Genomic DNA, 72,089 nt, shown 5'->3' on the forward strand with positions numbered 1-72,089 from the left:
AGATAATTTTATTAACAGTAGCAGATATGACATAGAAACCACGGTAACAGTAATTGTTGAAATAACATGTTGTTTAGAGATTAGTAGAATAACAAATAAAAAAATATGATAACGTAAAACTTCCCACTTTCGAAAAAAAAGCATATTATCTACCTCAGCACGGGGTCACACACGAACCAACCACAGAGCTTTATTCAACGCTGTGCGTTCGATTTGCTGCTTCACTATAAGCAAGATCGTTTGTGAATTCGGATTTCGGGCGTTACAGACTCACAGCCACTTTTTTCCGAAACTCGGTAAGTAGATGTATTTTGTGACCGCATTAAGATTTTCACACACAAAAATAGAAAATAAAACTAATGTCCCCATAATTAGAACTGAAACTCAAAAGATTTTTTTTCATCAAACCCATACGTTTGGGGTATCGATATTGAGGTTTCTAATATCATTTTTTTCTAAACTGAATAGCTTGCGCGAGAGACGCTTCATGTACCTACGTTACTTCAGCTGGAAAGCTGAGTAACGTAGGTACATGAACTGACTGCTCCTAGCTAGAGTGATAATATGAGTAGAACGTATAATTATTTAGTTCCAAACGTGGCTGGTGTGTAAATGGGGTAAATGTGCGCCGCATTAGTTTGTGCGTGCTATCGTTTTGGTACAAAACGAAAAAAAAACTATTCCTGCTGAAAGTTGTTCCAGCAGGAAAATTCTAAACGAATGATCGCAAAGAGAAAAACTGCTCGAGCAGATAGCATAAAGATCTAATAATACCTACTATGTGAGCTGAGTGTTAAAATGTGTGTCCCCCCGTCCCCACACCGTCCCCCCCCCCGTCCCCCCTCTAACTTCTAAAACTCACCAGCTCGGAAGAGCCGATGGTTATGTGGGGCTCTCCTGGCCTGAAGGGCAAGGCTTACTTACCCACTAAAAACCAGTCGGGTCCCTCTGGTCGCACTTAGTGGGGCAGAAAATGCAGCATACGAGTCGGAGAATAATCCCCCGCGCAACGGCCGCAGCCTCGCTCTAATAACAGACCCCTTCAGTGGGACCCTCTCCAAAGCGCGCGGGGACTCCGCGTCCGCGCGCACTTCGGGCCTTTACTTAGTGTTAGGAAGCGACGCTCTCGCGTCCACCTCTATGAGTGATATGTACCACAGATGAGACAGGATATGTACCTACCTACATCATAAGACTGCATCATAGTTTAAGCCCAACCCACAGATGAGACAGGCCCAACCTCAGCTCTACAGACCCTTGGGACCCATCTATTGAACTGTCCCACCAAACTCATTGACAGGGGGGGCGCCACCATCGTTCAACTATACAGGATGGAATTTTGTAATGCCACCAGGAGTAAAAGTACTCTTAATACTGTAGACCCCTTTTCCTTTCCTTTTACTCAAAGAAAGATTTCCAAAAATTGAGGCTATCAGCGCAAAAGTGGTGTAACCCACAGGTGCCCACAGTTTTTTTTAGTACGGTTTTGGTGTAAAATACCTACATGCAATAGTGATGTAAGTAAGCCACCTTTTTCTGCCTGTCAACAGATGGCTCTGTAAACATTGTTTTTGCACGGAGCATATTAAAACAAAACCGAGTGGTGTAAGCCGGATACACCGTACTAAAAAAAACTGTGGGTTACGTTACACTACCACAGAATAAGTAATAGTACAGGTACACTACACCACTTTTGCGCTGATAGCCTCAATTTGCTTGCCACACACGGAAATCGAACCAACTAAAACTTGTTAAAAATTACACACTGTAGCCTGTAGGTACCTACCTATTTTTATTGCATCGATCGTTAGAGTTAAGTTTAAGGCGATTAGAGTCCTCAATCCGCGTCAAATGGGCATTTTGTAAAGCCTACTCCTCTTTTACTGCTGGACAGAAATAGTTGAATAAAATATATGTTATACAACAGTTCAAGGACTACATTTGTGACGTTTGAATTTTCGCTACGTCTCTTTGTTTTGGATTAAAAAAATAAATACGGGACATCGATTTTTTACTTAAATTCCCTACTCCTCCAAAACGGCTATGTTAATTTAAAAGATTTTTGAACGAATAGATTAGGAATTCTTTAATCTTTAAATGACACGTTGCGTTTTTCAATCGAACATTACTTTCATTCATAAATTTTACTTTTGATAAATTCCGAACGTTTTGCTGTTGAGGGGGCCTTCGCGGGGTGCGGGCGGCAGTCGGCCGCTGGCTGGCCTTCAGACGGGGAGGTTGTGTCACTCGCAGCAAACTGACATTAGCGATCAAAATGAATTTTTTCTTTGGCTGAGTTGCACCACCTGACGTGACCTAACTTTGACCGTAGCTTTGGCGATAACCGGTGTTTTTTTGTATGGAGTTTGACAGATTTTTGACTTTTGTCAAATTTAAAATAAGATGGTGCAACCTAGTCTTTGTTTGACAATAGTTTTTATGTCAGAGTTGTTCATAGAGCACGTTCAGTCAGACGATACGATTGAATTAAGGCATGCTCGGACGCTACGCTATTATCTACCTAAATAGAATCTATTAGTGTAAAAAAATCGACTCCAAAAAAAACGGCACTAGATAAGTAAAAGTTGAAAATATATTCCGTTATTTATTTACTAGGCCTTTGCAATCAGTATCCAAATTAGGAGCGAGTCAGAATCAGTAACTTAATCGATTTACGTGAAGAAAACAATTTATATTTTTCATACTTAGGCTCGGCGCAAATGGGCCATTTAGAATTAGATTTTCAATAAGTTTCTTCGCGAAAATACCACAGTTAAAAAAAATCAGATAAAGTGGTACCTATTGATAAATTGTTTTATAGAGCTTATCAAAAATGTGGATACTGATTACAAATGCCCGTATATCATGATTGATATTTTCGGAGTCGGTGACAGCCTACCTTTTCAACCGACTTCAAAAAAGGAGGAGGTTCTCAATTCGACCCGTATGTTTTTTTTTCTATGTTTGTTACGCGATAACTCCGCCGATTATGAACCGATTTGAACAAATCTTTTTTCGGCGTATAGGTAATACCTCAAGGGTGGTCCCATTTAAATTTAATAATAGAAAAAACAACCCCCAAGGGTGGAAAATTGGGGATGAACTTTTTTATACGCAATATCTCCGCCGATTACACCGGTCACCAAAATAAAAATATTTTTTTGCGCATGGATTTTACTTATTATATTCTGATTATATAAGCAAATTTATATAAAAAAGTGCGATTACATTTCGAAAATATTTGCTTTTTAAGAAGTTATAGCGATTTGAATTTTCCATCTTCATAGTAGAATGTCTCTAAAGATGCACGTCCCATTCTCATTGGGATATATTCATAAATAATTATGGGGGCTTATTCGCAAGAACAAGGGGCACGCTTTCATCAAAATATAGTGAGATTTGAGAGACGACGTTACCAAGGCCAGCATGTCGATTCTATAAAATTCTAACAAAAACTCCCTTCACCCAACGATGTTCAGAGTCCCTTCACATAAGTTACAAAATGACCTTGATTCGGAATTCTGTAAACATTTCTCAGCGCGAGTGATGAGAAGTGAACAGTGAGGCGGCCTAGGGATTGACACACGCAACAAAAATGTTAGTCGAGTTTTTCGATTCAAGTTTTTTATTTAAAATATTGGGATTTTGGCACAAAACTTGAAGTCATTATTTATTTCTTTAACTTAAATGTCTTAATCTGAACAAATTAAGGCAGATTTTACGTTAAAAACTAGAAATCTCTAATTCATAGCATATACATAATCTGTGCTCTTACAAACGAAACAAAATGTCAAATTTACTTGTTAATTGTTTACGTTTGATGTAAATTGATGTTATTGATGTTTGAGATTGAGAAATTATCATAAAGTAAGTATACATTTGTGTTTGTGAAAGTTTTATACGATATTTTTAAGTTACTTAAGTAATAATCTAATTAATTTAAAATGTTTGTGTCAAATGAGGCACGATCCTCTCACCCATCGTCAGTCCAAGTTGAAACTGTTCGAATTTATGTTAAAAAAAATGAAACCCTGGCTTAGCAAAGGGTTTCTTGAGATACACACCATTGAAGCCATTAAACAGAATAAAAATACCACATAACGAGGTTGGCAGCTTCAGTAGGAGGAACAAGCCGTGCGCTAAACACTATAAACATTACAAACAATGAACAAAGGCCAAGGTTAGTATCCGCTTATCAACATGGTTGACCCACTTAACATTCTTCAAAAGCAAACCACAAGATGTGCAACGAATGTTGGTTTTTTAAGTGTGCTCGTTGGATTCATTAATAGCCCCACCGAAATCGAAATTAAAAGAGTATTGCATGATTTTGTTCTAATTTTTTTTATATTGTAAAGACCAGTCAGATATATAAATTGACAAAAACCACCGAAGTTTGGGACTTTTTTTATTTTTAATGAAATAATCATGAACTACTTGTGCAGTTTATGACAAATTGCTTCAGTAGGTACTTTACTAAAGTGCATTTTATTTAAGCCCAAGTAATAGAGCTGTGGTTGAAACCAACCCACTAAGTTTGTTTCGGATATAGAAAACTTTATCTTGTATGGATGTTATGCCATGCACATACTTATGTCACAAATTCCATTAAAACTTAATACATTATTTTTCATACTGTCTTTTTCAGCATAACATTCCACAACTCCTCCACGTACCTACTGTTACTCCACCGCCGTCTCAACAGCGATCGGAATACGCGATATTTACTGAGAGATTCCTGTGGGTGGTAGGACAGCAGGACTTGCAGACATTGTGTGGAACGCAAAGCGGAAAGAGAAGAGACACTGACTGAAGCCCTGACTGAACTGGGAAAAGGATTGGAAGCTTTAGCAGAAGCTAATAAATGGATTAAAGATAAAATATTACTACAGCTTTATTTGTTTAATTTCTTTACTACATATTTCTATTACTGTGCCCCTCAGAAAGTAATGATAATTAGAGGTAGTCCTAATAATTATTTTAAATACGAAATACATTTATACATAGGTATATTTTTTTATTCAAAATAATTAAGATAAAACAAAAATTTTAATGAAAGTTTGTACATATCCACACTTATTATTCTTTTAGGTACATACATGGAGATGTAAAACGTTTGATTTATAGTTTGCAGAATATGAGTGCTTCTGGGGAATTATCTTCGGTACCACTCACTGGTGTCATTAGGCAGGCGCGTGGAGCATATCCTAAACCACCTAAAAAAAGAACACAAGCATCAATCACACATTACAAAAATTAAAATTGCCTCACATCCTAAGTAGTAGTGACTAACCAAGCAAAACCACTTCATCACCAGCCTTTGTACATCTCTTAAGTGTTTTTTTACTATAGGTAGGTAGATACAGTGATTTAAAATAAATCAGACTTGCATAGCACCACCATTCCACCATATTAAGTTGGATCCGCATTTGACTTATTTAGATCTATAACTGTTATCTGAAAAAAGAAATAATATTAGAAGACACATTCTTCGAGTGGTGAGGTTACAATGACATAAGGGTGAAGAAAGACCTGCTCTATCACACAAGGACATAAGTTATTTATTGTATTAAATATAAGCTTAAGGACTAAATTTCCTTGCTAATGTAACAATATTTATTATGTAATTGTATGTGAATGTACCTATTGTGAACACGTTAGCTTTATATCAAACCCTAGTGGTTTTCAAAGCTATCTAAATGCAACTATCCCAATGTAATTTTCTAAAAAAACTATTACAAAATTGATACCTACCCAATTTACCTACCAATTGCACTTTCTTGCATGGTAACCTTTGCGACAGTAAAAACGTTATCGTTCTCTGCTGGTAAATTTATTAATTACTTTACAGATTACTGCCTTTAGCCAAAAATGACAAGGTGCATAATATCTCTGAAACAAATCATTAAATTTATATTACCTATGGTATTCCAATGAGGACGAAGTATGTAATGAAATACAGACTCTAGCTACTGATACTGTATGAAGCACAGATATATGAAGATCCATGTATTCATTGTTTGAAATCTATTTTAAACTGTGTAATAATATCAATGTAATAAAAAAAATAACTACATAAGCTTACCTTTACTCGAGTTGAAATCCATATTTTGCCTTTAATAAAAAGATTCGTGTCATCCCTAATATGCATAATTTAGTTCAAATAAATATCACAAAACTTATTTTTAACACATTTGAACACTAATAAATGTAATTTTAATGCAATTTTCTAAAACTCCGTCTATTCTCGCTCACAAAATACTAACTTTTTATTTGACATTTTGGAGCGCATTCGAGTGCGAAGTGTGTTTCGGAATGAGGCTGGAATTTCCTTACAGAATGCCACTCAAAACGTCATCCCATACAAAATCTCACGATCAATTAGTTCAACCCGCTGCCGCGCCGACAAGCGTAGCGCTAGAGTAAATTCGTGCCGACGATCGAGTTTATAGAATGCAAATCTAAAAACTCATCGCGGATTTAGTTGCGATGTCTAGGTGAAGGTTTTATAGAATCGCACTGCAGTATACTGAAAGCATGATAGGGTTAGATTTTTATGCGAAAAATCTTCTATGGAACGTGACAGGAAATTAGAACTTTTCATTTTTAATAAATATTTGGACTCTGTTTTAAATTTTCTCTTGTGAGAATGAATCTTAAATGGATGTTTGGTATGTTTTAATAATTAGAAAGAATGAAAGAAAGAAAGAAAAAAATATATTTGGCAACAAATTGAATCATCTCTATGTTCATGTTTCATACATTAATTGATATAAAAGCAAATTCAGAACAATTTTTTGTTGTTATTCTTAATTCTAGGTCATAAAGCAATAAAAATAAGCTATGCATAACCCGTGCGCAAAAATGCTGTAGACAGTTGTTATGAACCAATTTGAACGATTATTTTTTTGTTGAATAGGTATTATCAAAAGGGTGGTTTCATGCGAATTTGAAGAAAATATTTCACCCCCAAGGGTAGAACTTTTTTTTAATTTTTTTTTTGTGTTCCGTGTTCACGCATTTGAAGTCGGTTTTTTTTTTTTTTTAAAGTTATGGTGATTCGTTTTGGAGTTGGTTTTAATTTTTGGTGAAAATTAATTTATTTCATGCCTTTAGTAGACTATAGGTACTCAATAGACCTTGTTGTTGCCACTGAAGGTGCATAGGTACACAGTACATTGATACCATATTTTTCATGTTAAGTGCAAATAAACTTCCCTAAATTACCTAACCATGAAACGTACCTATAGGCTATAATAATTAAAAAATTTCGTCGATAAAAACTGAAATCCTCTTATAAGATGATGAATTTTGGGAGCATGTCATGAAACTAAAATTATTAGCATACAAAAACTTGTTTTAAAAAAAAAGTTTTTTCTTTTAATTTATTTTTTTATTTATGATGCGGAACTTGCTGCGGCGTACACTGGCATTCCAGCTCTATCATCAGATCGACTCCATGTCATCACAATATTGCATTGTCATCCGAATTACATGTATAGCCTGACCAGGAACATAAAAACCCTGGCATAGAGGCGCGTCAATTGCATTTGATAGTGCAACACTGAGTACAGTCGAACCTGTGTTAAATTAATAGGCTAACTTTATGTATCAGGATTCAGGATTACGGGCTAATTTGATATTTTCATAAATGAAAGAAAAAATATTATTATAGGTAACCTGATTTAAATAAATTAAATGAAACCATCAATCGAGCTAGTAGAATTTATTTTATTATTCATCAATAATCAAATTCAGAACTTGAATATTCAACTGCAATGTCTGCTCATGAACGCTTCAAACTCGGTACTTCTTTCCCAATCCCATAAAATTCAACACTTAGAAAGTGACAAAAAAATTTAAAATAGGTAGTTGAAACATACCACAGCTAATTTTCATAGTGGACTGTACTATACGATAAACATGTCAGTCAATTTGACAACCTTTGTCGGAAACATTATTCAATGAAAATATTGTCCGAACCCTTAGTATTTCTCTTCGACAAATACTTTAACACATTGTGAACCACTTTTCTTTCACGACTATAAAAATATTTTAGCAATTTAATTTATAAAACCAATTGCGCACATTTAAAATAAAGTTTGTTTACACTTTACAGCAATAGACTGACATGCAAGGTGACATGTCAATGAAGTTTTCAGTTACTGTTGCCATTAAAAGAAATTAGTACCATTAGTTTTCCGCAACATGGCGAGGGTTTTTATGTTCCTGGTCAGGCTATATATCCAAAATTCTAACTCAATCAGTTGTTGAAGGATTTCTAATAAAAAGACGAGATTAAACACATTTTCAGTTTATTCTTCACAAGTGACACAAAGAGAATGACAATAGACAAAAGAAGAAACATTTGCTTTTTTAAACCATAGACAATACTACTATGTGTTCCAATACCTACAGTTGTCGTCAGGAAGTTGGTCTAACAAATTCAGCTTGCAAGATTCCACCCGAAGTTACCTACATATTACATGTTCAAATTTCGAGAACTGCTGAACCGACAAAAACATTAGAAAATTTACGAAAAAATAAAAAATAAAATATCCCGTACAAAATGTTCATGGATTGTGTTATTTTTACTAAATACCTTTACGCCTGAGTTAAATGACACCGACATCAAGGTTCATCAATTCAAGTTTAAAATAATAGGCAGTAATGTCATGAAAAAAGAGCTTCTATTCTGTATCTACCTATGCCCGTGTAATTTTGATCGGTGTCAAATCGGAGTTTTCGTGCGGGGTGCGCGGGTGTTTCGCGCGGCGTGAAGGTCAAACGCCCAAGGTCATTGAGGACTCTAATCGCCTTAAGGATGCAATCTCTCTAATAAACTTGATAAATCAAATGAAAGGAGGAAAACCATAAAATCTTGAATTACTTTAATTATTTACAGAAAATTGTAAGGTATAGTGGTGATTTTTCGAAAATCTTTAAATGCAGTTCTCTTTCTTTTCAAAAATAAAGGAATGTTGTCTGAGTAAAAATTTCTATCTACAGTAAGAGTACTTTCCCTCCAGGTGGCATTACAAAATTCCATCCTGTCCTGTATCGTTTCCAACATGGCAAAAACGGTATTGACGGTGGCGCCCCCTGTCAATGTCACGGTCAATGAGGGTTTTCGCGAATGAAAAATCCGCCAGATGGCAATACGTAGACGCGAGGTCCAAATGCTGCATGATTGGTTATTTTTGACATGACATTGATAGATATGTCAAAATCCAAAAATCACGCAGCAGTCAGACCCCACATCCACGTCCCGCCATCTAGCGGATCTTTCATTCGCGAAAACCCTCATTCAGTATTTATTATTGGGTCTCTAAACGGGTTACCGTATATAGAGTGTGTATGTGTATACAGGGTGTTAGGTAAATGGGTATATGAGCCGACACTAGCCCATGTTAACATGGACATATAAATGGTATGGTGAAGTCAGAAATTTGATATCATCATTATAATTTTTTTAATTTTCATACAAAATAAATTTTATAAAATCAGAGCCCCGATTACGGTATTTTTTAACGTCAACAATCCAGACACGCTTCTCGATTCTGCGATACGATTGGTCGTTCAACAGCGTACGTCAGCTGTTTTGACCAATCGTATCGCAGAATCAGAAACGCGTCTGGATTGTAGACGTTATAAAAGTTACCGTAATCGGGGCTCTGATTGCTTTATCCCGAGACCAAGTTCTGAACAGCGCCGGTGCACATCGCAGAGAGATGACCGTTTTTTCATGTCAACCTCTCTATGAAATCGTCATTTGACTGGTATCGAAGTCCAGCAAGAGCTCAAAAATGTTCGTAGGATAGCTGTTAGCAAGTGGTCAGTTCGTCTAAGATATAAGCGATAGAATTTGACTCAAAAAAGGCCTGCCACAGGCTCGAAACTGACGGCGGGTCACCGACAAACAAACCTCAAATTAATATGGGCACGTATTACGTTTTTTTATTTTTTTTTCTTAAATTATTCAAGCATCTGAAATTCATCATTTCATGTTGAACTGATGATGGGAGGTAAAACTCCTTAACGTTTACGAGTTGGAGAATAATTCTTTAAATATTACAGGTACGAATAGACCGACATTTGTATTCTTTCAGGTTATTAAGGTTGGCTGATGATGGAAGCCCATCAGATACGGGGGTGTCTGGTGGCGTCTAAAGAGGCCGCGACGGCGCAGCACGTGTCCTGCGTGCCGCTCGCAGGAGGTTGAAGGCGTAATAACGCCTTGGTTGGGCTGGGCTTGGTTTAAGCGAGTGAAATGCCGAGCAGGGAACGCGGACGAATGCTTGAGGCAAAACGCCGATAGTGATGGCCCGCGTTCCCGACTCATATGGCTACCGAGGGCAACGTCAGGTTTTTAGTGGGTAGGCCCTGCCCTTCTGGCAGGGAGAACCCCACATAACCCACTAACCGCCCCCGCGGCTGGTGGGTATACAAATCAATGTATTTTCTGACGAAAAAAAAAAAAAAAAAATGATGGAAGACTGACATTTTAGGTTGCCAATTTACTAACCTGTAATTTGTAGGGAAGATGTTTTTTACACCTAACATGGGAAAAATATTGCGTGGCGCAGCACGGTGTAGGTGGGGAAATTCATATGCCTGAGTGTTCTTAGTTCTTACTCTAAAGGTTCGACCAAAGCAATGCGCCATCGCCATCGCTCTTTTGACAGGGCGCGGTACAGAGCACCACTCGCGGCGTTGACGTCCGCGCATAGCCCGACACAACACCATGTATTTATATTAAGATGCGTATATTTGAATTTCGTATCATAAGATGTTATCTTATTAAATTATTTGCAATATCGCTCAGTATCTTAAGATGCTTAAGATAAATATACAGTGTGAGTCACGTTAAAGTGTACATATGAAAACAGATAAAACTGGACTTATTTTTATCGACAAAAAAGAGGTCAAAAATTTTTTGAGATTTTTTTTAAATTTTTTATAGATTTTTTTTTCTTCCAATTACTTATTGTAAAGAAAACGTAATAACTTTTAAACTAAGCGGTATATCCTGGTAAAATAAAAACAGTAATAATCCCAACTAATATTATAAATGCGAAAGTAACTCTGTCTGTCTGTCTGTCTGTCTGTCTGTCTGTCTGTCTGTTACGCTTTCCCGCTTAAACCTCGCAACCGATTTCCCAACTAATATTATAAATGCGAAAGTAACTCTGTCTGTCTGTCTGTCTGTCTGTCTGTCTGTCTGTCTGTCTGTCTGTCTGTCTGTCTGTCTGTCTGTTACGCTTTCCCGCTTAAACCTCGCAACCGATTTTGATGAAATTTGGCATAGAGATAGTTTGAGTCCCGGGAAAGAACATAGGATAGTTTTTATCCCGGTTTTTGAAACAGGGACGCGCGCGATAAAGTTTTTCTGTGACAGACAAAATTCCACGCGGGCGAAGCCGCGGGCGGAAAGCTAGTGCTAAATAACAGGCGATATTGAAAAAATACATAAAATACCCAGAAAATGCCAACAATTAATAAAAAATGAGACTTTTTGACAAAAATCTGCTTAAAAATTCGTATTTTTTTGGTTATTTGATAAATTTCTCAAAAAAATGCCCCTATAACAGGTGGTTTTTATTACTTCGTATTATTCTCTATCGTATTATCTTTGTAAACCCAAAAATCGCATGTCTCTATCCCTATCACAACATTTGCTATGATCGTTTGAACAAAGGCCTGCCACAACATTATTCTCCGCTACAGGTAGAGACAATTTTAATTTTAACTAAAATGCTTATTTTACTTCGAAATCTTTTGTTTTTATTTGAAATCTAACTTGTCTTTATCAAAGTTACAAATCTAGAGCCATTTTCAGTTTCGTTGTTAACGAAGCGTTGAATGGCGCGCCCGGAGAGGCTTACTTCAAATAATCATTGCAAACGTTGTGATAGGGATAGAGACATGCGATTTTTGGTTTTACGAAGTTAATACGACAGAGAATAATACAAAGTAATAAAAACCACCGGTTATAGGGGCATTTTTTGGAGAAATTTATCAAATAACCAAAAAAACACGAATTTTTAAGGAGATTTTTTTCAAAAAGTATCATTTTTTATTATTTGTTGGCCTTTTTTGTGTATTTTATGTATTTTTTTAGTATCGCCTGTTATTTAGCATTATTACTGTTTTTATTTTATCAGGATATAACGCTTAGTTTAAAAGTTATTACGTTTTCTTTACAATAACTAATTGGAAGAAAAAAAATTCGATAAAAAATTAAAAAAAAATCTCAAAAATTTTTTGACCTCTTTTTTGTCGATAAAAATAGGTCTAGTTTCATCTATTTTCATATGTACACTTTAACGTGACTCACACTGTATATTAAGTTCGTCGTGTGTGATGGTTCATAGGATTTCTATGGTGAGCGATATTCTAAAATATGCTCTAAGATAATATATTATATTTTATATTATCTTGGCCGTGTGTGACGCGCTTCATTTTTATACAAGTGTATCAAATACATGTAGAAACACACAAACTTGCAGCTATCGAAAAACAATACAAACAAAGGGCATCATCCACGTTTCATATATTTTTGGTCCAAAATCAAAAGTGCCGGCCAACAAAAAAAAGTGCTGCATTCTGACAGAATACGTCTGCCTTATAGTTCCAAAATACTGGACTGTCCTGTCGATGACATTGACAGTGGGGCGCCACTGTCAATACCGGATCGCTGGTTCAGATTTTTGCCATGTTGGAAACCATATAGTTGAACGATGGTAGCGCCCCCCTGTCATTGAGTTTGGTGGGACAGTTCAGCGTGGGTCATCTATAGCATTTGTTACTATGGCACCAAAGCCGTAGCTCCACTGTGCGTCTAGTATTTGAGATCTAAAAGTCATCGACTATTCATACATTTTTTGTTCAAAATCAAAAATGTCGGCCAATAAAAAAAAGTGCTGTATTCTGACAGAATACGTCCGCCTTAGCATTTGTTACTATGACACTAAAGCTGTAGCACCACTGTGCGTCGTAGCATTTGAGATCAAAGTCAGTCGTTTCATATATTTTTAGAACTCAAATACTACGATGCACAGTGGTGCTACAGCTTTGGTGCCATAGTAATAAATGCTAAGGCGGACGTATTCTATCAGAATACAGCACTTTTATTTTTTGGCCGGCATTTTTGATCTTGGACCAAAATGGATGATGTCCTTTAAAGTAATAAAAACCCTCTGTTGACTTGTCGGTTGCCTTAACTGAATGCCAGCGCCGGCGCCGTTTTGACTGCCGGCAGCGTATCACGTGGTATCACCGCCGGTTTCCAATGGCGATATTTTTGGGAACCGGCGCCGGCAGCGGAGGCACTCCCTTTCTTATTTCATCCTTTTTATTTGGTGGCAATGCAGATTTCTACAAGCCGTAAAACTTTAAAAAAAGATGTAATGACAGTGACAGATGATAAATCTGTGAAGCTGAGCTGACAGACAACTGTCAGTGTCAATACCTGTCATAGCTGTGCGGCAGTAGGTACGTACTTTGGCCGAAAGAATTGAAACCCTCCTCGTGTATGTAATTAATACATTTTTATAATTTCTATTTCACTTGGTCCAAAAAAACGATATTACTCATATCAAGATTTAAAAAAGTGTAACAAAAATTATAGTATGTAGTATGAAACAAATTACCAGACTTTGCTTTCATAATTTTTAATCCAAACACTAAAAATGCAAAACGTGAATGAAATATTAACTCCAGGAAGTAATAAAGATCCTACCGATTTTGTGGATGCATTCAGTTCGATTAATGAAAGACCAGTTGATGACATATCCTTGGAGTTCTTCTACAGGCCGCATACTATTACTCTCCTGGCAGTGTCCATTGCATCAGTTATCTATTCAGCGTTTGTCAGGTGAGTGACACTTAATATTTTGTCCTAGCTAGACCCTTCTTAGAACTTTAACAACTTTTTAATAATAAAGTATTAAAATGACAAAATTCCAGTTGGTTACTCAGTAACTTATCTATAGGAATTCTCATAAATTTTTCTAAGGCTTTATATGCAAAGTTTTTATAATAATTCAATATTAAACAATGTACTAGTGCTTTCACATTAGGGCATTAGAAGCACAACAGCAGTTTTTACAATGTGTATAGGCATGCATCCGCTGTCACATAGTATGAGATTTTCGGCAGCGCGTCTGTTGCGTGTTTGTCGCGCTGCTAAATCGCCTAAATGTGAAAGCGCTCTAAAGAATGTAATCTGTTTTGTTTTCCAAATAAATAAATATTTTATTACTGTACAAAATCAGCTTAGATACATGTCGCAGTCGGATTGTATAATCTACCGTTTTACATTACAGCTAGGCATTTTCCATTACAGCTCTGTTTTGTAATACGGCGGTTCAACGTTTAGCTTGATTATCATTGCTATACGTTCTTCAATACGGCAGCCCACATTTAGCCGTATCATACTACTATTTAAATTTTAGGGTGACCATACTTACAAAATAAAACAATGTTTAATGAAAACAAATTTTAATAAGACAGATTTTAAGAATTATTATCCTTGTTACAGTATACTAAATAATAGATATATTTGGCTTCAGTAATTTTTTTACTTATACAGGGTGTGGCGTAAATAGTGGTCCAAAGCAGGGTTCGAAAGGATAATTATCAATGATAATTATCACAATAATTATCTTAATAATAGGTGGATTATCTTGATAATAATAGGTGGATATAATTATCGGTTGATAACAGGGTTCGAAAATATCCGATATTTATTATAAATATCAAAATATCGGATATTTATGATATATATCCGATATACAGGGTGTTAGGTAAATGGGTATATGAGCCGACACTAGCCCATGTTAACATAGGCATATAAATGGTATGGTGAAGTCAGAAATTTGATATCATGATTTTAATTTTTTTAATTTTCATACAAAATAAATTTTACAAAATCCGATTTGTATGAAAATTAAAATAGTCAAAATGAAGATATCAATTTTCTGACTTCACCATACCATTTATATGACCATGTTAACATGGGCTAGTGTCGGCTCATATACCCATTTACCTAACATCCTGTATATCAACTTTGATATATATCAATTTTGTATGAAAGCCATAGTATTATTTTATTGTATTATTCATGAATACTATTGCATATGTGTTACATAAACATGTTTTTAAAACTTTAAATCAGACAAATAAAACAAAAACATAAAATATTCTTTTAAATACGGCAAAATCAACTAAAAAAATAAAAATCTTATGTCAAAAAGTACAAATACAGTAACAAAGGACAATGACCAAAAATGTGTGGAGTGTGGTCCAAATGTCCACCACTAACGAGACCTATGTAGTAAAATAGTCTACTAAATACTGATTCATTATAACCAAATCGCAATCAAAAATTCTCGCTAAAAGAAAAAAAAATAAGCTCAGTAGAAAGACAACAATATTGGAATTATGGTCGGGTGGTCGCTCCTCCGCCCCTATTGGTTGTAGGGTGATGTTATATAACCTAAAACCATCCTTGATAAATGGGCTATCCATAACAAAAATAATTTTTCAAATCGGACCAGTAGTTCCTGAGATAAGCGCGTAAACTACTACAATTTTTCATACGGTCATAAGTTTTTACTGACAGCTTATTTTTTTTTCGTGCCATACTGAAAGTTAATCTCTATTTAATGGACTATAAGCCAATATAGGTCTCATTAGTGGTGGACATTTGGACCACTTTTGGTCATTGTCCTTTTAAAAGTTGATATATATCATCAAAACCGGCTTGATATATATCGGATATATGTATATCCGATTTATATATCCTCGAACCCTGGTTGATAATAACAAAAAAATGCGCTCATGAAAGTGAACTGTATTCGAAGTTTTCGAACGTGTATTTCCGCACTCGCGTCTAGTGGTGGACGTTTTTTAACATACCTACATACGGATTGGTCAAAACAGTTGACGTCAGCTGTTTTGACCAATCGTATTGCAGAATCGAAGAAGCGCGTCTGTATTGGAGACGTTCAAAATTACCGTAATCGGGGCCCTGCAACAATCACTCGTTAACTAGCTTCAAAATATTTATCTATTTTCCACAACGCTTTATGCAACTAGCTATGGATAACTTGACAACAATCAGTAACCAAAAACATAAAGCAACATTCTCAATGTAACATCAGAATTTCGTTTTCTTATGAAACAATATGACAAATGTATTGTTATGTTGATAATTATCCGATAATTATCTCATAATTATCACGAAGTAGTTATCTTGATAATTTCGAACCCTGGTCCAAAGCATAGGAGTCGATACACTGTACACTGAGGTACCACATACCAGTATTAAAAAAAAAGAATTGTCACGGATGTTAAAAAAAATATTATTTTCAAAATTGGTTCCTTGCGTTACAAGTCTATACTTCTAACTAATATTATAAATGTGAAAGTAACTCTGTCTGTCTCGCTTTCACGCCTAAACCACTGAACCGATTTTGATTAAATTTGGCAGGGAGATAGTTTGAGTCCCGGGAAAGGACATAGGATAGTTTTTATCCCGGTTTTTGAAAAAGGGACGCGCGCGATAAAGTTTTTCTGTGAAAGACAAAATTCCACGCTGGCGGAAAGCTAGTATGAGGTCATTCCGTTTATGCCCGATGTCCCCCACTATTTAATTTTGTCCACCACTGGTGGACATCGAGAAAAAAAGTTGCAATGTCCACCAGTGGGGGACAGCGCTACTTAAATCTTCCCGTTGGACCCGGAACTTTTTTGGTTTCGATGTCCACTACTGAGGGACAGAGCAACTCATTTCTTCTCAGTGTCCACCAGTAGGGCCCAACGGGAAGATTTCAGCGCTGTCCCCCACTAGTGGACATTGCAACTTTTTTTCTCGATGTCCACCAGTGGTGGACAATTAGTGGGGGACATCGGGAATAAACGGGTCATTCCATCGTTTCGGGTGTTACGTTCGTACTTCTAGTCCAGTCATTTAAGCTTAAATTAGGTAAGAATCTCGGAATTCGAGATACCCAGCTGTAAGTCTGTAAATACTTGTATATTGACACCCTAAAAGTTGTCTCAAAACCTACATATGGTAGGGTGTAAGCAACTATTAAATTTTAAGGTCAAAGGTCACAAAAATCGTTTTTTTTTTGCGCTTTTTTTGGAAATATCTCATTTCTTATGGGTTTTTTGCTATTTGTATTTATTATCAATATTGTAGAATACTAAATTCTCTACAAATTTTGTTCAAAAAAATTTTTTATACGGTGCACAGTATGTTATGAGACTGTATTGACATTCGATTTACAGTCAGACTGTAATTGTCCACCACTGGTGGACATCGAGAAAAAAAGTTGCAATGTCCACTAGTGGGGGACAGCGCTGAAATCTTCCCGTTGGGCCCTACTGGTGGACACTGAGAAGAAATGAGTTGCTCTGTCCCTCAGTAGTGGACATCGAAACCAAAAAAGTTCCGGGTCCAACGGGAAGATTTAAGTAGCGCTGTCCCCCACTGGTGGACATTGCAACTTTTTTTCTCGATGTCCACCAGTGGTGGACAAAATTAAATAGTGGGGGACATCGGGCATAAACGGAATGACCTCATACTAGCTTTCCGCCAGCGTGGAATTTTGTCTTTCACAGAAAAACTTTATCGCGCGCGTCCCTTTTTCAAAAACCGGGATAAAAACTATCCTATGTCCTTTCCCGGGACTCAAACTATCTCCCTGCCAAATTTAATCAAAATCGGTTCAGTGGTTTAGGCGTGAAAGCGAGACAGACAGAGTTACTTTCACATTTATAATATTAGTTAGAAGTATAGACTTGTAACGCAAGGAACCAATTTTGAAAATAATATTTTTTTTAACATCCGTGACAATTCTTTTTTTTTAATACTGGTATGTGGTACCTCAGTGTGTAAACAAATCTAGGAAGTCGAATTTAGCCTACCTTTAATAATTTTCTCATCGATTTGAAACCTATGTACAGTTTGTCTATAAAGTCGTGACATAAAATGAGGGCGCTTTTTTTCTTCATGTAGCAACCCTATACAATTTGACCAAATGAGTTTGATACTAGGGCAATTTAGTTAAGGGTAGATTTTTCTATCCTTAGATATCTTTTGACTGATCAATAAACTTGTCATTTTGACATATTTTCCATACTGAAACTGTCAATGTGCCAATCTTATTCCTTAGTTAAAAGTTATCCGACGATTGAAAAATCAGCCCTTAACCAATTTAGACGACGATATTTTGTTTTTGTTTTTATACAGTAGGTACCTAATACCTATGCTTATGAGAGGTTTTACCAAGCATTTTTGTTGAATCAGCATAATAAAAAATGCATTATACATAGTTAATAAGGACATTTATTAATCACTTTCATCATCGGATTCCAAATTTTCGATGTTATGAAAAGTTTCGTTGCCACTTTCATAAGCAGCGCTGTCATCATTCACATCATCATCTTCGCTGCTGTTATTATCGCCTAAGCAAATAACCAATTGTCTTGGTACAGGTCCATAAATATAATGGAAGGCTCATGAAGATTTGGTATTAGTTTTTCTTTAATCCACTTCGTGAAGTTATGCGCATTCATTTCTGAATGGTAGTCTTCCAAATTATTTCTGCCAGTGAATATGAGGAGGCAGTTTGGCACAAACCCCTTTTCGCTTCCAGCATGGACTATGATGTAACGCTTTCCTTTGAAAATGTATTTTGTGATGCCTTTGATGTTTAGAGATTGCGAACATTTTGTGACCTGGTGGAAAAATAAATAGATTCTTGTTAGTGAAAATTTTATAAAATTATACATCTACAGGGTGTTAGGTAAATGGGTATATGAGCCGACACTAGCCCATGTTAACATGGTCATATAAATGGTATGGTGAAGTCAGAAATTTGATATCATCATTTTAATTTTTTTAATTTTCATACAAAATAAATTTTATAAAATTCGATTTGTATGAAAATTAAAATAATTAAAATGAAGATATCAATTTTCTGACTTCACCATACCATTTATATGACCATGTTAACATGGGCTAGTGTCGGCTCATATACCCATTTACCTAACACCCTGTATACTCATATTATTAAGAAGAAAGATTTCATTTTTGGTTTGTTTGGATGGGGGTTTAAGGGTGTATAAGAGGGAGGGGGAGGGTGCAATTAAAATTATTTCATTATTACAATCTAAAAAAAACTGCTTAACATAGTCTATAATATTATATAGGTTACCTTGTATGAAGAATGAATATAGCTCACATCAAACAAAAAACATGCAAAAGATGAAAAATGTTATTAACTTACCTCTTTTTGTACCATGTAAAAAATTATATTTTTTGGCGCAGAGCACAAATATTAAAATTATCCATTTCTTTCTTTGGTTGGCCTTGCCTGTGTTTCCCAGGAGTTCTAAATTTTCCATTATTCTGAAAACCTTCATTGACTATGCGCTTAACTGTACTCTCTGATTTTCCTGAAAAAAAAAATTCAAAGTTTTAAGGGATGGAAAGAATAACTACAATACCTAACTAATATTATTTATTGTTAAAGATTTACCAACAAGATATCATTTCACATGCATTTAATAATAAGAGCTAAATCATAATCATAAAAAAATATTTCAACAAATTATTATTTTTGTAGACGGACAACTTGATGTGAAAGTGATGTCATACAGTTATCAATGGCCAAAGCGAACGGGTAATATAGATATGAAGCAATTAATTCAAATTCAAAATTCGTAGAAAACTTGACTGAATTAATATATCAAAAGAAATGGTCGTACTACAATATTACGTACTTACAATGAAAATTTAACCTAAAAATGTCCTATGTAAACAATGCCTGTTTTGGTCACCAAATCGCAAAATGCAGTAAATTTGTTACTTTAGGTAGATTATAAACAAGCAGTAACACGATTACGTACCCGTCAAAGATGCTGTTCGCCCATAAAAAACATCAAAATCCCACAAAATTTGACCAGCTTGGTACTCCGCGGAACATTGCTGGAAAACTTTAAAAATCACTTTCCGCGTGGCACTCCAATTTACTTTACTCATTGTTTATACTTTTCTTCGTAGCTGAGTAATAATTTACAGGAGATTAGTCAAACAATAAAAACCACAAAATGAAAATCGTTCCACAACTTGTTCTCGATGACAGCTGATGTACATATGTTTGGTGATCTTTGGTGTTGCCAGACACATGAATAATGTTAGTTCCTCAAACATTCATGTCACATGAATGTTAATATTTTAATTTTCATACAAATCGAATTTTATAAAATTTATTTTGTATGAAAATTAAAAAAATTAAAATGATGATATCAAATTTCTGACTTCACCATACCATTTATATGACCATGTTAACATGGGCTAGTGTCGGCTCATATACCCATTTACCTAACACCCTGTAGATGTATAATTTTATAAAATTTTCACTAACAAGAATCTATTTATTTTTCCACCAGGTCACAAAATGTTCGCAATCTCTAAACATCAAAGGCATCACAAAATACATTTTCAAAGGAAAGCGTTACATCATAGTCCATGCTGGAAGCGAAAAGGGGTTTGTGCCAAACTGCCTCCTCATATTCACTGGCAGAAATAATTTGGAAGACTACCATTCAGAAATGAATGCGCATAACTTCACGAAGTGGATTAAAGAAAAACTAATACCAAATCTTCATGAGCCTTCCATTATATTTATGGACCTGTACCAAGACAATTGGTTATTTGCTTAGGCGATAATAACAGCAGCGAAGATGATGATGTGAATGATGACAGCGCTGCTTATGAAAGTGGCAACGAAACTTTTCATAACATCGAAAATTTGGAATCCGATGATGAAAGTGATTAATAAATGTCCTTATTAACTATGTATAATGCATTTTTTATTATGCTGATTCAACAAAAATGCTTGGTAAAACCTCTCATAAGCATAGGTATTAGGTACCTACTGTATAAAAACAAAAACAAAATATCGTCGTCTAAATTGGTTAAGGGCTGATTTTTCAATCGTCGGATAACTTTTAACTAAGGAATAAGATTGGCACATTGACAGTTTCAGTATGGAAAATATGTCAAAATGACAAGTTTATTGATCAGTCAAAAGATATCTAAGGATAGAAAAATCTACCCTTAACTAAATTGCCCTAGTATCAAACTCATTTGGTCAAATTGTATAGGGTTGCTACATGAAGAAAAAAAGCGCCCTCATTTTATGTCACGACTTTATAGACAAACTGTACATAAGTTTCAAATCGATGAGAAAATTATTAAAGGTAGGCTAAATTCGACTTCCTAGATTTGTTTACATACTTTTTTAGTTAGTTACTTACATACAACTTAAGTTAATATAAGAGTGTTAAAAAAGAAAAAAGACTCGACTTGAGAACCTCCTCCTTTTTTTTAAGTCGGTTAAAAACAATGTGAATGTGACTTTTTAGAACCTTCAACACTATGCACATAACAGGCGGGATTCGAAACTTTTTAGACATGAATTATTCCTTCCAAAATTGTCGACCCTAGACGCGTAAAAATTTTATTAAGACGTTTTATGTTTTTTCTCAAATATATCACTGAGTTTAAAGCTGATTTTATAAATACAATTAGATTAAATATCAGACTATATCTTGCAATTAAAAATGTTTGCATATATTAAGGTATAATTGAGAAAAAAAATAAAAACAAAAATCACTAAAATCATTTTTCCTAATTAACTGAATGCGTTTACGAAGCACTTAATACGCTTATTACGTGTAGTTTTAAGAGCTCTATGAAGTATTATAACAATTCTGAATTAAATGTTATTAGTTAACGAGTGAGAATATTTTTGCATAATTTTGAAGTAAAAAAATAGGTAACTTTGAATTTTTATACCGCGAAAACTACGTGGAATTTTCAAACGGGAGTTTTACTATCATGTTTGTATAACTGAGCTCTATACGTTTCATCAAATCAATGAGAATGTCCGTTTATACAGTCCCATAACACACTGTGCGGTGAACCGTTTTCGAGATAGAGGGCGGCCGCTAGTACTTATCCTCCTGAGACCCCCGGTGTCACTCGTGACACTTGAGTATATATTTTTTTTACAGCGCCATTTATTGATATTTATAAAAATTAACAAAAGTGTGTGAAACGTTGGAATATATCACATATCCAAAAAATTGCTATGCCTCGCACGAAAGGGTTTTTGATTTTGTAAACATTCATTGAAATTTTGAATTCGCGCGACCTCCGACATGACACATTCCAAGAAAAGAAAATATTATTTAAAACATTTTTTTTTATAATGTTTTGTGTTTTCTGCGTGCTACGGTAATATATATATCTCTCAGATTGTGCGATAAAACTATTAAAATGTCTCTATTGTAATAAGTGTTTTCGTCAATTAATTCGAGTGTCACTGGTGACACTTTGGGCACTCGTGACTTGAAATATGGTCCTTTTTAGGATTGTCTGATGGTAACGTCAAGTCAATGTTATGCAACTTTGATGAGACAGATGATGAAAAAATTGATGCTCCGTCCTCAGAGCAGACCCTGGATATCATCTAAGACCAGAGTACTTGTCAATACCAATCAAATGAGTCAAAACTCGACAGAGTTACATCGTTTAGTCACAGAGTTTCTATGGCTACCTTCCGTCTCCATCATCAGATCAGCTCCATGACCTCATTATATTGAAGTTTCATCTGAGTTACATGTCTATGCAAAATTTCAGCTCAATCGGTTGGCAGGAAGTAGCTCTAATTCAGCTTCCAAAATTTTACTCAAACATACATGCACACAACTTTGCAAGTTAAATTAAAGTTTTTAATAACAAGTTCAATAAAAGCTGTTAAAAATTAAATCTTATATGATTCTAAACAATTGCAGATCAATTTGAAACTAAAAACACAAATTTTGCCATACCTGAAGTAATTAAAATATTAATTAATTCAAGCCCGTTTTAATGTCTTTAAAACCCGTAGTGTCACTGGTGACACCCCCCATTTTGGCGTATGTAGGGGGGCTAGATTTTTTTTCGCATTTTTTGTTAGTTGTACATATGAAACTTAGCCTGCCTTCCAAAATTCAAGACAATCCGACAATTTTTAGGGGTCTGGGTCTCAGGAGGTTATAATAAATCTGTAGAGAGGTCAATGAAGAATGTTCACTAATTTTGTTTTTTAGCTTTCTGTATTCTCTGTTAAAAATAAAAAATACACGTGAAAGAATTATTTCGATACGTCAATTAGTTTCCAAGATATTGAATTTTAAAAGTGCGGGCGGCGGCCGGCCCGCCATTTTATGCGCGTGACGTCATATTACAGTGACTGGCTCATATTTGTATGGGTGGAATCTTGCAAGCTGAATTAAGACCTACATCCAGGCAACCAATTAAGCTGAAATTTCGCAAACACATGTGATTTGGATGACCATGCAATATTATGATGACATGGAGCTGATCTGATGATGGAGCTGGAAGGTGGCCATAGGAACTCTATAATAAAACGACTTAAATGCATCGAGTTTGGGCTCGTTCGTTTTGTATTGATGAGTCTTTTAATTCTATATAGTAATCAGGGTCTAATGATGAAGCTGGAAGGTAATTCGCAATAAAACGACACAATCGCATCAAGTTTGGGTTTGGTTCAATTTTAATTTCTGTGATGGGTCTGGATGTTAATATGTATGATAAGTTTGTATTTACAAAAGAAAATGTATTTAAGTATGTTTATATCCGTTTTCTAGTGAGCGGACACTGTGAATGTACGTCACGCGGGGTCACGTGACCATCGGCGGGACTCAATATTTAAGCGAACTTTGAATGCCTATAAAATCATAACTACTGGGTATTTTTGAATGAAATAAAAACTAATGTATTTGTAAATGTAAAAGCTTAACTTTAACATAGGTTTCAAGTGATTTTGCATACCTAGTAACATTCTCAATTCTATACATGAAATATATTTTCAAAATAACTATCAGGGGGTGATTAGTGATCGATACTGATGCCAAAAATGCAATCAGTAAAATTTTTGTCTGTCTGTCTGTCCGTCTGTATGTTCCTTATAGAAACAAAAACTACTCGACGGATTTTAACGAAACTTGGTACAATTATTCTTCATACACCTGGGCAGGTTATAATATACTTAGGAATTCCCACGGGAACAGGATTTAGCGGGAAAATTCTTTTGTATGAAAAATATAAACGCTTAACGGAAGTTAGACGCTTGAAATTTGGCATGTAGGTACCTTAGTAAACTTAAAGCTTATTTACAACAAGGAATTCCCGAAATTCCCACGGGAATTAGCGGGAAAATCCTTTTTATGAAAAATCTAAACCGCTTACGTTGACCTGAAGTGATGCAGTGACCGCGCGCTCTCCGCCCTCTATCTCGAAAACGGTTCACCGTATAAAAAAATTTTTTAAGCAAAATTTGTAGAGAATTTAGTATTCTACAATATTGATAATAAATACAAATAGCAAAAAAACCCATAGGAAATGAGATATTTCTAAAAAAAGCGCAAAAAACCGATTTTTGTGACCGTTGACCTTGAAATTTAATAGTTGCTTACACCCTACCATATGTAGGTTTTGAGACAACTTTTAGGGTGTCAATATACACGTATTTACAGACTTACAGCTGGGTATCTCGAATTCCGAGGTGAACTTACTATAATGACTGGACTATTCGTACACACATATACAACAATTTCATGTATTTTGAAATAGTATTTTAATAATTTTAGTTTTCCTCAGAATATAGCTTTTTCTATTGTTTTTGGCTTGAAATAGCATTACTTTAATTTCTAATTACGATATTTATTGGAAATGTCAAACATCGACACTTTTTAGCAATACCTTAATTTAGTGTTAAGTCGACTTTTCAAAAAAGTCTTAAATTGAGAAATATGACTCCTTTTCCGAAGCCAGCGCTAGTGGGAGGTCAAAGGAACCTCACAGTAATACTTTTTCACTTCTCCAAGCAATACACACACATTATCGACATTTAAATAAAAATGTAATGCCTGAAACGTTTCGGGTGTTACAGTTTATAATCAAGAAAGAAACATACAAAATTAGTATCATGCTCAGATATTAGTAAATCATTACTACCATGATCTTACTTTTACCAAATATTGTTACCCTAATCCATGTGTAAGGTACAATAATAAAACAAATACCTGTTTTTCTGTTTCGGGTGTTACATCGCCGAAGTAACAAGAAAACACACTTAAAACTTGATGATTATCAATTTTTTTGGGACTATGACGCTATCTACCAATACTATGATAAATACCCTCGAATCATATTATAGTGGCAAAACGTTTCACAGATTGATAGTTTTTTTTAATCGTATTACCAATAATTAGAGAAAAAATGATCATTCAGACAGTTGACTTAAGTATAAGACTTTGAAGTCTAATAACTTAAAAATTACTTGTTTCTTTCAGATTTTTTTTGTTGCACATTATAATTTGGAATGTTTACTTTCAAAATTCATCAGATTTAATGCGAAAAGAACATATTTAGTTTTTCACCCTCGGTAACATTTGTCATGGAAGTTATAATTTTAAAAAATTGACGGTATTTTTTATGCAGTTTCTTTTGAGTTATTGCTGCTGATTACATGTACTTAGTATTACAATCATTTTTTTTTTTCAAACTGAATTGTAATAATGAATAATAAACACAATTAAATAAATACAATTTAACAAATATACAAACACACAAACTTTACCTCTTTATAATATTAGTATAGATAAAAAAGAATTTCTATTCCCAATAAAAAGTAGTTAAATGTTTCTATTTCTTTTAATTTCAGAGATGAATCCAGTATCCAAGAGAATATATGGTCTGGCATATGCTGTGTAGTATTTTTCTTCTTAATTATATCAGTATTGACATTTCCAAATGGACCATTTACTAGACCTCATCCCGCTGTTTGGAGAATTGTGTTCGGACTGTCAGTTCTTTATTTGCTCGCACTGTTATTCCTATTATTTCAAAGTCACTCAACAGTGTACGAGATAATGTACTGGGTTGATCCTAATCTACGCAATTTCCACATAGACATGGACAAGGTAAAAACAAAGTTATGCTATACATATTTTATTCATAGTAAGATTGAAATTGCGAAGATGCTCTCTTACATTTCCATATTGCACCAATAGTTTTTTCCTAATTTTTACTGTCTTGCATTTTTTGTTCATGCGTGAATTACGTGGAACCTCGGTAATAGGTAGTATGCTTGGATTATAGAAATACTAAGGTAGGTACCCACATTTCGGGAGATAATGCAAGTTCGATGGAGAATCAAAAATCAAATCAAAATCTTTTAAAGTCAATAATATAAAAAGTATTAAGTGCAAATAATCACATAATTATAAACTTAGGTGAATTAACGGTGAATATGTCATCATTAGTGAAAATTAATATTTCAATAGTAAATTATTACAAAACTGTTTTTATTGTTCCAGGAATATGCAGTTAATTGTTCCGATATAAGTTTTGCCAAAGTCTGGTCACACGTTGATGTTTTTGCATGGGGACATTTTCTAGGATGGATGTTCAAAGCAATTCTTTTCAGACATGCAGGTTTATTGTGGGCTATATCTATTATGTGGGAAATCACGGAAATTGCATTTGCTCATTTATTGCCCAATTTCTTAGAATGCTGGTGGGATTCAGTAATATTAGATGTGTTGATTTGCAATGGTTTCGGAATATGGTGCGGGCTTAAAATATGTAAAGCTCTGGAAATGAGAGAGTATAAATGGGTTAGCATAAGGTAAGAATTTGGAGAAAAGAAATAGGTTGGGTAAGGTGGGGCACAATGTTACAATGCACATTACTCCGTCCCTTTCTATTAGTTGTATGATGTTGGTATACACGTATGTCAAGCTCATAAGCCGCCATCTTTGAACCGTTGTTCCTGCCACAGTTTGTGCCGCGCTTGAAAATTAACAAACAAAAATTGTTTTTGTTTTATTAAACGTCGAAAAAACCGTTTCAAAGTTTTTAATTTTTTGCCGGACGTGATGTATTCAGGTCTTTCAGGTCAATGTTGATATTTTTCTTTATTTTTATAATTATTTAGCTACATATTACCGTTAATTGTTTGTTGTAAACATACCTTAAAATAATAATTCGAATTTTTCAATTTGGTTTGCCTCTCTGGGGCACTGTGTGACACTGTAAAAGTCAGCCCCAAGTACAAAATGTTTTTGAACCATTTCAAGGTATTAAAAGAAAATGGTGCGGAATCGTAAGAGGAAGACAGATTATAGTCTTCACAGTGAAAAAGATATGGCAGAAGCGATTTTGATGGTTGAAAGCATTATTTTAGAAAATTACTGCCAGATATTGAGGATACGACGACGACGTTAGCTACTTACGTCGAAATGGCAAAATTGACAATCGTTTCTATTTTCCACTTGAACTGAACCTATTATTTTATGTTGTAACATTGCGCCCCTTACCCTGTAACAGACTACCCCAGATACGGGGCTCAGTGTTACAATCGACTAATTTATTTAAAGTACAATTTAAATTTAGTAGTTCCTAATAATGTTAATGTTTGAGCTATTTTAATTAACGAGGGATTGTTAATATTTATATTCATACCAAAAACTAGCTGATTGAAACAATATTTTTGTCATTATAGTCCCGTATATTTTTTTTGTAACACTGTGCCCCATCTTACCCTACCTTTTACGTAATGCTGCTGTCTTATCATATCAGACGACATTTGCTGGTATATCATATTATTAAAATATCATCTCAGCAAATAAAGCGCAGGTAGGTATAAAACGTCCATAAAAATCGTATTTATCCTATATCGCAAGAAGCAGTAAAATTTTTTCGAAATTGCGCGTATAAACAGGGCAAAGGCGCGGCGGCGGCGGCGCGTCGTGTGCAGGAGCGCTTACTTAATTTTTTCTAGTTTATTTTAACATCTTTTAACGGCTTTATCTATACAGGGTGATTTTAAGGCAAGTTCTAAGTTCCAAAAGTAATATATTAATAAAAAAAATATATGAGAAGAAACTAAGTTAAAGCTCATTTTGTAAGCTACAACCTTCAATCAAACCAACGCGACAAATCAAATTTTCAAATAGTGAATACATGAAACCAGTTTTGAATTTTGATGTAATCTGATATTTGTTTTCTATTTCTAGGGATATCTCATCGACGACGGGAAAGATAAAGAGAGCAATTCTTCAATTTACTCCAGTGCACTGGGCTCCTGTCCGTTGGCTAGACCCAACATGCACTTATATGCGATTTTTTGCCCTAAGCCAGTTAGTGGTATTTTGGCAAATATCGGAACTTAACACGTTTTTCTTGAAGCACATATTTGAAATGCCTCCATCTCATCCTCTGGTTATTGCCCGCCTTTGTTTAATAGGAGTTATCGTGGCACCATCCGTAAGGTAATGTAAATGTACCTCTACCTATCTTGTATACTAATATTATTATTATACAGGGTGACTCGGAATTAGAACATAATCTTGTAAGGAGTTATTATTAGGGTGAAATATTATAGAAATTTTTTTTTTTTAATACTAGGCAGTAACTTAAAAACTAAAAGAACAAGGAAAAAAACTCAAAAGATGATAATAAATTTATCTTTATTGTCACATATCAAAGGTCTAAAATGACTATTTTTTATACAGTGTGTGTCCTGATAAATTGCACATATGGAAATAGGTGAAACTGGACCTATTTTTAACGACAAAAAAGATTCCAAAAATTTCAGTACCTAATAATACTAAATAACAGGCGATACTAAAAAATACATAAAATACTCAGAAAACAGCAACAAATAATAACAAAAAATTACATTTTGAGAAAAATCTGCATTTTAATTCGTGTTTATTGGTTATTTGATAAATTTCTCCAAATAATGCCCCCATAACAGGTGACTTTTATTACTTTACTAGCGGCCGCCCGCGACTTCGTACGCGTGGATCCCGTTTTACCCCCTTCGGTTTAGATTTTTTCATACAAATGTTTTTTCCCGCTAACTCCCGTTCCCATGGGAATTTTGCCATATCCTGTTGTAACTAAGCTTTAAGTTTACTAAGGTACCTGCATGCCAAATTTCAAGCGTCTAACTTAAGCGGTTTAGATTTTTCATACAAAAAGATTTTCCCGCTTATTCATGTTCCCGTGGGAATTCCTAAGTATACTATAACCTGCCCAGGAGTATGAAGAATAATTGTACCAAGTTTCGTTAAAATCCGTCGAGTAGTTTTTGTTTCTATAAGGAACATACAGACAGACAAAAATTTTACTGATTGCATTTTTGGCATCAGTGTCGATCACTAATCACCCCCTGATAGTTATTTTGAAAATATATTTCATGTACAGAATTGATCTTTCTACAGATTTATTATAAGTATAGATGTTATTCTCTATCGTATTATCTTTGTAAAACCAAGAATCTCATGTCTCTATCCCTATCACAATATTTGCTATGATCATTTGAACTAAGGCCTGCCACCACATTATTCTCCGACTCAGGTAGAGACAATTTTAATTAAAATGCTTATTTTACTTTGATATCTTTTGTTTTTATTTGAAACCTAACTTGTTCTTATCCAAATTTCAAATCTAGAGTCACTTTCAGCTTCGTTGTTAACGAAGCGTTGAATGGCGCGCCCGGTGCGACTACAGTACAAACGCTCATTGCAAACGTTGTTATAGGGATAGAGACATGAGATCTTTTGTTTTACAAAGGCAATACGATAGAAAATAACACAAAGTTAAAAAACCACCTGTTATGGGGGCATTATTTGAAGAAATTTATCAAAATAACCAATAAAACACGAAATAAAATGCAGATGTATCTCAAAATGTAACATTTTTTTTATTATTTGTTGCCATTTTCTGGCTATTTTATGTATTTTTTAGTATTGCCTGTTATTTAGCTTTATTATCGTTTTTATTTTATCAGGATATACCTCTTAGTTTAAAAGTTATTACGTTTTCTATACAATAAGTAATTAAAAGAAAAAAAAATTCCATAAAAAAATATCCAAACAATGCCCCTTCGATGGCCTTTGTTCAAACGCTCATTGCAAACTTTGTGATAGGGATAGAGACATGATATTTTTGGTTTTTACAAAGGTAGGTAATACGATAGAGAATAATACAAAGTAATAAAAATCACCTGTAATAGGGGCATTATTTGGAGAAATTTATAGAATAATAAAAAAAAAAAAAATTAATTACTTTTTTTCACAAAAATAACTTTTTATTATTACCTACTTGTTGCCGTTTTCTGGGTATTTTATTAGTATCACCTGTTATTTAGCATTATTACTGTTTTTATTTTATCAGGATATACCTACCACTTAGTTCAAAAGTTATGACGTTTTCTTTACAATAAGGCAGGGTTTCCCAATTTTTTTTGCCAAGGAACCCTAATTGATTATACTTTTCTTAGCGGAACCCCCGTACTACTCCGCCCGCACGCCCTGTCCCTCCCTTGTGCGTAAACAAGTCGGTGCGAGCGAACAACATCGGTCACGAAACGTGGGATAATATTTTTTACGGAACCCTTGCGGCCTTTCCACGGAACCCCAGGGTTCCGCGGACCACCATTCGGGTACCGCTGCAATAAGGAATAAATTATTTTAAAAAATACAGAATATTTTTTTGGGTCTAGTTTCACCCTTTGCACTTTATCAAGACTCACACTATAGATCTTTTCTTCCAAGAAGACGCGCCCTACCACTTTTTGGGCGAGGGAAGCGCGGGGTGCGGGGAGTTTCGTAATGTAATCTCTTCGTCGGAGATTTCAGTCATTGTATAGCCTGACCAGGAACATAAAAACCCTCGCCATGTTGCGGAAAACTAATGGTACTAATTTCTTTTAATGGCAACAGTAACTGAAAACTTCATTAACATGTCACCTTGCATGTCAGTCTATTGCTGTCAAAGTGTAAACAAACTTTATTATAAATGCGCGCAATTGATTTTGTGAATTAAATTGCTAAAATCTTTTTATAGTCGTGAAAGAAAAGTGGTTCACAATGTGTTAAAGTATTTGTCGAAGAGAAATACTACTAAGGGTTCGGACAATATTTTCATTGAATAATGTTTCCGACAAAGGTTGTCAAATTGACTGACATGTTTATCGTAAGTACAGTCCACTATGAAAATTAGCTGTGGTTTGTTTCAACTACCTATTTTTTTTTTGTTACTTTCTAAGTGTTGAATTTTATGGAATTGGGAAAGAAGTACCGAGTTTGAAGCGTTCATGAGCAGACATTGCAGTTGAATATTCAAGTTCCGAATTTGATTATTGATGAATAATAAAATAAATCCTACTAGCTCGATTGATGGTTTCATTTAATTTATTTAAACCAGGTTACCTATAATAATATTTTTTCGTTAATTTATGAAAATATTAGCTTAACAAATTAGCCCGTAATCCTAAATCCTGATACATAAAGTTAGCCTATTAATTTAACACAGGTACGACTGTACTCAGTGTTGCACTATCAAATGCAATTGACACGCCTCTATGCCAGGGTTTTTATGTTCCTGGTCAGGCTATACTACAAATATTTTGTGTTCGTGTAATGCTGCCCTTCAGGGCTGCTCTAATTATTATTTTTAATTTGTTTCCATGTCCAAGATCGCCAATATTATTATATAAACATGTATACAGCATTCCACTAATCCATCATTTTTTATTAGTAAAAAAAGTGTTTCTATAGAGACGTCATCCATAGACATCATGACAGTATCCATGACTGCACACGCACACTACAATAAGTGCCTTTTCACACGTTCCGGTTGCCGGCTATCCGGCGCCGGGTACCCGGTGGTGAAGTGTATGGGCATGGTACGTAGCTTTCACATGTTCCGGCGTAATTCGGCAGGCGGTCGCCGGGTGCGCGCCGGATCCACCACTGTACGTCCGGTCGCCGGGCATCGGTTAGCCGGCGGCCGAACTGACAGTGCTTGGTGTATGGAACACGCAACTAGCTTTCACACGCGCCGGCCGGTCAGTCGCCCAAGTACAGTCTGCGAGTAGTTCTGTCGCACGATTGAGTTGCAGTTTCTCATTTTTGTATCCTGACGTTGCAAAAAGTTCTTCAAACGGTTATGTAATTCGTCAAAAGTAGTTATTATAGACATTCTGAAGTACTTGAAAAACCTGTCTTCAAGTTTAGTGCTCGTAGATCTGGGAATAATGTATAGAATGCACCTAATGCTTTTCTTTTCATATTAATTGGATGAACCCAATAATTTCTTGATATTTCTTTCCGGCGCAGATTATTTTCGTCTTCGATATAAAAGCCACATTGCAATTATTTGTTCACGGTCCATCTTTGAAAGTATGAAATGAACGAGACTGTACTCTTGTCGGCTCTCTAGTCCAGTGGCGGGGCAAGACCTAAATTTGATGTGGGCAAGACACATTTCGCGAGGCCTTTTTCTGTGGCGACCTGAAGACGGATTTTATATATATAAAAAAAAAACGGGTCAACGGTCTATTCATTGACAGTTTCTGATTTCTTGATTCAGTGATTATTTTTAAAGGAATATTGCGCCAAAGAATAATGTTCGTCACTTAAAACCGTGTTGTTGCTTAATTTTGTGTCTGATTATGGCTGAATTTGTTTGGAAAAAAATATATTTTTTAACTACATTGTTTAGCTATCAAGAATTTATATTTAATAGTCAATGTTTGCATTTATTGTCGTATTGTGATATTGTCATCTCCACCTTGTATACATTTTTTCAAAATTTTTGATGCGCGAGGCCCCTTGTTCCGCGAGGCCGTAGGCGGTGGCCCACGTCGCCTACGCCTTACGCCGCCACTGCTCTAGTCGATACTGCCGTCATCAACCGGGGCGTGTGATTCACACGCCCCGGTTGATCACACGGTGTGAAAGCTCATTTGACGCCGGGTAGCCGGCGCCGGATAGCCGGCAACCGGAACGTGTGAAAAGGCACTTAGGCTGTTATCACACTGCGCCGCGCTCCGCCGCGGAGCGCGTGATTTCATATAAAAATCACGCGCGCGGACGCGTTGTCAGTGTGAAGTGCCGCGCGCGTTTTCCATACAAACTGAGGTACTTGCATACAATTACTAAATCTGTCGCCCCGCGCTCCGCGACGGAGCGCGGCGCAGTGTGATAACCGCCTAATGATGCTCGGATTGCTCGAATCAAACACCCCGCACCCCGAGCTTCCATCAACTAAAAAGTTGTGGGGCGCGTCTTTGTGAATGAAACGATCTACCTACCTACCTACATAACTCCTTTAATACAATAGCTATGTCCATATTATTTTCTTTTTTTTTAAACTTAATTTTAAGGACTTAAATTATTATTCCCTAGCACTTTGACGTTTTACATTAAGTCTTAAATTATACATATTATACCGTGACTTAAAAATTGATTTATTTACAGGCAATATTATATTTACGTAACAGATCCGAACTGCAAAAGAGTTGGTACCCAATGTTGGGTATATGGAGCTATTATGGTTACAGAATCCATGTTATGTATAAAAAATGGCAAAGAACTCTTTGGCCAGGCTCAAGTTTGCAATGTTATTGTGTGGCTGGTTATTCAAATTTTAGTTTCAATTGGATGTGTGTATGGTGTTGTGCTGTACCACTGGTATTTTCAGGTATGTATACCTACAAATTAATTAAATGTTCGCAATAATTTGTTGTTAAGTAAAATAATAACAAATAAATGTCCTTAAACATGTTTGTTTACACTGCGCCATACAGGGTGGAAACGATAAGTGATCTCACTCGATTATTTATAAACCATACAAAATATTAAAAAAAAACTAGTTACTGATCCTGAAAGTGCTTCATGAGCTCTATAACACGGCATTAATAATAGGTTATAGAATAAAAAATAATAGGTAAATTTTTACCTAATGTTTCCAGCTTTCATACATTTAGTACTATCAGAGTAAATACAAATGATTTGTATTTACTCTGGTACTATTCTATTTTCAGTTTATTATTTGATATAAAAATTACTCTTCTAATATTGTGTGGTTGGCTTGGCATACATTTAGTACTAGCTGACCCGGCGAACTTCGTACCGGCTTAGCGTAGAGATTTTCTTTATATTTTTTTTCGTAAAAACCTTGTACAGAGTATTAGAAAACTACAAAAAAAAATCAGCCAAATCGGTCAAGCCGTTTTCATGTTATGTCGTGACAACGGAAAACGGGTTTCATTTTTATATATATAGATATAGATAGAAGCTAGAAACAATGAATTTTCGAATAGTTCCAGTTTATAAGGTAACCTATATTATTGGTACCATATGAAAGAGCTCGTGAAGCACTTTCAGTATCAGTAACCAGTTTTTCGGTATCTTGTATGAGTAGTTTAGAAAATAATCATCGAGTGAGATCACTTATCGTTTCCACCCTGTATAGTCCAGAAACTAAGCCTATTTGCTATGGGTTTAAAAATAAGTAATTTTACAAACGTTAATACTTTATTTGTAAATAAATAGAAAACACTCAGAGCAATACAGACACATTTTTTTTCACACGTTTTTATTGTGCGGGAATTGGACATGCAACCCTCTGGCATAGTTGGGTCAGTCAGACAGAATGCGCATTTCGCATAATGCTATAATAATATGAAGACTGAATAGTTTGTTTGTATAATATTAGTATAGAAACGTGCTCATTTTACAAAGTCAGACACGTTCTGTCCTATGGCTGGTTTTCTATAATCAATCCTAATCCAAATCCCCATGTGCCAGAATCTCATGGCAAATGGGGTAAATAAATTTTGTTGTGTGCAATACTGGGGAAATTGGATTAATTTGGTGATTCGGGTAGCCCGCTGCGCGTACTGATGCTCTACATCTGGGCTTCGGCTTGACACAAATTTTTGGGGCATCCTGTATATAAAAACGCATCAATATCCAAAACAGATTGAAACTTGATAGTTAAAAGGACGGATTTGGACAAGGATTATAGGAAACCGGCCTTAGAGATCTGTGGCACAGTAGATAAATATATATACTGTGTCTGTGGATTGTGTATTCGATAATATAATAAGTTGGAACTAGCGATTTTCTAAAAAAAAAAAGAGCCTCACCTGGTGCAACCGCCTGGCGTAAAAATCGAATAAAATGTAGATGAATGTTAAATAATAATAAAATAGGCCATATAATAAAACATGATCTTTCCTTTCAGCCCAACAAACTCAACACATCAGGTAGCCCAAAGAAAACGAATTAAATTAATTCCACTGTGGTAAGTTTATTCACTATTTTATGTAAGTTTTTTTTCTTTTCGCAATAAAATTATCAGACTGAAATAATATGTACCTACTAAACAGGAGCACAGAAACAAAACTCGTACGCAAAAATGCATTTTCACGCCAGAATAACATTCGTAGACTAATTACTAAACTGGGCCCTGATTGCGCTAAATATTTTCTACTGCAATGCGACTGGATGACAAACGAAAATCAGACAAGTTTTGACAAATTCGTATCGCGGTGTCGTTTTGACAGCTAGTTCAAACGAAGGTGTAACGTACGCGCAACTGCACCTTTGAGTAAAAGCTGACATAAAGCTACTTTTTCTCACACGCAAATCAAACGCTTCACGAATATTTGCTGTGTTTTAGTAATTATTTTAGTTCAAAAAAAAAAATGTTCGGACTTTTTATAAAGAATGCATAAATCCGTTGTTTCGTCTTTGTTTGCGCGTGAACTTAACTGCGATATTACAATGGATAAAATGGTCTGTACTGGAGATGAAATGCGAATGATTGGAGACATTACAAATTAGAGCGATCGGGACCCTGTTATAATGTCAACTATGACGATTTTTATAGTCATATTTTTATGAAAAAATATTGGATGACACCCAATCAAACACTCCGGCATCCACTTACTACGTCCGTATAGTTAGGTACCTATTTGTTTCAGTCTTAGCGCTTAGCCGAGTAAGTAAGCAGCTTCTTGAAATCCTGCGGTTGTGATTGTAGAACGGTAGGGAACTAGGGACCTTTATCTAAGTCACTCTAGGACTTATCATAACCGTTTTGATATGTTGTTTGAAGCACATCTAGACAAGACAAGTTACAAAACGTGACAGAATAGTACCTAAAACAAATACAAATATCTTTATTTGCTCTAAATAGGGTATGTACACAGTGGTGATGTTATTGAGAATAATAATACCTTTTCCTACTTAGCCATTTAAATATAGCATGCAAATCAGTAACAAACAAACAAAACACGTGTCTTACTATTTTAGTTGAAATGGAACGCTAAAGTTTAAAACGTGACAGTTTTTATTTCGATATCATTTCACGGGGCGAAGTAACTCCACATAAAAGACACGACCGATGCGATTTCGGAATTACAACTGTCAGATTTTGTATAGGATAGAAGAGCAGAAATTTTAATGTCGCTGACGTTTAACGTACATATTCTAATTATCAAAAACATATAACGGGTGTTTTTTTAGAGGTGTACAACTTTAAATTGCTTACACTGTTTCTAGTGATAGTCAATTTGAATATAGTTATGGGGGTTCATTTGTGAACAGTGTGTTTTGGCATTTCATAATCGTTCGTTCGTTCGTTTCAGCCGAAAGACGTCCACTGCTGGACAAAGGCCTCCCCCAAGGATTTCCACAAAGACCGGTCCTGCGCCGCTCGCATCCAGGCACCTCCCGCGACCTTCACCAGATCGTCGGTCCACCTAGTAGGAGGCCTGCACGCTACGTCTTCCGGCTCGTGGTCGCCACTCAAGAACTTTCGTGCCCCAGCGGCCATCAGCTCTACGAGTAATGTGCCCCGCTCACTGCCACTTGATTTTAGCGATTCTGCGGGCTATGTCAGTCACTCTGGTTCTCCAACGGATCTCCTCATTTCTGATTCGATTACGCAGGGAAACTTCGAGCATAGCTCGCTCCATCGCCCTTTGGGTGACCTTGAGCCTTCTTGAGGCCCATAGTAAGCGACCACGTCTCAGATCCGTATACCATCACTGGCAAAAAACACTGGTCAAAGACTTTTGACTTGAGACACTGCGGTATTTCGGACGTGAGAATATCGCGAAACTTCCCGAACGCTGACCAGCCGAGTTGGATTCGACGATTGACCTCTTTCTCGAAGTTGGACCTACTTAACAGGCGATTACGCTAAAAATTTTCATCTTCACTCGAACATCAGCTGTTTTGACAAATCCGTATCGCAGTGTCGTTTTGACAGCTAGTTGAAACGAAGCATAGACGTAAACGTAAAGCTAAATATCTTATGTGCCAATGAAAATACTAGGAAGGTACGTCCATTACCGTGATACCGAATTTGCACCTCAGCTGGGATGAAAAACGGAGTGCAACTGGAGAAGAAGCGCGTATCTATTGGAGACGTTAAAAATCAGCGTAGTCGGGGCACTGGACTGTTTGTCCCAGGTATACATAATTTTCGACAACTTCGAGTATAGTGTCTCCAACCTTCAGAGGAGTGGGTACAACACGGGCATTTGACATAATTTTTGTCTTGTCCATGTTCATTTAAAGACCCACTTGTTGAGAGTCTTTACTGAGGCCATCGAGCATTGTGCTTAGACCCTCCACGGTCTCAGCCATGACTACGATATCGTTCGCGAAACGAAGGTGATATTTATGCCAAATCCGCTCCAATCCAGAAGCTTGAAAACATCTTCCAAGGCGGTGGTGAACAGTTTTGGAGATATGACATCTCCCTGTCTCACCCCTCGCTGCAACTGGATAGGTTTCGAGTTCTGAACCTGGAGGCGGACCAACATTGTATTTCGTACAAGCCCTTCAGCGCTTCGATATATCTATAGTCAATTTGGCACCGTTGGAGAGACTGTAGCACTGCCCAGGTCTCGATCGAGTCGAAGGCTTTTTCATAGTCCACAAACGCCAGACTAAGTGGCTGATTATACTCCTCGGTCTTCTGTATAATCTGCCATAGCGTATGTATGTGGTCTATGGTATTAAAGCCTTTTCAGAAACCGTCTTGTTTCGGGAGGCTAGAAGTCGTCGAGCCTGCGTGCGAGACGATTCGTGATGACTCTCGAAAACAGCTTGTAGACATGGCTCAGAAGTGAGTAAGATGGGTCTATAATTTTTCAACAAGGTTTTGTCGCCTTTTTTGGAGAAGAATATCACCACACTTCTGTGCCATGTCGTAGGCGTTTTTCCCTCGAGTATGACGGAATCGAACAGCCTCTGAAGAGCCTTTAGTACCGGCGTTCCGCCTGCTTTCAGAAGCTCAGCCGTGATTCCATCATCACCCGGTGCCTTGTTGTTTTTCAGCTGTTTGGGAGCCATTCTAATCTTGTACAGACTGACGTCCGGGATATCTTCGGTATCGTTCGTTCGTTCGTTTCAGCCAAATGACGTCCACTGCTGGACAAAGGCCTCCTCCAAGGTTTTCCACAATGCACGGTCCTGCGCTGCCCGCATCCAGTTATCTTCGGTATAGTGTCGGGTCAATCTAGCTCTTGGATCTTCGGCTAGATTTGTGACAGGTGTACGTACACTCGTGTATAGTTGTCCGTAAAACTTCTCAACCTCTTCCAATAACTCAGGCCCCGACGAGATGGCTTTGGCCAACAGACAGATCCCTTGCGAACACTTTAGAGCCCTTTTTACGCTCAATCGCCTCTTTAATACGATCTGTAGGTCGCGAGTCAAAGTCTTGGAGATCTGTCTGTTAAGACGCCGATACTGAGCAGCATCTTCAGAGGACTGCAGAACCAAGTTTCGTCTCTCTTCCATAAGTTTATTGGTGAGGTCAGAGATCTTTTTGGTTCCTTTTGAACGACGCACAGTGGTCAATTTTAAGAATTTAGGGGTACTTAATTATATTATATAGAATATCATGCTTAAACGTTAAATACTTTTATTTTATATATAATTTAGGTATGTGAAAGTCATCGCTCAATGATTACGACTTCTGGTTCTTGTAACAAATTTAGAACTTCAGCTGACAAGGTGTTCTTATTATTTACGGTTATAGATCTCATATTAGACATGATGGGATCTGAAGATAGAAGCAGTATTTTAATGAGATCTTCATTGTTTAGTTTTCTGGTCATTTTTCTGGTGTCTTTATGGCGACTTTCTTGCGCGTCTACTCCGAGCTTGCCGATTGGTAGTATGAAATTGTCTATGATTTCTTTGCCGTGTACTAAAACTTTATGAACGGTTGGTGTCATATAAAGATCAACATATTTCATAGCAGTTTCTTTAGCATATTCTCCGAATTTGACGCTATTTATTTTGTAACCAGAGTTAAGCGTTTTTTAAGATGATACCGAACCTCTCAATTAGATCTCTATCAATTCCGGTAATATTTGACGATATACTTACCCGGATTAGCAAAGAAGCATCTAGCAGTATTGCCATCATTGCTGTTCCCGAACCCAGGCTTAGGAACATCAACTAGCAAACCAAGTTGCTCCTTGAATTGAGTTTGAATGTACCTACTTTTCTTTCTGCTACAATTTTCTTGTTTATTTCGCCACGAGCTTGTTTATTTCTCACTAGCTTTTGCCCGCGGCTTCACCCGTGTAATTTAGTTTGTCACAGATCTTCATAAATTATAGCCTATATGTTATTCTGGGTTATAAACAATAATACTGTAAAGTTTCATCAAAATCCGTTCAGTAGTTTTTGCGTGAAAGAGCAACAAACATCCAGACATCCAAACTTTCGCATTTATAATATTAGTAGGAAGGTTTATATTTTTACGAAATATAGACACTCATAAAATCCTATGAAGGCATGTGAAGGTGATATTTCGAAATTTTTTACTGTTTTGAGCTGATTTCAGCCACAATCTTGAAGTAATTGTACAAAAATTATGAATTGCATTTATAATTTTTTTTTTTTTGGTTTGTTATGTTTAATTCTGATACTCCGATACTAATAGAGTCTAAAATAAAGTTGAACAATAAATCTTTGCTATTTTTGGACATCGGCTTCATCGGAGGATTTTTTGATAATAATTCAAATAATTCCTTGTTTTTGATAGCACTTCCATTGCCTAAAAAATAGAAAAAATCCAATGAAATTTCCGCAAATAAAACTGATATTTTGAATAGGTAACACTTCAGCCTATGACCAAATAAAAAAAGTTTTTATTTCTAATTAGTTCCTAAAAACGTATGTTCCTTTTTACCCATAAATATGTTTAAAAACGGTAGTCAAATTCCCTATTTATTTATGATATGAAAATCTGCCAGATTTTAAATTGTCAATATGAAAATAGAATGTACTTTTTTACTAAACTCACTATAGGATAGGTATTTAGCAAATAACAAAAGAAAACTCGCACAAATCCGTCTATCTTAAAATAGAAATACTACAATACACAGATTATTAACTTTAAATTAATGAATCTTAGGAACCGATAAGAGTACACCGATGATATTTCTTTATAATGTAAACAACTAACCCTAAAATAGAAATATCGTTTATTTTTCGGATTACCTTCACATTGATAAAGTTGAATTTTCTACCGCTAAAGTTTGAAAATTGACCACAGTGCGACGGGTTTCACAGAACTTGGGACAATTTCCACGAACCTGTCATTGTATTCGTCCACATTTTTTCATTCAAAATGATTTTGCAACTCGAGCTGAAAGCTTTCGGGGGTTTGGAGTTGGATGGGCGCTGCGCGGAGCGTAGCCTTCATCAGTCGACGCTTCTCGAGCTTGGATCTGATATTTAATGTGCCTCTTATCATTCGGTGATCACTTCCTGTTTTGACTGAGTTCATCACAGAGACATCATTGAAAATATGCTTCTTCGTCGACAAGATGAAGTCGATCTCATTTTTTATAGCGCCATTGGACATGCAGCCATGTCCACTTTCGCTGTTTTGACTTCCTGAAGAAGGAGTTCCTCCCTCTCCACAAAGCCAGCCAGCAGCTGGCCACGTGCGTTCCTCTCTCCATACCCAAATTGCCCCACTTTCAGCTCATTCGCTTCGTTTACCCAGCTTCGCGTTGAAGTCCCCCATCACAACGGTAAAATGGGACCGGGAGCTATGTATGGCTCTGGAAATATCTTCATGCATAGTCTCCACTTCGTCGTCGGGGTGTTCCGTGGTCGGTGCGTATACCTGTATGACCTTCAGCCAATACCGTTTGGTGATTCTGAGTATAAGGTACACTACCCTCGCCGAAACACTCTCGATCTGGACCACGTTGTTGACAAGGGACTTGTGGACGATAAACCCGACACCACCTTGGGACTGCTGGTCGCCCTCCCGGAAATAGAGCAGGTTTCCAGATTTCAGGATTATGGTGTCCTCCCCTTCTCTTCGGACTTCACATAATCCCACGATATCCCACCGCAACCTGCTCAGTAGGCCTAAGATGCGCGCCGCGATATGCGGTTATCACGCCATTTTACCGTAATTGCTCATACATTTTAACGTTGATAAAAGTAATCACGGCGCGCATCTTAGACCTACTGTTCTTCCTCGAGTTCGGCGAGCCTCACGTCAGTCCGCAGCGTGCAAGTGTTAGGCCGGGTTCCCACTGACCTACCTAGCGGCGGTACAAATTGTATGAAGCTGTTCACATTATCCCGGATCCGGCTTTTTCGCCGAGCCCGGCATTTTTACCGAGCGTTTTGTCGCTACACAATGCCGGCAAAATGACCGGACCGGATAAATGTGAACGAGTTGCGGCCCACCCCGCCGCGCCCGTGCTCCCCGCCCCGCCCCGCCCGTGCTCCCCGCACTTCATTCGGCTCGGATTTCGGATCCGGTGATCCGGTGTAATGTGAACTCCCTTGTCCGGTGTTCGGTTTCCGGCAGAAATGCCGGTCCGGCATAGTGGGAACCCGGCCTTAAACGTTGCCAGGGCCAGGGGTCGTCGGGGTTGGTAGCCTGTCAGTACCCGGTGATTCTTAGCACCCCTCGCCCAACCGTTACCGCTACTGTGGCCCGGGATAGTGGGGCCGCCGGGGACTAGGGGCCGTGCCTTTTTGTTCCTAACCATACAGGGGGGGATTTTGCCTTGAATCGCCACGCTTGACAGGCGGGTTGGCGACCGCAGTTTTTTGTGAGGTTTCGCAGACGCAGCTGCCCGTCCGGTGCTGCAAGGTGCTGCAATTTTGTCGCCTCTTACGACACGCCTCCTGTTGGCGGTGGGGAAGAGTATCCTTTATTTCATAATAACATAGGATTACTCCAGAACAACGCTTGTAAATTGTGTAAAAAAATTTTTTCAAAGTCATGGTTCAGATCGCCATACAAACGTCCATATTACGGCCGATTTAATGTAACTATTTATTTCTTAGTTGAATGATATTGTAGGGTAGGTATGTGGCAGAGCTATGGTTTCAACAAGATGGAGTAATCATCATTCATCCAACTGGCACGGGACACCTTCAATTTATTGCGGGAAACATTCGATGAGCGCATAATGTAACGTCACAGAATCTCTCAGATCTCACGCATATGGAACCTGAATGTCTCCAACTTCCTCATTGGCCCTAGAGCAATTCCAAGTATACCATCAATAAAAGCCTAATTAGAGTCATCAAACCTCTCAGTCATTCAATTAGAGCCATTAGAACTTCATAACTATGAGTTGTTTTCTATGTGTAAGCTGAGGACACGTGTCTCCAGCTGACACATCTGTATCTTCGTAAATATTTATGCTACGATAATGTATTATACCTCAAAAATTACAGTCGAATCCAAATAGTAGGCTTTCCACTTTTCAAGACTTTAGCTCAAATACTGTTAAAACCACGATCAAAAAACTATGTGCGAGCTGGAGTACCGTGTCTCCAGCTTACACATCTGTATCTTCGTAAATATTTAAGCTACATCAATGTTTTATATCTCATAAATTAAAGTCGAATAAAAAATCCCGACTTCAATTCTTTCAAAGCTTTATTTCGAACCGTTTTCGAACTACGAACCGATACGTATGTGTAAGCTGGTGACACGTAACACACGGTGGATTATTAAAACCGTATAAGTTAGAGTTGCGTTTTAAAGATCAAATAATTCGTTATAATTAAAGTACACACGAGACATAATTTCAAATCTCTAGGCCTCTTAGTTTCAGAATTAAAAGCCAAAAACTATTTTCCCGCCAAATAATTCAAATAATATGGGTCGACTGCGACGTTGCCGTTCCGTGCGTCCACTAGAGCAGTCGAATTTGAACCTAAAAACTAGTACTGTTTGAATCATTTTTATTTGTAGTTTAAATCATTTAATTTCGATTATAAGAATTTTAGACTAGGAGCCGGCTGATTTCTGTATTGAGTACCTAATAACCTATAAAATATTTTGATAATAAGTTTTTATTTTGATCACAATGTTTTATTTAATCGAGGCAAAAACATTGCATCTATACTAATATTATAAATGTGAAAGTAACTTTGTCTTGCTTTCACGCCTAAACCACTGAACCGATTTTGATGAAATTTGGCATAGAGATGGTTGAGTCCCGGGAAAGGACGTAGGATAGATTTTATCCCAGTTTTTGAAATATGATAAAGATTTTCATCATTATCATATCCAGCTCGCACATAGTTTTTTGATCGTGGTTTTAACAGTATTTGAGCTAAAGTCTTGAAAAGTGGAAAGCCTACTATTTGGATTCGACTGTAATTTTTGAGGTATAATACATTATCGTAGCATAAATATTTACGAAGATACAGATGTGTCAGCTGGAGACACGTGTCCTCAGCTTACACATAGAAAACAACTCATAGTTATGAAGTTCTAATGGCTCTAATTGAATGACTGAGAGGTTTGATGACTCTAATTAGGCTTTTATTGATGGTATACTTGGAATTGCTCTAGGGCCAATGAGGAAGTTGGAGACATTCAGGTTCCATATGCGTGAGATCTGAGAGATTCTGTGACGTTACATTATGCGCTCATCGAATGTTTCCCGCAATAAATTGAAGGTGTCCCGTGCCAGTTGGATGAATGATGATTACTCCATCTTGTTGAAACCATAGCTCTGCCACATACCTACCCTACAATATCATTCAACTAAGAAATAAATAGTTACATTAAATCGGCCGTAATATGGACGTTTGTATGGCGATCTGAACCATGACTTTGAAAAAATTTTTTTACACAATTTACAAGCGTTGTTCTGGAGTAATCCTATGTTATTATGAAATAAAGGATACTCTTCCCCACCGCCAACAGGAGGCGTGTCGTAAGAGGCGACAAAATTGCAGCACCTTGCAGCACCGGACGGGCAGCTGCGTCTGCGAAACCTCACAAAAAACTGCGGTCGCCAACCCGCCTGTCAAGCGTGGCGATTCAAGGCAAAATCCCCCCCCTGTATGGTTAGGAACAAAAAGGCACGGCCCCTAGTCCCCGGCGGCCCCACTATCCCGGGCCACAGTAGCGGTAACGGTTGGGCGAGGGGTGCTAAGAATCACCGGGTACTGACAGGCTACCAACCCCGACGACCCCTGGCCCTGGCAACGTTTAAGGCCGGGTTCCCACTATGCCGGACCGGCATTTCTGCCGGAAACCGAACACCGGACAAGGGAGTTCACATTACACCGGATCACCGGATCCGAAATCCGAGCCGAATGAAGTGCGGGGAGCACGGGCGGGGCGGGGCGGGGAGCACGGGCGCGGCGGGGTGGGCCGCAACTCGTTCACATTTATCCGGTCCGGTCATTTTGCCGGCATTGTGCATTATCATATCATCTGAAAATTATAAATAACTTGAAAAAATCGAGTATTCGGGTAGCCCTAGTGATACTCTACCTCTGGGCTTCGGCTTGACAGTACTTTTTGGGAAACCTTGTACAGGTGAACAATGGTGGCGCCCCCTATCAATGTGTTTGGTGGGACAGTTCAGTTTAGTGGGTCTTTTATAGCTGAGACGGTTCATTGTTCAATACAATCAATTCTTTCCTCTCTATTATTTTAGGTGCCTTATGTACGTATAGATTACGCACATTCTTTTTATATGAACGTAAGGGTGGGATTTAGGGGGTCACAAAACCGGTTTTACCGAAACCGAAAAAAAAAACTGTATTCAGACATGGCAAAACCAGGTTATTCTTGGAAATATAATAGCTAGAATGAAATACTAAAATAACAATCAAAAACGTTTTTATTCAGCTTGATTATTATCACAGATCAATTAACATTTTTAATAATTAAGGTAGATACACTATACTAGAAATCCGATGATCTACGTTCTTGTCGGGTATCACTAATGAAATAAAATTCCTACTTCATAAAACTAATTAATCAGGTAAATTATTTATCACAGATCGATCAACTTTTAATAACCTAGGTAGGTATACTTTACTGTGTAGTAGAATACTGGTGATCCACGGTCGGGTCGGGGAGGTTTCCGGCTTTTTTTTTTTTTTTGAAGGGACGCGCGCTGATAGCTGGAGGAGCTTTTCCAGCTTCACCGGGCAGAGTGGCGAGTACAGAAGGTACTCTAGCAGTTTGGCGATCGTCGGTGCGCGTGCCGACGAGGCCGAGTGTGGGCTTCGCGAAGCGAAAGCAAAGACGTTCGCGATCGGGCCGTAGATTCCGGCTACTGGGACCGCAATTAACTGGGACAGTGGTCCCAGTCGCTGGATCGATAAAAATTAAATATTTTTCTTCCAGCGACTAGGTTCACTCATAGATAACTTAAAAAAATATATTATTCAAGCCAAAATCGGTATCGTACTAAAAGGACAATGACCAAAAGTGGTCCAAATGTCCACCACTAATGAGACCTATATTGGCTTATGGTCCATTAAATAGAGATTAACTTTCAGTATGGGACGAAAAATAAATAAACTGTCAGTAAAAAGTTATGACTGTATGAAAAATTGTAGTAGTTTACGCGCTAATCTCAGGAACTACTGGTCCGATTTGAAAAATTCTTTTTGTTATGGATAGCCCATTTATCAAGGATGGTTTTAGGTTATATAACATCACCCTACAACCAATAGGGGCGGAGCAGCGACCACCCGACCATAATTCCAATATTGTTGTCTTTCTTCTGAGTTTTTTTTTTCTTTTAGCGAGAATCTAACACGGCACACTAAGCGACATGACATAATATGCGTAGATTAATCCGAAATGTGCGATGGATAGAATGATATCAAGAACATTAATTTTCAGATGAAAAGGTAAAAACATGACTTTTCATTCAGTCATAACTTTTTACTGACAGCATATTTTTGATTGCGGTTTGGTTATAATGAATCAGTATTTAGTAGACTATTTTACTACATAGGTGGTGGTTGACATTTGGACCACACTCCATACATTTTTGGTCATTGTCCTTTATGAATGGTCCCAGAAAAGTATTAAATTTTTACTGATCTGGCGATTGGGACCGCGGTCCTAGTTGATTGCGGTCCTAGTTGATTGCGGTCCCAGTTGGCGGAAACCTCGGGTCGGGTATCACTCATCCATCAGAGATTCGTAAATCTAATTAATCTATTTAATTACCACAGATAAATCATATTTTACTAACTAAATCACCTAAAAGTAACCTTTTCATTAGTGTAACCTAAAAGTAAACCAAAGCAGTTCAAAAATCAGCTAAAAGGTTACAAAAGTAACCTTCTGGCAACACTGACTGTTTCTCAATATTGCAGTCAACTGTCATCTTTTTTTTTAATACAAGTTTTACGGCTATGGATATAGATCCTTACGGCCAATTCTGTGCAAATGCTGTGTTTCGTCTATTTTGTGATGTCTTAGTAGTGATTGTGATTTGTGATGTTAATGTTGTTAATTTTTTTTTTTTTCAACAAAAGAAGAATTCAATGAGGGCTTTCGCGATTGGAAAATCCGCCAGATGGCAATACGTAGACGCGAGGTCCAAATGCTGCGTGATTGGTGGATTTTGACATATCTGTCAATGTCATGCAAAATCTGTTTGTAACCATAGAGCAAAATACAGGGTGGAAACGATAAGTGATCTCACTCGATTATTTCTAAACTATACAAGATATCAATAAACTAGTTATTGGTCCTGAAAGTGCTTCATGAGCTCTATCAAACGGTATTAATAATAGGTTACAGAATAAACTGGATCTATCCGAAACTTCAATGTTTCCAGCTTCCATACATTTGGTAGTCACATTATTTTAAAAACTACATATCGCACCCTTAATAATGAATGGGCACAACTCCAAAATTCAGTTTTTTGGGAAAAGCCAAAAAACCAATCGGCGGATCGCGGTTTTTTACATAATTGGCTCTAAAATCTTTATTTTATCAGCTACAACTTTCAAATTAAGCATACTTCATCACTGGTATCTGTTATATAATTTTACATGAGACATTTTTGAAAATAATGATTATGAGTATGTAAAAAAATTGTTTAAAAAAATATTTCAAAGTTAGGCCTTTATTTTACTATTTCTGTTGTTGTGATTTTGGGTATTACTTGTACTTGTGCCCATCTAATCCTTAGGCTGAATTGTTTTATATGGAATATTCCCTAATATTGCTCTCTAATATTTAAAAATAAGTGTATTATTCGATTTTTATATTGATTTACGCCCAATAACATTGGGGACAGTTATTGTGCGGTATAGTAGCTTATAGCCAATTCAGTATAAGAGTAGGGTGCTGAATACTAGAAAATTATTAGATATGTCGAATTAGATTAAAATAAAGACTATTAGCTATTTCTCTGAGAAAACCGACATGAAAATACTAATTTTATGCATTCAAAATATTTTTACTTAGATAGATAGGGTCTCTTACCCTATAAAAAATATGCTTTTTATCAAATAAAGAAAAAACCTACAATAACTTTTTCTGTAAGGTTTTCTGTTATGGATTTGTTTAGGATAATCACTTATTAAAGTCCAACAGCCAGTACCTTGGTATCTTTTTTCCACTATCCTGATGTCCTGGTGGAAGGAACCGTTCTCCTTGTCCCTTACTATAATCACCCACATTATGTGGGAATCAGTTCAAATGGCTATTGTAAAAAATACAATTTAATACTCAAATTGGCATGTGTAATTTTTTAAGGATTTTAGCAACCAATTTTGAACACAAGAATATCTATTCTGGTGTTCTAAAATTCCCCAAAAAATATTTTACTACTAAAGCACCTTAGCCATGCTTCAGATTCAATTTGTGTTATATGGTTTACAAATACAGTCTTTTATAAGAGCACGGATTTGCAGTCCATCGAAGATAGCTGCTTTTAATTTTTCCGTACTCATCATCATTTTGCTTTTGATCATTTTAGTGATTAGAAAGCTCAATACATAATTATCTTTGGCCCTCCAAATAGAAGCCCTTTACGTCCTGCTTGACTTCAGTATTGCAAAGAGTCTAGGTACACAAGGTTTACGACGATATTGGACACCCAATATTTATTATTTTGTACAATTTTTATCCCAGAGTATGCTTGGTTTGTTATCACAAACTCCGTGATCTTTTTTCTTTGCTTTTGTGTACAATATTTGCCACATATTAATAAAAACTGGTGTTAACACAAGATAACATTACGAACTCACATTTTTAAGACAAAATGCACTTTAGAACTTAAATTTAGACAAACTGAAAATTTCAAGGTCTAATAGCTGATCAGTAAAATTGTAGTAACTTAATACGTGAAAAGATAATTTTAAAATAAATTCGATGTATCCTCAGTCCTCAGAATCTGAGTGATTAATTATCATCAATTTATGTGACCGTAATAAATTAAAGAATATAATTATAAATTATAACACTAACATATTAAAGTAATTCACCCTTTGGCTGACTAGTGCGTTTATTCATGAAATAAACAAAGAAAAAAGCCAAGCCCCGAGCGAACGTTAATAGCCTTAACACGTAGGTAAGTCTCTTATTTTATAAATCATTAGTTTATTTGTCGGGAAGTATTTCATAACCACCGCTTTATTTCTTAGCATCGCGATAAAACATTTTAGAGGCTCCTAATCAACCAATAGGTATGAAAATTAATACCAAGAAGCAAATTACTTTTATAGGAGAGTTATAAATTTAACTACAAACACACATCCATGGTCCGCCTAACTAAAGATAAAGTTATATTTTATAATTTTCTATGATTAACGGGACTTTATCAATGTAATAAAAATGAAAATGTAACATATTATTAGAAATATATGGAATTAATTAGACTTAGCTCACTAACACTTACTTAAAAGTTTGTCACACAAAGGCACAACTCCAAATTGGACCACAGTCGCAGGGGCCGGATTCGACAAATATCGGCATGTCTCTGATTCAGCCCTTCTAGCGGGAAGATAGATGAAAGTATGGAAGGGGCACAAAATGTAGAACTCTTTAATCTGATCATTGTTTTCGATTTCTGTGAAAGCCATCTTGTAGAACTGACGAAAATATGCCTCTCTAGTACAAAAAGTAAAAAACCAAAAATTTTGAGTTGTGCCCTTATATTATTAAGGGTGCGAATGATATCGTAAAACTGATTACTGATTCTAAAAGTGCTTCACAAGCTCTATCCAATAATAGGTATCCAACAAGTATCAATAATAGGTTACAGAATAAACTGGATCTAACCAAAAATTCAATGTTTCCTTCTTCCATACATTTAGTACTACCACAGTCATGACACTCATCTCTTGACAATATTATAGCAAGTAAAGCCTAAAACCAATGTTTTTCATTAATAATTTAAAATAAGAATACAATTTACGAGTTTATTTTAAGTATTTATTATTAAATTAAAAAAATTACACTTCTAATATTGTGTGTCTGGCATACATTTAGTATGGAAGCTGGAAACATTGAATTTTCAGATAGATCCAGTTTATTCTGTAACTTATTATTGGTACCGTTTGAAAGAGCTCATTAAGCACTTTCAGGATCAGTAACCAGTTTTTTAATATTTGGTATAGTTAAGAAATAATCGAGTGAGATCACTTAACGTTTCCAACCTGTATAGTTGTTGCCCATTTTTGCCACTTGACGTGGCAGAATCGTGGGACTTCACGGTATTTAAATAAAAATTAAAGTGGTTGCGTTTAGAAACGCCACAAATATTTGAGTCTTTGGAAACAAGTTCGTTATTATACTTGTATATTAAAATATAATTTTGTTTTACCTAGCTTTTTCTTATTAATAAAATATAGGTTATTAAGTACTCAATACAGAAATCAGCCGGCTCCTAGTCTAAAATTCTTATAATCGAAATTAAATGATTTAAACTACAAATAAAAATGATTCAAACAGTACTAGTTTTTAGGTTCAAATTCGACTGCTCTAGTGGACGCACGGAACGGCAACGTCGCAGTCGACCCATATTATTTGAATTATTTGGCGGGAAAATAGTTTTTGGCTTTTAATTCTGAAACTAAGAGGCCTAGAGATTTGAAATTATGTCTCGTGTGTACTTTAATTATAACGAATTATTTGATCTTTAAAACGCAACTCTAACTTATACGGTTTTAATAATCCACCGTGTGTTACGTGTCACCAGCTTACACATACGTATCGGTTCGTAGTTCGAAAACGGTTCGAAATAAAGCTTTGAAAGAATTGAAGTCGGGTTTTTTTATTCGACTTTAATTTATGAGATATAAAACATTGATGTAGCTTAAATATTTACGAAGATACAGATGTGTAAGCTGGAGACACGGTACTCCAGCTCGCACATAGTTTTTTGATCGTGGTTTTAACAGTATTTGAGCTAAAGTCTTGAAAAGTGGAAAGCCTACTATTTGGATTCGACTGTAATTTTTGAGGTATAATACATTATCGTAGCATAAATATTTACGAAGATACAGATGTGTCAGCTGGAGACACGTGTCCTCAGCTTACACATAGAAAACAACTCATAGTTATGAAGTTCTAATGGCTCTAATTGAATGACTGAGAGGTTTGATGACTCTAATTAGGCTTTTATTGATGGTATACTTGGAATTGCTCTAGGGCCAATGAGGAAGTTGGAGACATCGTTTCTCTAGAAACTTTCTGCCCCGTACAACCAAACTGTGGAATGGACTGTCGTCTGCGGTGTTTCCGGACGGATACGACCTGCAAGCTTTCAAGAGGAGAGCGTATCTTTACCTTAAAGGCCGGCAACGCACCTGTAACGCCCCTGGGTCTGCGGGTGTCTATGGGCGACGGTAATCACTTACCATCAGGTGATCCGTTTGCTCGTTTGCCTCCTATCACATAAAAAAAAAAAAAAAAAAAAAACATTCAGGTCATATGGATTTATTTTATCTGGGGATATGTGAAGTCACACTTCTTCGTAGATAAACTACGGACTTCAATACCAACATTCGTCGCTTTATTGTCAAAATGTAAGGCCATAATTGCTCGAGAAAGTGATTGAAAATTGGATATTCCGATTACGCCACATTTAAGCCAACCGTGGTCCCCTTAGGCCAGAAATCATTTTGAAGCACAAATGTCATAAGAATATCATTTAAATAAAACCAATACCATGTCAATAAAATATATTTAAGTATTTTATTAAAGTTGTATACCTCTAAAACACCCTTTACTTACCGGTCCATTGATTAATTTTCTACTTCAATTATTTTAAATTGATAATAGGCCAGTAGAATTAGATTTTAAATCGGAAATAATTCCTACAAAAGATTTTATTGCTTTAATGGCTTCATTGGTTGCCCATTAAGACTCTCCTAGGTTTTCGACTTCGACGGAGTTGTGCTTAAGTAGTGGGGGCCCCCCGAAAGGGGCGCTTTTTAGGTTTTCCGGTTATACCGTGTAAAGGACTTACCCTATCGAAAGTGGTCTTCCTGACGGTTGAAGGGTATTTAATCCTGCATTAAATAAGACCAAATTCATATGTTTTGGACAAACCGTTCTCGTGCAAATGTTCGGCAAAGTAGAAAATATGTGTATAATTAATGACCCTCTCCACGTCCAATAGCTCGTCACCCGTAGGCTCCCAAGCCTTGTAAAGGGTCGCCTTAACCAGCGTATCCCTGTCAAGGTTCACGAGTTGGATTCGCTTATCCTTGTTCGTCCCAGCCGTTCCGGCACTCTCCTGAACGACTGTGTTACCTAATGTGGCTGTCCCACTTCCTTGTACCCTCCTGTACGATTGCATTGCTTAGCCATATGCCTGATCCAAGGTTCGACGCCACAAAATCAACTTCGTACGCGTTAAAATAGTTTAAATACTATTTTCCGTGCTTGCAACATTTTTCTTTACTGCTTCGCCTCTATTAGTCGTAGAGTGATTGTATACAGTGTGAGTCACGTTAAAGTGTACATATGAAAATAGATAAAACTAGACCTATTTTTATCGACAAAAAATAGGTCAAAAAATTTTTGAGTTTTTTTTTTAATTTTTTATAGAATTTTTTTCCTTCCAATTACTTATTGTAAAGAAAACGTAATAACTTTTAAACCAAGCGGTATATCCTGATAAAATAAAAACAGTAATAATGCTAAATAACAGGCAATACTAAAAAAATACAATAAATACACAAAAAAGGCCCAAAAATAATAAAAAATGATACTTTTTGAAAAAAATCTGCTTTTAAATTCGTGTTTTTTTGGTTATTTGATGAATTTCTCAAAAAAATGCCCCTATAACAGGTGGTTTTTATTACTTCGTATTATTCTCTATCGTATTATCTTTGTAAAACCAAAAATCGCATGTCTCTATCCCTATCACAACATTTGCTATAAGCGTTTGAACAAAGGCCTGCCACAACATTATTCTCCGCTGCAGGTAGAGAAAATTTTAATTTTAACTAAAATGCTTATTTTACTTCGAAATCTTTTGTTTTTATTTGAAATTTAACTTGTCTTTATCTAAATTACAAATCTAGAGCCATTTTCAGTTTCGTTGTTAACGAAGCGTTGAATAGCGCGCCCGGAGAGGCTTAGTTCAAACGATCATTGCAAATGTTGTGATAGGGATAGAGACATGCGATTTTTGGTTTTACGAAGGTAATACGATAGAGAATAATACAAAGTAGTAAAAACCACCGGTTATAGGGGCATTTTTTGGAGAAATTTATCAAATAACCAAAAAAAACACGAATTTAAAAGCAGATTTTTTTCAAAAAGTATCATTTTTTATTATTTGTTGGCCTTTTTTGTGTATTTTATGTATTTTTTTAGTATCGCCTGTTATTTAGCATTATTACTGTTTTTATTTTATCAGGATATACCGCTTAGTTTAAAAGTTATTACGTTTTCCTTACAATAAGTAATTGGAAGAAAAAAAATTCTATAAAAAATTAAAAAAAAATCTAAAAAAAATTTTGGCCTCTTTTTTGTCGATAAAAATAGGTCTAGTTTCATCTATTTTCATATGTACACTTTAACGTGACTCACACTGTATATCCTATAGCCTTCCTCAATTTATGAGCTATTCAACACAAAAATAATTATTTCAATCAAACTAGTGATTCTTGAGATTAGCTCGTTCAAACAAACAAACAAAAAACTCTTCAGCGTTTTAATATGAACTTGTTGTTGTTGATTTTTGGCGTCGAACCTTAGACCAGGCATACGGCTAGGCAACGTAGTCGTGCAGGAGGATACAAAGAAGAGGGGCAGCTACAGTAGGTAACACAGAGTGGTTCAGATGAGTGCCAGGAAGAGGTGCAGCAACCGCAGTTAAGGAACGGCTGGGACAAACAAGGATAGGCGCATCCAGCTCGTAAGCCTTGATAGGGTTACACTGGTTGAGGCGCTCCTTTTCAAGACTTGGAAGCCTGCGGGTAACGAGCCATTGGACGTGGAGATGCCGAACATTTGCACGAGAACGGTTTGTTCAAAACATATGAATTTGGTCTTATTTAAGGCAGGATTAAATGTCCTTTAACCGTCAGGAAGACCACTTTTCGATAGGGTAAGTCCTTTACGCGGTATAACCGGAAAACCGAAAAAGCGCCCCTTTCGGGGGCCCCCACCACTTAGGCACAACTCCGTCGAAGTCGAAAACCTAGGAGAGTCTTTATGGGCAACTAATGAAGCCATTATTAAAGCACTAAAATCTTTAGTAGGAATTATTTCCGATTTAATTCATTTTTGTGTTTAATTCTACTGGCCTGTAAAGTAGAAAACTTTTCTTGTTCTAGTACTTAATGGTTGCTTATTTTTTAATAAATCCTTTTTTTATTTTTCAGATGTGAATAAAACTAATACATCTAATCAACCAAGATTTTATCTATTTAAATAAATAAAATGTAGCTACATATTAGATGTTTGTGATGTTAGTAAATTAGTATAGATGACTTGAATTTTTCTTTTCTTATTTTATCTAAATTATAATTTTGTGAAAATAATAACAACAAATGGTCTATATTTAGTACACCATGCATCGCTCACTTAAGCGTGGTAAGTAGGTACAGTCGAGTTCATAAATATTGGCAGTGCCAATGTTTCAAAATATTGTTAGCGTTTTAACGATCATTTATATTGCACTTAAACTCAATCATCAATAAAATGTAATCATTATTCATTAACATGTTGCGGTAGCGCGCAGTACCTACCTATTGATTCCGCTACTGCGCTACAATATTTTGACACATTGGGCTTTACCAATATATTTATGAACTCGACTGTACCTACTTTTTGAAATTATTGTTCTTCCAGATAATTGTGTCATGGGATCCATTTTTTGTCAATCAATTAATCTTTAAATTGTGTGTTGGTGTCAAAATCTATGAAAAAAAGCGAAAGTTTGTGCTGTTTTACCTTTTGCTTAATAATAGGCGACAATAGCCAAACGGTGTCGATGTCGGACTGGCCGACTCGAGATCGAGAGAGAGACGCTGTTCAAACCCCACTGGCCTGTTGCAATGAACCCAACCCATTCCTAATACATACAAGTTATTGGCTTAGCTGGAAAGGTTAACGGGACAAATTACTAAGTTTGTGCAAAAAAAAAAATACAATTATGTAGGTAGGTACACCAATCTCGAACACTTATAAAATCTTACACTGCACTGTAACCATTGTTTGTTTGAACAGACGCAGTACCATTTATATTACATAGGTAGGTATATTTTAAGGTTTTATTTAATCAATCCTAATCCAAATCCGTCGGTCAACTGTCTTTCAATATGTTTTTGGTCAAAATAACTGCGGTTTTCGATGTTTTTACATTTTCATATTGTTTATAAGACTATTTAAACAATATTAAAGTGTAAATGCATCGAATATTTTGGATAAATATATGTTACAGGAAATGTATGTAATCCGTCATTGTATACAATTCCTAGGAATTGTATAGAATTCCAAAAATCCCCCGGAAATGTGTGATGTAAACTATATTACACACATTTTCTAGGAAATTTATACATATCTTCCTAAACAGCAATCTGAATTGTAATATTTTTACGATTTTAATGAATACTCGTGGACATGCGATGCGAGGGGAGCAAGGGGAGGGTCTCAATGAGAGCCTAAATACAAACTCAACACACATCTCCTAATTTATCAAGAAAGAAGTATCAAGATATTTATAATATAAACCGTATAATTGTTACTGGGTTGTCTCAATGAGAGCCTTAATAAAAACTCTGATCCTTGAATTAGTAAAGATATTGTATCCTTTATGATTGTTATTTAATTGTCTCAATGAGACCCTTAAAAACTTCTTGATTCTTCGTTTATAAACGTGTTTTACTTATTTTATTCACACGCAGCGTTCGTTTTATACATTTCCTAAAACCATATTGGAATTATACAAAATTCCTAGGAACTGTATACATTTCCTAGGAGTTGTATTCCTAGAATGAAGAATGTTCACTAATTTTGTTTTTTAGCTTTCTGTATTCTCTGTTAAAAATAAAAATACACGTGAAAGAATTATTTCGATGCGTCAATTAGTTTCCAAGATATTGAATTTTTAAGGTGCGGGCGGCGGGCGGCCCGCCATTTTATGCGCGTGACGTCATAATACAGCGACTGGCTCAAATTTGTATGGGTGGAATCTTGCAAGCTGAAATTAGACCCACTTCTGGACAACCGATTAAGCTGAAATTTCGCATACACATGTAATTTGGATGACCATGCAATATTATGATGACATGGAGCTGATCTGATGATGGAGCTGGAAGGTGGCCATAGGAACTCCATAATAAAATGACTTAACTCCACCGAGTTTGGGCTCGTTCGTTTTGTATTAACGAGTACTTCAATTCTATATAGTAATCAGGGTCTGATGATGGAGCTGGAAGGTACTTCGCAATAAAACGACACAATCGCATCAAGTTTGGGTTTGGTTCAATTTTAATTTCTGTGATGGGTCTAGGTGTTAATATGTATAATATGTATGTATTTACAAAAAAAATGTATTTAAGTATGTTTATATCCGTTGTCTAGTGAGCGGACACTGTGAATGTAGTACGTCACGCGGGGTCACGTGACCGTCGGCGGGACTCGATATTTAAGCGAACTTTGAATGCCTATAAAATCATAACTACTTGGTATTTTTGAATGAAATAAAAACAATTGTATTTGTATATGTAAAAGCTTAACTGTAACAAAGGTTTCAAGTGATTTTGCATACCTACTAACATTCTCAATTCATACATTTCCTGTAACATATCGATACCTCTGGGCTCAAAGGTCGTAAAGGACAAAGTACGACTTTTCAGGAGAAGCAAAAAACGTTTTTTTATTTTTTTATTCGACGATAACTTTTTTGTTTTTTGTGCTATTAAATTACGACTTATGAAGAAAGTGCTTAGAATTCACAGCATTTTCTGAAGAGGTATTGAAAAACTGGACTAGAGCTTTATTTACTGAGATAGATTTCCTTTACGCCCTCAAAATTACAATAAAAAGACCTTTACGCCCCTCAAATATTCGTCCTAGGCAAGTTACTCAGGACGTAAGTCTATTTTTATTTGACAAAACTACAAAACTAAGGTAATAAATGACAATTTACATAGTTTTGTAGGTTTTCATGGGTCGTAACGGGACACCCAGGTAAGGTATTATGAAAGGGTAAATTGATGATTTAGCTTAAATAATTAATATTTTATGGTATTTCATATGTAATATACCATTCCTTCACATATTTTTAATGAATTATGGTCTTTTAAATGAAATAAAATGATTTTCCGTAGCTTCATAATTTAATGCACACAATTTATGAAACTATTAGTAGAAGTTTTGATATCTTCGAACTAGAAGAAACTATTTCCGATATAAAAGCGAATTTAGAAAATAAATATTATGACGCTTTTAAATGAAACTTCATAAATATCTACTTTATAGGAAAAATCGAAACCAATTTAATTTAATTTTTTTATTTAATCATTATTATTGTTTCGAAAAGTTACAAATAGCGGACTTAATTCCATAGGGCAGTCTGTCCATCAGTTGACCTTATGATAATGCAAATAGAATAGAATTCTAAATTCTAAATAAATTAAACATTATTAATTCATAGTAGCTTAAAATTATGTCATTGTACTTGGTATAAAAGTAGAAAAGTTAGGTAAGTAAGATTACAAGTAGGAAGGTTTTCATTCCAGTAAAGTAGGTACATCCACTTACTTTACTCCTACATAATACCGTTTTTAAAAGCCAATTATTTTTAATATAAAAATAATATAACTTCGAAAAAAACTACATTCACGCTTTTTAGTAGATTAAGTCTCAACATATATTTTCCCATGTTGTGTAAATATTTTTCCTACTAGTTATTCTTTATTAGCTGATCCAAATAACTTTAGAAACTATACTAATTTATTATAATTATTGTAACAGTCAAAACTCAAAAGTGGTTTTGACCAAGGGCGTTAGTCAAAATTACTAGGAAATCATTAAAAATAATTGTAAAGTGTAGTATTTGTGTGATTTGTGCATACAAAATAATGACACCTAAGGTACTACAGTAAGGTGACTTTTTTTTTCTCTTATAATATTTTAATAAATCTAGCTTTTTCATTTTTTCAATTTTTATTATGACTATCCTAACATAATTAGGTAATACGTTATTTTAAAGCATGTTTTTATTTTCTTAAATCATGTTTTAATAATTATCTTTTACCTGACAAATACCTAGTTTCTTCATATGAGAAATAATAAAAAGCAACATTACTTTACACGATGTTGGTAGATTTCATCATTTTATATGGACAAATCACATAAATTTTACACTCTAAAATAGTTTTGTTGTATATTTTTGATGATTTTTTAGGTTCTTTCGTTTGTTCCAAACGCACATACTTAAATACTATAAGAAACGTCTATAAAATTTACCTTCACAGTTATTTTAATATCCTCACTGTGTAGATTTTTAAAATATTTGTTTAGATAATCTAAGGGCGTAAAGGACAAATTACTTAGACTTGGGTATGAAAATGTAAGGTTGTATAGGACAATAGATATACTACATGTACATTATACGCCCAAAAATTTGTGTTTACTTGTTCTTTACTACCATGATAACTGTACTAAAAAATCAAATGGTATTTACATCCCAATTTTCACGATGAATTCTGTTTAGCTTATCAAATATGATGGGTCGTAAAGGCACTTTTTTTGGGAATTTCGACAAACTAAATATACAGATCGATAGAGAATTAAATTCTGAGTAAAACTGTATAAATAACTCATTTTCGGTATTTTGTCCTTTACGACCTTTGAGCCCAGAGGTATCGATATTTGATAATCATCTAAAACTAAATTAAATTTGACAGTTGTAATCCGGATTTGGACAAGGATTGAATATGGGAAACGGGCGTAACTTAGCGTTAAAATAATCTTTTATTATCTAGTCGCTATACTTAGTTGGTAGGTAAAGGTAAGCTGTTTATTTTAAAGATCACTGGGTGTGCGTGCTAAAAAATTTAAATGTTTTATTTATAGTCCAGTCATTTGGTAAGGTGTGTTGGGACGATGTAAGTTCGGACACAATTTTTTCCTAATGTTGACACACTATGAAAACTATTAATTAAATTTGTAAGCCCGGATGTGCCTCAGAAGGAACTGAAACTTCACTGGAACTGAAACAACTATCAGTCTTTGACGTCCTGAGAAAAAGAAATAAAAGGTTACCCTACTTAGAAAGAGGGAGCCTGCCCACAGAGAGCGAGATAGTAATACATAGGTTATGCTTCAAGTAGGTATTCGAAGTGTGGCCTCCATTTTATCTTTAGCTTCATGGCCTAGACTCACTGAAACATTTTCGTCTTACACCGTAATCTTTATAGTAAGTTAGAAACAAATTATTATTTTCTCTCTTTTAAAATTGTGTTCCTGATGATAACTGACCACCATTATGGTAAAATTTAAAATTAGATCGTTTAAAGATTTGACTCATTGTTTAAAATTAGTGATTCATTCATTAATGATAATTTTCATGAGACTAGTTAATTTAAAGCCTAAATCTGCCAGAAGTATTTTGTAGATTGTTAAGTTTACTCCATATTATTAGTTAGGTAGGTATTATATTAATACAGGTTTACTGATAACTCGACGTATTCCCATCAAGACGAGATAGAGGAGCTCAAAATGTAACAGATTTGATTCTATGTAAATTATGTTTGGCCGATAGTTAACGGTTTTAGTTATTCTAAATCTTGTGATTTTTTAAATGTTATCAAATTCCTTTGCATTATTTTACCAAATGGCTCTTGGAATATCATTCCAACTAGGTAAGTAGTTTCTTGGTACGTGGGACACTATTTAAGTTGTGAGCCTAACTATGAAAACAAAGTAGTTTATTATTAAAATTGTATTGATTGCGTTTATTGGTATTGTCTTTCATGATTTATGTAATTTTTAATGTGTTCGAAATACTTTTCATAGCAATTTTTCCACTCAGCTTGAGGCACCTCCAAAGCATGGTTTTTGACCGCACCGACAGTTGCTTCTGGCTACATAAATCGCTGTTCACGCATTTAATTTTAATATACGGGTACCAAAAGAAGTGTTTAGATTCCAAGCAAGAATTTTGTAGCGTTGGACCTGTTTATTTCATATTTTGAGTGTTCAAATAGTCAGTTATTTGACGAGACGTGTAAAAGCTCACATTTTCGTCACGAATGGCGATTCGACTATGCTTGTCAGTTTCCCTTATAGTCCAGTCATTTCGTCCGAAAAAAAGGCAAATAAAAGAAAATGAATTTGCGCTTCTAATTTTTTAATATGTTGTAGGGGATACCTAGAAAAGCTTAACTTGAGATTGTCGACCAAGCTTTCCTAGGAGCTTTCGCCGCCATCTTGGAAAACGCTTAAAATTTGTTTTTCGGCAATAACTCGGCTATCCGATGAGATTCGAAAATTTTTGTAGGACACTTTTTGTAGCTTTCTTTGTGCTCTACAATAACGCCCGAACCATTTTTAGCGTATCATGCATCGTTATCGAGCTAACGATCAATAAAGTCAAAAATTTTGGACACAATTTTTGTTTTTTGTTTTTTTTTCTTTGGGTCTTAATAAATATGAAAAATTGTGGAATTCAAACTTGTAGAGCATATTCAGACCTACAATTTCCTTCTTGGATTTTTTTATGTTGGACAAAAATTACGATCTCCAGCGCGCCGCAAAGTCGGTGAATCCACGCTCAGCGTCGAGCGCGCACAAGTTAGTATATCGTATCGTGTTGAGTTTTTGCTGTGCGTAGTGTAAATCGAGGGTTCCGATATTCTGGGCAAAAATTTCGATATCTAGTTGGCTGTAAACTCGTTATAACGGCGTGCCCGCATAGAGCGTCCGTTTGAAAGCAAACCGGCTTCCTGATCCTCCGATCTCTCACAACTCACGTCGACATTTTGCTTGACGACGACGACGATGTCTGGAACGATGATGATGACGATGCTCTCATCGAATCAGCATCATTTCCAACGGTTCAACAGACACAACAACTCGAAGAGTTTACGGAGGACGAAGATCTTCAGCCTGGACCATCCAAGCGAAAAAAGACATAAAAAAAGTCCATCGTTCGTGTCTCGAGTGCAGAAAAAAATATTTTTCTTTCCGTTTATTTTGTTTTGTTTATTTTGTATTGTAAAAAAATAATTTTTTTTACTGCACAAACAAATTATTTGTTTAATAAATTACTATTGTGTGATCCTTAATTTGTTGCTCTATGTACTTATTTTTTATCCCATCAATTTCCTGAACAATTTCCCATTCGATTCGACATCCAGACACAACCGAGCGAGCAGCTCGCTCGACGCTGAGCGTGGATTCACCGACTTTGCGGCGCGCTGGAGATCGTAATTTTTGTCCAACATAAAAAAATCCAAGAAGGAAATTGTAGGTCTGAATATGCTCTACAAGTTTGAATTCCACAATTTTTCATATTTATTAAGACCCAAAGAAAAAAAAAGAAAAAAACAAAAATTGTGTCCAAAATTTTTGACTTTATCGATCGATATCTCGATAACGATGCATGATACGCTAAAAATGGTTCGGGCGTTATTGTAGAGCACAAAGAAAGCTACAAAAAGTGTCCTACAAAAATTTTCGAATCTCATCGGATAGCCGAGTTATTGCCGAAAAACAAATTTTAAGCGTTTTCCAAGATGGCGGCGAAAGCTCCTAGGAAAGCTTGGTCGACAATCTCAAGTTAAGCTTTTCTAGGTATCCCCTACAACATATTAAAAAATTAGAAGCGCAAATTCATTTTCTTTTTTGAATGTACGTAATGACTGGACTATTATTAAACTGAAGACTTTTGGAAAAAAAGTGGCTGTTTACTATTAAGAATTAACCATTCTAAATTTCTCTAGTGACGTTTTAGTCACATAATCGGATATTTCGGAAAAATAGGCGACCGTAAGTTTCAAAGTGTTCCGACCGCATGGGACTTTTGTTGGAATTGGTTCATCTTAAAACACCTCCATAGTCGATAGCTGTTTATTTTCAGGATTATTATGCATAGATCCTTAATTCGTCAACTGTCACAATTTTAAAAACGGCTTTTAAAGCTTTTTAAACGTATTTATCAAACTATTCCAAGGACTAAACAACACAAGTGTCCTATTGAGCGTTTGAAAAATTTTGTGACATCCAGTGAGAAAAAAACGTATTAACCATAATATGGTCTTACAATATTTTATTACTGCTAGTGGAATTAATGCCTAGGGTTATCTCAATCCTACGATATACCTATCACAAGACGAGGTTTCTCTTCCATTTTTCTGACAACATCAATGTTTTCCGCCACAATTAGTCATTTTGGACGACTTTCGCAAAGTTCACTGGTGAGCCAATGACATAAAATATTATGCTTCTTAAACCAGCGTTTTACAATGGTAAAGGATAGATCTTTATCACCAAAAGTGAAATTTAGCTGACCGCTTCAGTTTTGTATTGATTAACCACGTCGAAAGTCATAATAAATCTTCGCGCGAAAATTTCCGCAAGTCAATTCCATGTTTTTGTAGTCAAGATAATTTTCAATTCAATGTTAATAATACAAAACGTGCTCAAATGATAAAAAGTTTTGAACAAGGTTGTAGTCAAAAATGTCAAACTTTTCATTAAAAGTATCAGATGTCGTCTAACAACACGTTATGTTGTCGAGGCTCACAACTTAAATAGTGCCCTAATAACAGATCATAATGACCCACAAACACTAGCATGAATACAGATCTGTGAGCATGAATGCATTCTGTAGCTTGGACATTATTTTGAGGTCCTCTACCTCACCTTGATGGGAATACATCGAGTTAACTGACCTAGGTAACCTTGTATACTGTGGTGATTTATAATAAATCTGGCCATACGTTACCACAGAATACAATTAAGTTTAATACTGAGGGGTTGGTTTTTTTTTAACCCAAAGTCGATGCTGCACTATTCTGAATTCTTTGTTAAAAATGTTCTTCACTGACCACTTGCATTGTGCTAAAGGATGAACAAAGGGCCAAATTTAGTTTTTCATACATTTAGTAGCATTGTTGATAGAAATGTTGTGCCTGTAAGATATAAGAAATGTACGAAATACCACACTTACAATGTTTCCAAGTTAAATTAAACGTTGTTCTCCATCTCGTGAGTTTTTCATTTTTAAAAGTATATTATAGCGATTGATTAATAGATTTACTAGCGACCCGCGCTTCTATCACTCGTTTAGGATGTGCAGTTGCAATGAAGAAATTATGATAAGTATGTTAGGTTTCGACTTATTATTCACTCAAAAAGAAATTCATTACATACTTACTTGCCCATCATGAACACCTTTACTTTTTACCGTTTGGTGTAGGTACTTAGTGATTCGAAACGGACATATCTGTGGAAACGGACTATTAAGCCGAGAGGTTCCGGGTTCGATTCCCGGTCGGACAGAGATTTAGAGTAGGCGCACACCGTTGATTTTAGTTGGCCGATAGTTGTGCCCGATTTTAATTTGTATGAAGAATCGGCCAAATCGAATCGGCGTAGTGTGCGCACTCGGTACCTATCCTTCCGTTTGGCCAAATTACTTTTCGCCAAATTTCACTTCGCAAACAACTTATCGCCAAAGTTTCATTTCCCAAATGAACTTTTAGCAACTGTACTTTTCGCAACTAATTCATTTGGTCAAATTATCGTTTGGCAAAATTTTACTTGGCAAATGTTTATATAGCAAATGTTTTATTTTGCCAAATAGGTATTATATTCCAAATAATTTGTTTGGTCAAATTGACACTTCACATACTTACCCACCGTTACCCACAAATCAAAGCATAAGGCAGATGATCATGGTTTTCACAATAATTGTATGTAAAACAAAGAGATTGCAGAAAATAGTATGGTTGCAGAAAGTAGGTATCGCAGAAAATAGTAGGTTAGGTTAGAACAGTGACCGCCGAGCGCTAGAATCACCTCTATTGTTTAATGAATCATTTGGAAATTTCGATAAAAAGAATGAAATATGAAAATTAATTTAGAATATATTATCTACCCACTAAACAAAATAATAACCACAAGCTAATTTGTAGTCCATTCTATGCGACAATCAAATTATTTTGTAAATAGTTTATCGTGAAATATTTTTGCCAAATGAAACATTGGGCAAAACATACTTTGCCAAACAATAATTTGCTGAACAATAATATGCCAAAAACGAAATTTGCGAATTAAAAGTTTGCAATAAGTTGTTTTGCCAAATGAAAATTTGCGAAACGTTGTTTGCGATGTGATAATTTGGGAAACGTTTTTTGGCCAAACATTAGTAATCCGTGCGCACTCCCATACATGCCCATACTGATCAACTGCCCGACTAAACTATCGGCCGATAATAAATCAACGGTGTGCGCCTACTCTTAAATGAATTTTAAATAGGTATCTAACTACATATCAAAATGTACCTATTTAAAAAAAGTAGTATATTTGATAAGAAGAATTAAATAAAAATACGTGTAATGGCGGATTTACATGTATAATTTATAACCATTTAAAACGATAGCTCGTTCGCACGCGTCGAGGCAATGGGCGCGACTGGTCAATAAGGTCGAGTTCCGCGGATCACAAAGCGCGGCGGCCGTTGAAAAGAGCGCGCCGGGTGAGCGCGCGAACCCGCGAAAACTCAAGCCCGCCAAATGCGAATCCGAGCGTCAGAGCACAGATAATACAATAGTGTTTGGAGGGCCGTTACATACTCCCCCTCTAGTTCGAACACAGCGTCCTCGCGTTCGGACTAGGACTATACCTGCGTGGGCGTCCGCGCCTACGCTTCTCCCTAACAGGGGCCTCTACGTCACCGATGAATGGGCTTAGGTTGGATGCGTGATAGCGACCTATAAGTTCGCTGTTCCTAATCCCCTCCAGCAGGTAAGTCGTAGGACTAACAACCTCGCGAATGCGATAGGGTCCATCCCTGCGGGGTATGAACTTGGCGGTCTGGCCAGGTGCGGCGTCGTTGGGCCCTTGGGTCTTTAACAAAACAAGGTCACTCACCTTATAATCCGGGGGTGCGCGCCTACCTTCGTCTGCGCACGCCTTCTGGGTGGCCTGCGCGCGCTCGTGCACGTCGCGGGCCTCCAGCAGCGCGGTGGACAGCTTCCGCAGGTAGGGTGTGATGCTCGCCACGAAGTTGTCGCTCTCCGCGATGGCCTTCATATCAGCCACCGCGTCAGACGGGGCTCGCAGCTCTCTCCCGAAGGTGAGGTAAGCTGGTGAATGTCCAGTACTCGCCGTTACAGCGGAGTTCATCGCGAACCTGATGGCAGCAAGGTGTGCATCCCATGTTGCGTGGTCCTTCCCTACGAGTATCGCCAGTTGGGGCTTCAGGTCGCGGTTCTTGCGTTCAACGGGGTTCGCTTCCGGGTGGTACAGCGGTGTCAGCGACTGTTTGATACCCATCACGTGACAAGCCTGCTGCATTACTTCACCAACGAACTGCACTCCGTTGTCGCTGATCATCCGTCGGGGAACTCCGTACCTCAGGAACACTTCCGCGACGAGGACCTCAGCACACTCGGCGCTAGTGGCGCTCTCCAGGGCAAAGAGCTCAACCCAACGGCTGCAAACGTCTTCAATTATTAAAATCCAGCGGTTTCCCTTCGCGGTCTTCGGTAAGGGTCCGAATAAGTCCACAGAGACGACTTCAAATCTCCGGGTTGAAGCAGGGGTCTGGAGTAGTCCGGCCGGCTTCCTGTTGTCTGCCTTGTAACGCTGACATGCAACGCACCGTTTGATGTACTCGGTAACAAAGGCTCTCATGCCTGGCCAGAAGTAACGGCTCCGGATGCGTTGTAGAGTGCGATCGACGCCGAAGTGTCCTGCGGTTGGAGCGTCGTGTAACTCGGTAAGTATCTGCTCTCTCTCGTGCTGTGGAACTACGAGACACGTGCAATCTTCATCGTCAGACTCAGGTAAGCATCTATACAGTATACCGTCGGATATCAGGTATCCTCGGTTCGACCAGTTCCTCCCCCTGAATGGATCGTCGATCTCTTCCAGGTCTTCGATTATCTTCTTCAGCTCGGGGTCCTTCAGCTGGTTTTCACGCACGTCGGCTGGTGTCCTGTGCGGTACGTCGACGGTCACCAAGCATACTTCGCATCCACCTGGGTTTTCTTCGCAACAGGCGGGGCGGCTCAGTGCGTCGGCTATGACGTTAACCTTCCCGGGCGTATACTGGATCTGCAAGTTATACGCCTGGAGCGTCAGCGCCCACCTCGCCAGGCGGCCGCTGGGTGATTTTAAGCTCATCAACCAGCGCAGGGGTTGATGGTCGGTCTTCACGACGACTTCCGATCCCTCGATGTAGCCTCTAAATTTGGTCACCGCCCAGACGACGGCAAGGGCTTCTCGCTCGGTGGTCGTGTAGTTTCGTTCTGCAGGTCCTAGGAGACGGCTGGCGTATTCTACGGGCCTCTCGTCGGGGCCCTCCCCCTGCATCAGAGCGGCTCCGAGGCAGTACCCGCTGCTATCCGTCCTCAGGGTAAAAGGCTTCGTCTCGTCCGCCTGGCGCAGTATCGGCGCGGTGATGAGGAGCTCCTTGATCTTGTTGAATGCAGCTTGCTGTTCTTCGTTCCACACCCAGGTGCTGTTCTTCTTGAGGAGGTCAGTCAGCGGCTTAGCAACAGCAGCGTAGCCTGGTATAAACCGCCGGAACCAGCTGGATGTGGCCAGGAAACCCTTCAGCTGTCTTTCATTCTTCGGGGCAGGCATGTCTGCGATCGCTGATGTCTTCTCTGGGTCGGCCCGTAGGCCTCCAGGCATGATGATATGGCCCAGGAACTTGACTGAGTCTCGGGCGAAGCGGCTTTTCTTCCTGTTTACGCGCAAGTTGAACTTCTCTAACCTGTCGAGTACTGCTTCAAGGTCTTCTAGGTGTCCAAGGAACGATTCTGATAATATTATTATATCGTCGAGATACGCTAGGACGTTTACAGGCCTCCTTTTCTGCAGAGCAGCGGTGCCTCCTCCTTTGTCCTTTGGCTCAGCATTATCTCCGTTAACGAACAGGTTCGTTTTGAATCTGTCGATCAGTCGCTGGAACGTGGCGCCAGAGTTGCGAAGTCCCATCGGCATCCTCTTGAAACGGTAGGTACCGGACGGCGTAACGAAGGCGGTGACGTCACGGCTCTCATCAGCGACGGCCACTTGAAAATAGCCAGATTGAAGATCTAGCGTTGTCATGAAGCTGGTGGTCTTGGCTGCATGAAGAACGTCCTCAATCCTGGGCAGCGGGTACCGGTCGGGTTCTGTCACGGCGTTCAGCTTGCGGTAATCTACGCACAAGCGTACTCCACCATCTTTCTTGTTGACAAGAACCACGTTCGAAGCCCAGGGGGACTCACACTCTTCAATAATATCAGCCTGCAGCATCTTCTGAAGCTCTTCTTCCAGGATCTCCTTCTTGCCTTGTGACAAGCGGTAGGGCGGTGAGGCGATAGGTTCCTGCCTCTCATCGACCCGGATCCGGTGCGTAGCGTAGCTGGTAGGTGGGCCAACCTCGGCGAACCGGTCGGCGCGGCGCGCTAGCAGCTCGTTCAATTGTCTTCGCTGAACAGGTGACAGCTTACAACCCTCGTCATCTCTCAGCGTCAGGGCCGCGGCATCGAGGCGCATCAGCTCTGCGGCGTCGGCGGTCGGCGGGGGCGCTGGTGTCAGCAGGTCGTAAGTATCTACAAAAGAAAACTTCTGTTCAGGTAAATTGGAAAAACTCCAGCTACGTTGTGGTACATCTAACATGACGTCAGCGCGCACTATAAAATCATGACCGAGGAGGGTACGATTCTCAGCCCCAAGTATCACGTAGAAAGTGGTAGGTATGCTGCGTCCAGCCAGCACAACGGCGGTATTACAAATCAAAACATCTCGTACCTGCGAGGTTCCATCGGCGAGTCCTACTGTGTGACGTGCGGCGTGAAACTTAACACCATTCTCCAGAAGGATCGCGTACAGTCCAGGGCTAGCCACGGAGTGAGTAGCACCGGTATCCAGCATCGCGACACCCGCGCGGCCGGCCACCGTGATGTTAACCAGTGGGCGCGCGGCGCGCGTGTTGTCAACAATAACATTCTGAAAGTCAACTTTGTTACTTTCCCTACTCACACTCGCACTTTTATTCGCACAAGTGGTACATTTAGAGCGCACTGTACCTTCCTGACCGCATCCATAACAATATAACTTACCTGCCGGTCGGTTATTAGGAACAGGTGGTGAAACATTCGCTTTAGCAGGTGTAGGTTTCGATCTACATTCATCGGTGACGTGCCCAAAACGCTTACAGACATTACAACGTGGACGATTACGTATAGATTTCGCTGTGTTCGTACTAGAAGAGGCCGTGCTATTATGATTGTTGTCAACATAACTAGACTGAGCACGGGATGGGTTAACATGTATCGTGGTATTGGATTCACGCGAAATATCTTCAACACACCTCGCCTGCGCGAGTAAACAATCAAGGTTAACAATATTGTTGCGCGGCACTAATTTTTTAATGTCATTATTAAGTAGGCCGTACACGATGTCAACTTGCACTTCGTCATCCAGTTTGTATGGTAATCTCGAGAGATTAGCGCGCACTCGCGATATAAACGAATCGGCGTTTTCTTCGCCTTGTTCCGAGGCGAAAATGTCCCGGAACACGCGGTAGGCGGGACGAGGGGCGCCGTACATGAAGCGTAGCCGGCGTATCGCGTCGTCCCAGGTCGTCACGGTGGTCCGTACGCCCTGCCACCACACGGCGGCGTCTCCGGTCAGCAACATGGCGAGGCCGCGCAGCGCGTGTTCGTCACTCACTGCGGCGCATTCTTTGTACACGACGATGTTCTCGATGAACGCCTCCAGTACCTCGGCGCTCCGGGTGGCACCGTCGAAGCGTGCGGTGCACCGTGTGAAGTTGCCGCCTTGCGGCGCGGTCGCGGTCGCTGCCGCGGGGTCGGTAACTCGGGTCGGAGTCGCCGGCGACGGCCCGTGTAGGTCGCCGGCCGGGGTCGGAGTCGGTAAACCTCTGATGACATTGGTGATCAGTCTCGCCAACTGGTCCTCTGTGATGCCGATGACGTCGTTGCGGCTGGTAGTAGTCGGCGTCGTCGCCGAAGCTTCGCGGGCGGGTATGGCGGCGCCGGGCCCCGCGTTCACAGTCGCGTCAGGCCTGGCTCACTCCGCGCGGTACATCCGATAATTACCTACAGCGAAGCGCCCCGCCGGCGGGTATTATATCAGTCGAGTGTCACGCTCGCGCCCGTCAGGACGCTGGCGTGCGTTGTAGTACCTAATTCTATGATCGAAGTATTATTTAAAAATGGACATAAAGAGAAAGAAATATTATTGTGCGGCGTTCGGGTGTTTAAATTCGAAAAGAAATCTACCGGATTTATCTTTTTTTTTTTCGCTTCCCAAAGATGCTGAAAGGTATGTTGGCCATGTAGGTAATCAATAATTCTTAGGATAGTATAGGAACCTAACCTACCATGACTACTGCTCAGAATGCGTTCGTTCGTTTCAGCCAAATGACGTCCACTGCTGGACAAAGGCCTCTCCCAACGTTTTCCATAATGAATGCGTACTTACCTACATACGTACCTCATTATAAATAAGTAGATTAATTATTTTTTTACTAGACAGACAGCAACCCTAACAGCGTAAGAAGAGTTCAGAGGCACGCGATAGAAAGAGACAAAACTTGTAGATTAATAAAATTGTAGGTACGTAGTGCTGTGCGAGCTGAATTCCACTGTATCGCGTCGTAGCAAGACTCGCATTTATTTAAATCGTCTTGCGTAGTAATCCTTCTGTACCTGTACTATTACTTATTCTGTGGTCGCGTCGTCGTTTTCGTCATCGCTGGAATAATATCTCTCCTCTTCTTGGCTATCTTTAGCCGTGCCTCGGCGTGTCTTCGGTGGCATTTTCTCACTTCAACACAATTTTCAATCAACACGACTCACTGGGGTCGCGGTACTTGTGGTTTCTCTCGAACGTTCTCGAAGTTAGAACGCGAGGCCCCACGTTGGGCGCCATTGTAATGGCGGATTTACATGTATAATTTATAACCATTTAAAACGATAGCTCGTTCGCACGCGTCGAGGCAATGGGCGCGACTGGTCAATAAGGTCGAGTTCCGCGGATCACAAAGCGCGGCGGCCGTTGAAAAGAGCGCGCCGGGTGAGCGCGCGAACCCGCGAAAACTCAAGCCCGCCAAATGCGAATCCGAGCGTCAGAGCACAGATAATACAATAGTGTTTGGAGGGCCGTTACATACGTAGTTTCCTGAACTTTCATAATAATCTATAATCCAAAAATGAATCGTAAATTGTAAGCGCATAACTCAACAACGCCTGGACCAATTTTACCAATTCTTTTTTTTTCTTTTTCCGATCATTCGTTTAGAATTTTCCTGCTAGAACAACGTTACTCTAGCAGGAATCGTTTTTTTCGTTTCGTACCAAAACTGAGGCACGCACAAATTTCTAATGCGGCGCACATTTACACCACGTTTGGAACTAATTATACGTTCTACTCATATCACTCTAGGAGCTACTTTCCAGCTGGAGTAACGTACACGTTCGTTGAAGTCTAAGGATGGTTTTTACGGCAAGAAAAATTCTAATAATTTCCGGGAAAACCCCGAGCGAAGCCGCGGGCGGAAAGCTAGTCTATACTTATAATAAATCTGTAGAGGTCAATTCTGTACATTAAATATATTTTCAAAATAACTATCAGGGGGTGATTAGTGATCGATACTGATGCCAAAAATGCAATCAGTAAAATTTTTGTCTGTCTGTCTGTCTGTCTGTCTGTCTGTCTGTATGTTCCTTATAGAAACAAAAACTACTCGACGGATTTTAACGAAACTTGGTACAATTATTCTTCATACTCCTGGGCAGGTTATAGGATACTTAGGAATTCCCACGGGAATGGGAATTGGCGGGAAAATCGTTTTGTATGAAAAATCTGAACCGCTTAAGTTAGACGCTTGAAATTTGGCATGCAGGTACCTTAGTAAACTTAAAGCTTAGTTACAACAGGATATTGCAAAATTCCCACGGGAACGGGAGTTAGCGGGAAAAAACATTTGTATGAAAAATCTAAACCGCTTAAGTTAGACGCTTGAAATTTGGCATGCAGGTACCTTAGTAAACTTAAAGCTTAGTTACAACAGGATATTGTAAAATTCCCACAGGAACGGGAGTTAGCGGAAAAATACATTTGTATGAAAAAATCTAAACCGCGTAAGATAGATGAAGGGTAAAACGGGATCCACGCGTACGAAGTCGCGGGCGGCCGCTAGTACATAATAAAACTACCTACCTACTAAATAGGTCAGTTATTAGTAATAACTTATTACTATACTGACGGTGAAGTGACAATACCTCCTAACTGCATTTTTTTTTAGTTTTGAGGAGATAGAAAGAATACGTAAATTTACTTGCGTATACAATGTGTCCGGGCTTGTAGTGATCAAACTTTAAGGGCATAATCTATGGACAATTTTATCGATGAAAATACTTCAAATTTGGGGCTTGACCCATTTCTCGCAAAATTACGAGGATTTTAAGTTTTTAATTTTTAGTTTTCACCTCTTCCTTCAAAAACAAGTGAAAACGTGGGTAACTTTGCTTATTAATGTTAAGCTACCCACGAATTCACTTGTTTTTGAAGGAAGAGGTGAAAACTAAAAATTAAAAACTTAAATACTTGTAATTTTGTGATAAATGGGTCAAGCCCCAAATTTTAAGTATTTTTATCGATAAAATTGTCCCTAGATTTCGCTCTTAAAGTTTGATCACTAAATGCCCGGACACACTGTATAGCACAGCTATTTCCACAAAGTTTTGTTGCTAATCTAAAAAGAAATATCATTTAGGAGAAAAATTTCGAATGGGAAATGTACACGCAAAATTAAATTTTAAGCCTAGGTACCTACCTACTTATTGTACTATTATGAAAATCGATTTCTTAAAAAAAACCGGCCAAGTGCGTGTCGGACTCACGCACAAAGGCTTCCGTACCATTGATTTATGAAATTAAAATTATTATTTTTTAATTTAAGTTATTTGTATGAAAGATTACGCGGTAATAAGCGGTTTACGAGGTATTAAAAAAAACTACTTACTAGATCTCGTTCAAAACAATTTTCGTTGGTAGTTTTTATAGTAATGTACATCATAAAATACCTATGTTTTTTTAGATTTTTCATTTTCTTATTTTAGAAGTTAGAGGGGGGGGGGGGGACCAACTTTTTTCCACTTTGGAAGCG

At 37.3% G+C, this 72,089-nt stretch overlaps 1 protein-coding gene and 2 long non-coding RNA genes across 3 annotated transcripts; 2 read left to right on the forward strand and 1 right to left on the reverse strand.

Annotated features, from left to right (window-relative positions):
- Window positions 1-3,876: 3,876 nt before the first annotated feature.
- On the forward strand, window positions 3,877-4,892 carry LOC135088327 (uncharacterized). Its single transcript, XR_010261015.1, has 2 exons — window positions 3,877-4,180; window positions 4,649-4,892. It is a non-coding gene; the product is annotated as an uncharacterized LOC135088327 (long non-coding RNA).
- An 89-nt stretch (window positions 4,893-4,981) lies between these two features.
- LOC135088328 (uncharacterized) lies at window positions 4,982-6,492 on the reverse strand. The gene is made up of 4 exons (XR_010261016.1): window positions 6,086-6,492; window positions 5,755-5,892; window positions 5,294-5,457; window positions 4,982-5,216 (listed from the first exon to the last, which is right to left on the reverse strand). It is a non-coding gene; the product is annotated as an uncharacterized LOC135088328 (long non-coding RNA).
- Window positions 6,493-13,469: 6,977 nt separating this feature from the next.
- LOC135087932 (phosphatidylserine synthase) lies at window positions 13,470-54,207 on the forward strand. Its single transcript, XM_063982791.1, has 7 exons — window positions 13,470-13,876; window positions 25,815-26,073; window positions 26,470-26,780; window positions 28,171-28,425; window positions 33,427-33,649; window positions 35,198-35,257; window positions 54,100-54,207. Exons 1-6 carry the CDS (start codon window positions 13,692-13,694, stop codon window positions 35,240-35,242), a joined length of 1,278 nt encoding a protein of 425 aa, XP_063838861.1. The 5' UTR covers window positions 13,470-13,691; the 3' UTR covers window positions 35,243-35,257; window positions 54,100-54,207.
- The last annotated feature ends 17,882 nt before the right edge of the window (window positions 54,208-72,089 follow it).

This window comes from Ostrinia nubilalis, chromosome 3 (genome assembly GCF_963855985.1).
Source record: "Ostrinia nubilalis chromosome 3, ilOstNubi1.1, whole genome shotgun sequence".
Taxonomy (NCBI): domain Eukaryota; kingdom Metazoa; phylum Arthropoda; class Insecta; order Lepidoptera; family Crambidae; genus Ostrinia; species Ostrinia nubilalis.

Bases quoted from the DNA above. Each gene is read 5' to 3' on its own strand.
- LOC135087932 (XM_063982791.1), top strand. From the start codon at position 13,692: ATGCAAAACGTGAATGAAATATTAACTCCAGGAAGTAATAAAGATCCT. The intron at 26,781-28,170 runs GTAAGAATTTGG...TTCTATTTCTAG, and splicing joins TATAAATGGGTTAGCATAAG to GGATATCTCATCGACGACGG. The intron at 28,426-33,426 runs GTAATGTAAATG...ATTTATTTACAG, and splicing joins ATCGTGGCACCATCCGTAAG to GCAATATTATATTTACGTAA.